Source organism: Phoenix dactylifera, chromosome 3 (genome assembly GCF_051530095.1).
Source record: "Phoenix dactylifera cultivar Ajwa chromosome 3, Ajwa_hap1_PhDact_Kaust_v1.1, whole genome shotgun sequence".
NCBI classification, from domain to species: domain Eukaryota; kingdom Viridiplantae; phylum Streptophyta; class Magnoliopsida; order Arecales; family Arecaceae; genus Phoenix; species Phoenix dactylifera.
This window is the reverse complement of record NC_143192.1, coordinates 466,337-527,083: the sequence shown is the minus strand read 5'-3', so window position 1 is coordinate 527,083 and position 60,747 is coordinate 466,337. Positions and strand designations below refer to the sequence as shown.

The following is a 60,747-nucleotide window of genomic DNA, read 5'->3' as shown; positions in this document are numbered from 1 at the left end:
TTCCTAGGAAAGTTAAGTATAATTCCTATTATGCCCTTAATAAAAATTAGGTCTTTAATGCCTCTTTAATGCTTCTTTAATGCTGAAGGGTCTTTTTGGGAAAAAATAAAAAAGGAGTGATTCCTACCTCATGGGAAAGTAACTTTCCCATGTTTCTCATGGGAAAGACTTTCCCATGAAATGTGGGAATCATATTCCCATGGGAATACAACTTTTCCATCTCTCTTCTTTGAAAACTCCAACCAAACAAGAGGCATTTCATTACTTTCCCGTTGACCACACTTTCCCCCCTCCTTTTCCTGCGAACCATACGAGCCCTAATGTTTTTATTTGAAAGGATTAACTTACCACAAAATTGTGAAAACCCAAAAATGCTGCATTAAGAAAAGACCATATAAAGCTGCAGAACCTCATTTGGGAGATTGTTCTATAGAAAATCCATATAAGGTGATCACCCGTATGAGAATGATTATTAATCTGAAGATTGATGATTTCATCAACTACTGATGTTTTACTTTGCCACAAAATGATCATGACCATCCTTCAATATAGAAGCTACAAAACTTTTTGACAAATTGCAACCCAATCATAAATTGGTAACATGCCCATCCAGCCATAAGTTGGATCAATCAAATATAACTTGCTCCATTGGTTCTGACACTTAATGTGTTCAATTTGATGACAACCTTTTTCCCTTACATCATGGACATCAATTTTGTTCTAAAATTTAAAAAAAAATGATTAAGAAGGGATGAGAATTACCTGTGGAGAGCAATGCATCAAATGGGATGAGCTCACAAGTCTGATAATAAAGATGCCAATGCCATTTAGTATACAAATTCTCTCGTACCCTGCTTCAAGAATAATAATGCAACAAGCTGCAAGGGTTCAGATCAAGATATCCACTAAAGCAACGTGGCCGTTGAAGCGAATTTCATTATTATTTTGGATATAGCACCACAACAATTCTAAAGAACCAACCGCATTCTGGTTCCATTGTCGCCCGATCTTCGTGAGTATAATGAACAAAATGCCGGCAGAATTTCCAGCATAAAAAAAATATTTTCCAGATTACCCTCCACATTATCCTTTGTACTAAAGAAAGACTGTCATACAAACTAGAAAAAAAGTTAAATTCTACATGGAGCTCCAAATCTAACTACTCAAGCATTTTGAACAATTATCTAGCCAAAGAGAATTACATTTTTTTTTCCAATTTTCATTTTGGCAGGAACTAGATGTTCATAAGGACGAGTATGAAAAAGTTATAAACGATCAAAATATACACTGTGGTCGGAAGGAATGCCAATTCCAACTGTTTAGAGTAGGCACACAAAGAACAAGTGAGCAGACTTGTTGCATTGTAGGTAACAAAGAATCTAGTAAGATGGTCTGTAATACCGACAACATTGGTAACCATGGAAATAGGCACATGAGGTAACAGGCAAATAGGTGAAAATTTGGAATATGGAACAAATACATTCACTTATATGGAAGATAAGTGTCCACACACAGTTTTGCTAGCTTAACCGAAAAAGAGTCATACACACCAAGAAAACTTTCAAAGCAGCCAGTAAACCTCGGATGTTCAAATTATCCAGTTCTAATAAAATGGAATATGCACTCATTTGTTTCCTCAAATGCCCCTGACAGATCATCAAGACCATGATTGTGGCCAAACAAGGGAAAGGGGACCATCAGATATCATAGCTGCAAAAGTAAGCCCTGTCACAGTCTGAAAATGTCATCGGAATTCCTATGTCTATAACATTTTTGAAACTGTTGAGTGAAGCTTAAAAATCATTCAGAACCGCATGGTTGCTAAATCCATCCAAGTTTTCTTTAATCATCTGTCAGTATGCTATAAGAATAAAAGGGTGGTCATTACCTTTTAAATAATTCCAGCAGATTGTGGTCGATGCCAAAACCACCTTTCCCTACTTTTCTTTTCCAGCTGCGGGTAGATCTCAGAAAGAATGTTAGAAACATCCATAGAAATATCTAGCTATATATTTGCTATCCGTATTGTCAAAAACGAGAGAGAAAAGCCCATATGGGGCTTGGGAGTTGGAAGATCAAAGATCACATGGAACAAAGAATGCGAAATTGCCATAGCTATAGCATTATATCTTTGGAGCACAATGTTTTATCAAGACCCAAATGAGGACTGTCAGAAACAGCACAAGGCAACTGAATTTTCAAGCACAAATTTCAGTGCCTGCAATAAATATGACATCCCTATCGGTCAGCCTTTCCAGATCATGAGATCCTTCCATAGTCCTTTCTTGCATGGGACGATGGTACAGTCGTTCCAATGTAATGCCCAGCCCTTCGTCCTACAACAAAATTCAGCCTGTCACAATGCTGAGGAGATAATATCTTGCGACCATAGAGACAAAATAATTTCTACAACCTAGTGTGACATTTAAATGAAGACACCAGACTGTGAATTGACCATAAGAGCAATACATGAAATGCAAGGCAAGGAGATTAGCTGTGATAATGCAAGTAATCTAGGAAACAGGAAGACTTGCAAAACACAAGGGATGTACTTGACCATAGGGATACTTATGTTTCTTCCAGATAACCCCATTTCGCACGTGTTTTTCCTAACATTTCCCATGTCTAGTGAAACAGGATCAAAAGGATCAAATTCATCCCATCAACAGATGTCCAAGGGGATGCTCAGCAACATGGCGGTATGTTCTCTGGTAATCTAGCATCTAGTCATCAAGCAGTTGCCACTTGCCATGTCATATGGGCATGGTGAAATACCCTTGGCAAATAAGGATACTACGCCACTTGTAATCACACACACAAAAAAAAAAAAGCAAAACTTGCATTATTTGAAACAGGAAAAAAAAGCACCTTCAAGGAGATACATCATATAATTGCATCAGGAAATAAAAAATTGCCTAGATCCAAAAAGTGAAATCCCATGCATGACTACTTTCTTGACAAATTCAACCAAGATACAACATCATTTAGCATACTTATGTATCTTAGCAAAATTTGCTACTTGAGATGCTAAACAATGAAGCATGCTCAATACACATACGTAGATTATGCATGCAGTTCAACTAGGCCTTAGACAATTTGGCTTCAAAATATTCCTTAATTTTAACAGTAACACACATGTATTGTTGCGATTTAAATTTACATGCTGAAGAATTCTGTTGAGCATTGGAAGTGTTGCAGCTGCAAAACTTTGCTGTCCCACTTTCTGGCCTAATCCACTATCTTAGAAAAATAAATAGGCAGTTGTCCTCATGGAACATAATTGTATAAAAATTAATCAAAATATACAAGAATTCAGTTCATTTTCTTATTAATCCTGGAAAGGAGGCGCATCTCCATATTGTCCAAGGAACCAAAATTGAAACTGTATAAGAAGCCAAATCCGTCAAGATTTGTACATACCAAAACAATAGATTACATACTGCATCTCGATAAAATATTGGCATATTTGACCATGATAGTTTATGTATATAAATATATAGCCAGACTGGCTACATTCAAGCGGATCTCCACTTAGATTTGGTTAGGTCCAAAATGGATGATGGGGGTCTCATATCGATGATCCGAGCCATTAGATGAAATCTACCACCTCTAAATTGCTTACATACCAAAAACAATGTAATTTGGAGGCTCCAAGCCTATACATCAAGTAGTTAAAAAATAAGGCAATCTAAATAACATTAAGTTATATATGATTTTTTTGATCACTTAATACATAGGCTAGGAGTCTCTAAATCACATGACTTTTGGTATGTAAGGAGATTAGAGATGGTAAATCACATCCAACGGTTCAGATCATCGATGAGGGACCCTAATTATCCAACGTAGACCTAACCAGATCTGAGTGAAGATCTACTCAAGAGTAGCAAAGCCCATATATATATATATACAGAGAGAGAGAGAGAGAGAGCATATATTAATGCATATGCATAATATATGTGCTCATATTTAGGCAATATCCATGAACGGTGAGTTGATAAGAGGTCAATCCATTTTATATCTCTGCTTCATGATAAGTACATATTAGTATTATGTGTTGTCACATGCTTCCCAACTCGTGGAGGAAAAAAAATGAAGTCTAAACACAACACTTACATTTATTTACCTCAATTTTCATTTGCTTTTACCTTATTTCATAGAACATTTGATTACACAATCAAAGTCAATGAGTTTGCACCTACACCTTGCCTAAGAGTCTGATTGCCTTACCTTATATCTCGGCTATTCTAGAACATGAATCAATATTTCGAAGGAGTACTTGAGCAAGACTTCTAGATAATGTGACATAGTAGTCATGTGGCTTTACTCTAGAAACTTGGTCTATCCCGGCTCCATCATTCCCAAATGATAAAGTATGGCAGAATTCTTTTGCCTAATTGAGTAACAAATATCACAATGCAAGCTAGGTTTGGAATAAGCAAAGGTTTAATAAAGTCGATTCTTACCTAAACTTTACATGGATCAGGCTTGGATAAAAGCTTTGACTTACTATGGGTCTCAAATTTGGGTTTATTTAAATGCACTAACATTTTTTGCCATATGAGAGGTGCCCTGTGGTGTAAAGATAAGATGGAGGAAATCGATGCTATGATTACAAGCACTAGGCACAGTTCAGCTCCAATTATGCAATTTATGGGAGAATTTCCAAATAAGATGGATAGAAGCCAGTATGCCCTTTGCCTCTTACAGTCACAAAAGAAATGGTCAAAAAAAATGGATTAAATTGGCCTCCCTTTCTCCACCTCAAAGTTGTATGGAGATGGTTGGAAGCCAGGTCTTATCTATATATTTTACATCTAGAATTTTTTTTGGTTTATAATTGTCAAAGGGCTAAATTAGAAGGAATCAAGGTCATATAACTCTGACTTCAGTCAAGTTGAATCAGATCACAAGGGCTGACCAATTGGCAGCTGCATGTTTAGCAAATCTTTCCTATCACCTATGGTACCCACACTTAGACATGTGTATGACTCCATAAAACGATATTCTTAAAGACTAAAAGGCTTTGACACTTGGGCACATAGATCAGACACTACCCAAGTCCATATGGGATAGCTCTGCACAAAGTCTGGGTCTGGTTCAGGTCTAGTATATGTTCATATGCAAGGTATGCTAACCTCATCTACATACACTTATGACCAGGTCAAACACAACAGTACTTCTAAATCAAAAACACTAAATTTCAAGTCATTGCACCAGAATAAAAACTAAAAACAATATTGCATAAAAGAACTAATACAATAATAAGTAATTTCATTTAAAAGTGTGTGTCAAGAATTAAACAAAATGACTTGGCTATGTAAATTACCCCAGGGCATGCCATTGCTGAGCATAGCATTGGTAGAAGAATGAGAATCTGCCATACTGTAGTTTGAATGAGTTGGCTGACTATTTTGATGATTTCTTTCACCATGCATAAAAGTTGAGTTCATATGACTGTACCGATGAACTGATTGCTGTCCAAAGCGGCTAGGAAAGTTTTGTGAAAAATGGGGCAAATGGCCATAGCCAGCATGCATATCATGCATAGAAGTGTGGCTACTCTCACCAAGTGAATATGCCTGAAACACTCCATCTGTTCTGTAATCAAACAAGCGAAATGGGAAAAAGAAAAAGAATTAGATTTTCTTGAGAGACAAAAGATAATAGAATGGAGCACACAGCATCAAAGCTAGGAAACCCAGTTTAACTTTACAAGAATTCAAAAACGACAATTCAATTACCATAACTTCAGCACAGATAGTGAATTATTCGTGACCTCAACCATGAGTATAAGCAATTAGTGTAGACTTTGATCACATCGTCGTGGATTAATGATGCATATATATATAACAAATTATACAGGTATATGCTAGTGTGAAAAGATGAACATTTCACAGTCCTCCATATGTCAGCACAGTAAATAACAAGGTTTTTGTGGTCAAATATATTAAGGTCATCTTGGTCTGAGGGTGACGTCCAGAAAGAGACATTCTTGCATCAGATGAAGATCAAGTCCATATCATTGAATTTCACTATTTAGGTCAAACATTTATTCTCTACTATGGTTGTCAGCAGATTCTGTAGCAAGGATTCATCATCAAATGCATAAAGGTCGTCCTGGTGTGTGTGTGCACGCGCGTGAGAGAGAGAGAGAGAGATCTAAAGATATAAGGTCCATATAGCATCTCTGAAAAACGTTTTAAGCACATCCTCTTGAATTTCACTCTTCCTGGCTTCGACAATATTAGTTCATCTATCTGACCCACCCGTCTACTGACATATGAGGACTCTTGTTCGCCATACAAGTGTCTCTCCCTTTCTCTTTATCATAAGAACATTCTCTCTATATACCACCCCCAATATCTCTTTTACCTCTACAATCCATCCATTTCCTCGTGCATGAATGAAGACTCTTAACTTGACGCCACACGTGCGTCCTCTTACTCTCTAATTGTGTCTAGGTTCTCTCCATTTCCTTGCAGCCATCCAACCCCCATTATAAATGACCATTTCACTGCGTATGAGGAAATAGGATTGATAACTGCAAAAGGGCCACTTGATGCTCTCTCAATCCTATGCAGTATCTCTCTCTGGCCTTGTAGCCATCTGATCCCTGACAGAAAAGATCATTTTTCAATGGATGAGGAGCTAGAACACTTCTTATCCAACACCAAAAATGGTTCATTCTCTAGAACCCATCCCTTACGAATGACACGAGCTCAGCCCAAGCAACACTTTCCCTCTCTTAAAAACTCTATTTTCACTCTTGTGAGCAAAAAACAGCATTCCAACATCTCAACCCTTCTCTTCATCCCCTCTCTCCACATTGAGGGCATTAAAACTCATTGCATGTCAAGCCTTTCTCCTCCTTCAGTAACTTTCTTACACATCGCCACCAAGAAACACAACACCTATCTTCATTCTTCACTGTCCACAAGCCTAATATAGTTCTTTTATCCTCTAGTAAGGTTTCTTTCTTTCTTTATCATTTTGTCTTTTTTATCCATCTACTTGAGGTCATTTCGATTATAGTCTCACTCTTATTTATCTCAATGTAAAAGTAGTTGTCACAAGTTTCTCTTCTCTTCTGTGGTAAGTTGGCATCTTTCTTTTTCCCCTTAAACATTTCTTTATGATTTCCCACAATCTCTTTCCAGGGCAATACCTTCCCAAACCTTTCATCTCTTATATCCACCCACTTGAAACTGATTGGAATTCACACTAGGAATTAGGAAACACAATATAAGCATTTAACAAGAACCAAACTATAATGTCTTTGAGATCATTAATGAAAGGAAGAGAAGCTCAAGGCACAAAGAAAGTAGAGTACTAAATCAAGGTATGTACATTATATTTATGCATATTCTATTCCACTTTATACTTCAGAATACTTTGAATTTGCAAGGGGAATTATTTTCTTTCTCTAAGAATAATGAAAGAGGAAATGGAATTCAATCTTACACTTGATTTTTCCAAAATAATTTATGTTAACTATTGCATTATGGTAGTGGGAGTAGGAAACTATGGAAAGATGGATGATGCTAATTTGAGGACAAGGTAGCCTTTGATGTCATAAGCTTTTGGAAGTGGGTCTAAGGTAGTTCATATCTTGGATTGCTTCAGATGGGGGAACTCATGATTGAGATGTTGCATCTGAGAGGTCAGGCACTTGTTATCTTGCCATATATCTGTAGCTTTAGGCTCAGCAGGTTGGCATGCCCTCCAGATGGGACTGATCTTAGCTTTGGGGACATGTGGTGGCATTCCCACCGAGTTTCTCAAAAATTATGTGTAACTTTTAAGTGATGTCCTTATCTTTCTTGTGCCTTCAATCAGCATACAATAATATTTATTTACAGAAAATGAATTGGCTTGAGTTGATAAGCATTTATTCTTTACTTCTTGCTTAAATCACTACATCAGATGCAAACAACTATTTTCTAAAAATCTAATACAAAAGAACCACATAATGGGCCGAACTAGTGAACCACTAAACATCCTCTTTGTAACTATTATTTTCTCATGTCTTTTGTTGACAATACAAAAGCCTTTTCATTTCGACTTACCATAGATTTGGTATTATTCTAACTTCTAAGTGGAAGTTGTGTTTTGGTTTTAATATGTCAAGTTCTAAATTTATATGAGATTTTGAATTGTTATTTTCGAATGTCACATGAGTTATAGAGCGAAACTTTAGCCTGTTTTTGAACCCCAACATTGATTTGTAACCATAAGAACATCTAAGTGTTATGAAATGCATTTATAATGATAAATTAGAAATATAACAAAAGTGAAAGACTTAGTCAGCCCCTAGCCAGGTGGTATATCGGGCTCATTCAAATAACTAATCAGGATTTTTTTCGGACCTTTAGCTAGGTGGCATATGTGGCCTTATTCAAAATATCTATGCAGATTTATATGGACCCTTGGCCAAGTAGTCCATGCAGACCTTGAGGATTTTATTTGGCTTCATCTGCAATAACATGGAGGATTTATGGGGCCTCATCTGGTTTGCTGATTCACTTTTTGGTCAGGATTTATAAAGCCTCACCAGTTAATGATGAGTATTTTATGCGGCCTCGAGGAATAAGTGGAACTTTGTAAGAAATATGAAACTATATGACTTATGAAATATAAGAGCCTTCGAAATATAAATTGTGTTTTGGCCATTTGAGTTTTGAACAAGTATTTGACTTGTGATTTCATATAAATTATTTGGGCTCTTTTCTAAACTTGAGATTGAACCTTTAGTGACATCATATTTTGCATTAACCTTTGGTTTTGGAATTTCATAGCAAAATGATTTCAGTGAATTTCCAGTCAAGCTTTATATTGATAATATGATCATGTGTTCATTTTGAAGTCATGTGCTTTCCCTTGGACCCTAAATTTCTTTGATCATGGTAGAAGTTTACTTTTCATTTATTACACAATTTTCCAAAGTGATTGGTGAGAGATCTGGTTGACTTATTAAAAAATTGCCTTTTTGGAATTAGTGATTATGAATGTGGCATCGACAATGTCTGGGTTTGTGTTTAATTGCTTGTATTTTTGGAGGTATATTATTGGGCATGATACCCTATGTTTATGTTTGTAACTGGATTTTTATTTTAAAAAATTGGATAATAATACAGTTACAGAATTGCTATATTTAATCTTATGGTTTCTTTCAAGGATGTTAGATATTGGTGATATTTTGATTGGCTATGATGATTACATCTTGAGATTCAAAAACTTCAGATATTGGGGTATGACAAAACAACACATTTTTCAGAGGATTTGATATCATGTACTAGATTAGCATTGAATAATATAAAGATAGATTTATGAATACAAGTTCATGGTCAAATTAATCGAACATGTGATTAGAGTTAAAATTTCAGCTATTGATTTCATTTAGTTCCCATTTATTCTTTCGATATCATTAAACTTTTGTTATTGCATACCTCTTGCATCAAACTGGTTATTAGATAGTTGTCTTTTTTATTTTCTGCATGTGGTCAAGCCCTAGAACAACATCTTCTAACTCATGTCCTCTACACCTACCCACATCCACATGCACAGAGAAAATAGGTTCACAATGTCAACGATTATCTAAAACAACATATAAACTAGTTCATTCTAATAGATTCTTAAGTGATATACCAGCAAGAATTGGTCTTATGACAAATAAAAAAAATGGGCCAAAAAAATAGTTTGCACTACTTTATTAGGATGTATTGCTGGTTGATATCAAATGATCTGATGCAGAATATATCCATCCAGTTCCAGCATTAAGTAAATCTAACTTTCAGCATGCTGTGGCAGAAAATATGTACAGAAAAGATGCACAAAAGCATTTGAATCTTCCAATGTGAATTGGAAAAAAATGATGGACAAGCATCAGCCAACCAGGAATTTTCTTTACCAGCTACAGAGATGTTAGCAATTAAGGTATCCTATAAATTGAAAACCAAGTCTTACTCAATGCTGGTCCTTTTGAAAATGATGCTGCATACCTATGATTTGTTGATATAAAATTCTTTTGAGCCTGATTATGGCCGTGACTAAATCTGCTCATGGCATCCATTGTATTACCAACGCGGATACCATTAAATTCAAAGGCTAGGGTGTCTGCATTATCCTCTTGCAAAAGAGATTCATCACTGAAAAAAAATTGATCAATGATAAAAACATCAAAATTAATATATTACTCCCAACTGAATTGTAAAAAAGCAGGTAAAATATAGATGGGCATCTCAACAAGAAAACAATCTGTTAATCAGCATCATATTTTAGAAAGATACAATATTTTAAAAAAAAGCTTCCAATTTTTCTAGAGTACTATCAGGAATGCCCCATTTGAAGGGAATTAGAAATGATTAGGCAAGAAGATATCTACATTTATCAAAATTGCTACTAAAATTGTAACACCTTAAGGCATATGATAACTGGCAAGTTCATTCAAAACTTTGAAGAACTCTGCTATTTACAGTTTTGGTCATAAGAATTCAGCATGTCAATAAAACTACCTTCATAAGTAATTTCTCGGAAAAAATAATTGACAAAATTCGTAGACATTTAACCTTATCGAGACACAGTGACCAGTATTCTAGAACCACAAATGTGATTGTTCTGTAATGATAAAGACAATGAAATTTCCATGCAAGATGAGCAACAATGAACTATTCACCATGCAAGACACAGATGCATCAACATTTCAAGGTCAAATGAAAAAAAAATAAATGATGGGCACTGCACAATAATATTTTCTAAATGATAGAATACAATCTGAAATTTCTCTAAATGATAAAAGAGCAGAAATTTTTGGTTTCTGATTCATGAGGTTTAGCGCAAAAAACCAGAATATGGTAGAGTTGCAAGCTGCAGTATAAGTTGCCAGAATCAGAGAGATTAAGGGGCTTCCATTTCACCTATAATTTGGGTCCCAATCTGCGGGATCTGGTACTGATGAACTGGATTCAGGCTTATCAAGCGAAACCTCCAAGGAATGTAAGGAGACTGTGTTGGAATTATGTGCATGGGATGCCGCACAAGACTGGTGATTGGTTGAAGAGGGGCTTGAAGACAAGCCAGTCCCAACACCCGTCTGTTGCTTCCAACTAGAATGATTGGAAGTTGAAAGTGTACTGCAAGGAGAACCACCATGTCCTCGCGAGTAGGCATCAGGGTGACTACAACTGATGCCATCACCATGGTGTCCTAGTCCATGCTGAGATGCACATTCATATGGTTGCATACACATAGTTGGATATCCCCAATTTCTTCTTCTGTTGTAATGGCCAACAGCAGCTGCTTTGCCCAAAGAGGGAACATGTACTCCACTTCTCACAGGAGAAGTAGGACCATACTTTCCAGAAGAAGCAGTTGAAATCTGCATTTGGGAGCTTGGAGGAGTATATTGTGACGGACTGGCTCCCAAAGACATTGGTCCCAAACTTCCAGGACTTATACTGAATCCATTTCCATAAGACAGTTGATGCCTACGCCTAACATCTGGACTAGCTCCAAGAAATGATCCCCCAACTTGTGCATGTACGTTGACACTGCATGGACCGATTTGTGAATAATATGTGTGCACATTATTCACATCACCGTAGCTTCCATAGCTGCTTCCAAGACCAACATTATCATTATAGCTACCATGGCTTCCCAAGCTACCATAACTACTGCTGTAAGAGAAAGGCACCTTCTGAAAATGAGCACCATGCTGCGGAAGACATCTGCTTGAATTCGAAACCTATAAAGGCCAGATAATTTTAAATCTCATAAAAAAATATTCAGCTAAAGAAAGATTTTTTTTTCAAAAAAAAAAAACAGATAGATTAAAAAGACATGCCTGTATTACGATCATGAACTCTAGAAGAAAGATATTTTAAAGGATATTGTGCTCCATAAAACCTGACAAATCATAGAGAGATTGCAGACCAACCTGAGGAGAGAGACCAGCAGCTAGCCAATGACCCCCTCCTGGATTGTGATCCACTGTAACAGTATGAATAACAGGCTGAAATACAATAAAGTTAGTCATGATATCCAATTTGTCTAATGCAGTATTCAAGAGATAAATACAAGCCAGCAGATGCTCGTCTTTTAATTGTAAAGCATCCCTTTACAGAATCAAGTGGGCTAAATATAGCCTTTTTCAGCAATCAGGATAGTAGATCATAATTAGAACAATCTCAAGTAAATATTTTGAATTTACAAATTGCTGATCTGTCTAATATGGATAAAAGGGAAGACAATGAAACCAACAATATTGTTATGGTGCACTTACAATTCGTGGGGTCTCCAGCAGAGGCTTATATGGGCATGTAAAGGGCTCACCAGTGACAAATGGATGGTGTGAAGCCTGAGAAACAGTGTTTCAAACTAACATAATGCTCGATAAATTAGAGTAGACAAGTATATCTATCTCTTTACACTACTGAAAATAATAAATAGTTATTTGTTGCAACCTGTAATGGTGACCACCGTTTCCCTGGATCAAACTCAACGAGGCCTCTCAAGAAATCAACCAATGCTAAGCGGGTCAAATTTTCTGCAACAAGATCACGATGTTGAGTAAGCATAGCAAATACCGATCAACATTTAGAAAATATCTTATGTCGTGATATGCTTATTTTTAGAATCAACCAAAAGTACCAGACTAACCTTTACTGATTTCTTCTTCAGGTAAGTTCTTTCTGTAAGGATAATTTGCAATAATGTCTTCAAGCTTCACAAAATTAAAATAGCGTTTCCCCATTTTTGGTCTTTTTGATTCCCTCTGAATAAAATTCAGCAACTGAAATGTTAACTTAGACAAACAAAAAGGATGCAGTGAAAAACATACTAATCAGAACAATCCCAAAACTCACTGCTTCATATTCCTCTTCAGTTAAGACACGGTAAGCACTAGTAACTCCATTGTGGGCCTCATCATCTTCCAACCTATAAATACTTCCAATATGCTTAAAGAACTTGCTTGTGTTTTTTGCATCCCTAAGCAGATCATCAGGGGGTTGTCCACTGTAGAGTTTTGATGGTATGAGAAACACTATCAACAAGCATCATAAGCATGACTGGAACAAAACTCAAGAAGATAATAAAGTAGTTTTGCATACAAGGATTACAACAAAAATTTGTGTGCGAGGGAGAGGGGGGGAAACAGGTGATGTGGGGGAAGACGGAGAGGGAGGGAGGATTCACAGGCTGCATGGTGAGCCTACCTATCAGCTGAATTTCATTGCTTAGGGATAGGCCCTAAATCATAAATGTGCCTTGCCTTCAGCCCATATCATAAAATGTCTTTTCAAATGATTGATGTCAATAGCATGCCAATAAGATAGTGATATGCATATATGTACGGTATATATGTGTGCCGGTTAGACTCCAGACTAAGGGCCTGTTTGGGAACATCTTGCTGGATCTGGTGGGATCCGGCAAGTCAGGCCAGACACAGGGAGGGAAGGAAGAGAGTGTGAGATGGGGAGGAAGAGCACGGGGGCGCAGGTCCCGATCCCAGTGGGAAGGGGGAAAAAAGACCTTGAGAACTCACAAAGTCTTTTTTTTCTTCCCACAGGGATTGGAGCCTGCAAACTCCCAGCATGCTCCATCTCCCTTCTTCTCGGCCGCTTCTCACCTTCCCCACCCACACTTTTCTCCCTGCATCTTGGCGGAACCACAGGATATTGCCAAACAGGCCTAAATGTGAAATCTTGATAAAAGATTTGATAGATATTCAAAATCAATTATGGACAGTCCAAAATGAAGATCTCCACGCCATTGTTTTTCATTTATACCTTGAAAAATGCATAAAACACAAAAATCATATGTTTCAAAGATCTCTAACCTAGAATCAAGTGGATATTTAAATGAACAATATCAATTGCAATAGGATGCTAAAATGTGATAGGGAGCATAAACTGAAAAACTACTTCATTGAACATGATCTACAAATCTTAAAACATGGTTAGAGTAAGTTCTGATAATTAGTTCATAGCAAAACATAGTATCATGTTTTTAAAACTGTTCATTTTTACAGCTAGTTGAAACCTAGGTTCAGCACCACCAAATACATGATTTTTGGTTTCCAAACATTTATTTGTTGAGTTTGAAACCAACAGTGTGAATCTTCAATTTGGGTGGTCCAACATTGGTTTTGAATTATTACATCATTCATACAAGATTTAATATTTCCAAAATCAATGATGAGCCATTTAATTTAAAACTGTAAGGGCTAAATGCCGTTGGGGTTGCTTGATTAGGCAAGAAAACCAAGATGGAGTTCGAGGCAGTTTGGAGTGGTTCAGGGCGATTCGGGGGGATTTCGAAATTTAGGGCTGAATCTACCCGGTTCCCCACTGGTTCAGTTCGGGACAGGGTGAGCCAGGCGGTTCGGCTCGGTTCGGCATACCTTGGTAGAAATTGACCATTAGAGATTTATATGAAGCTGCAAAATTGATATCTTGTTTTTTAATATAAATTTAGCAAGTAAAAGGAATTGAATATTATTGATGACCTGAGAAGCTTGATGACCACTAAGAAACTTGTCAAATTATAACTAATATGTCGTATAGTATGGGTTCAATATGATATGCCTTGGCTTTATCGAAATAACCATGCATGATGAAACTAGGAAGGTTTTGTTTCGAACAAGCAAATATGAGGTTGAAAGAAGTATTTAACCATGTTTAAGCTTGCTTTTGGAAAATAAATTCTCAAAATGTTTGACTTGAAATGTTTAGTTGGATCATATGAAGAATCATGTAGATAGATTTAAGATTAAAACGAAAAACAAGAAAGCCTTGCATATAAGGTTTATTCACATTCACTGCTGACAGAAACACTAGAAAAATGTTGCACATCTTATCCACCAAACCAAAGAAAGGAGATTGAGAATGGAATAAACTAACTGTGTGCGTATGTGGAGATTCCTACATGTTGAATGAACCACAGTATTCCCCCCTTAAATAATGGCCCTTACATGAATCAAATGTTTGCCCAACATTAAGAGGGGTTTGTTCATGAACTGCAGTACATGTAGGTGGGCTACATTTGTCTTGATAATATGGGGTATTATGCGATCAACCTACAAATTGATGTTCAGGTGTTATCTAAATCCTAGTTTTCTTATTTCCAATGAAATTTCCAAAACAGGGGTAAGAAGCAGAAGAAAAGGAAATATATAGAAAAAGAAACAAATTAGGAGGTTTTCAAAATCTCATATAATAAGCTTTCCACCAAAAAGAAGGGGAAAAAACATATACACTATACTTTAGAAATGCCTGAGGGAGAGAACAGTTGGAAATCCAGTTGGTTGAAAATTGGTGGAGAAAGAGAAGAATGAGAGCAACAATGGAAAAGTTGATTTTGCATAATCAAGCACATTCAGTTTTTTAGCCACCCTGAAATCAATTAAAAACAAGACTCCCAATCAAAATCAATATTTATCTTTCCTACTAAAACTATTTCTCAACCAAGAGTTAAATTTTTAATATTAAAGACATTTAAACCAAGATGTAGGCCCCAATAATAAAAAAAAAGGAAATGAAAAAAACCTAAAATGCCCCCATCTAACATTTAACTATATTGATTCATATTTTACCCACACATACACGAATATAGAAGAAAAAAAAACGAACAAGGCATCCTAAAATGTCCCCCTATGCCCTAACCGATCAAATATGATGGCGTGCATTCAACCTGTTGAACTCACATGCCAAATAACTGACTCTCTTAGCCTCTAGCTGGCCCACATAACCCACATGACTAAAATATCACTATTAGAGTCACAAATACGATTGTCGTTCTGACCAATTTTACTTAGGATTAAAGATGATGCAGAACTCCTAGAGTCCAATTCTTGAACTAACCAGAATATTTAGAAAAAAATAGCAGAATTTGGCGATAATGCAAATTTGTCCTCATGGCACAAATATTGTTTAGTTACAATCTTGGCAGAAATCCTTACAATGATCCATTAAGTTGTGCAGGTGTAACTGGTAGCCAGCCTGTTTAAGTCATGGGGATCATTAATGTTTTGTCCAAAACAAAATGCATTTTGAAGTACATGAGGTTCCCGCTACTACAGAGTCTGGGGAGGTTATATATGCACACAGCCTTACCCCCACGTGTACCCCCACATATAAAGAGATTATTTTTGTGTTTTGAACCCATGACATCCAAGTCACAATAGAGCAATCCTACCATTACGCCAAGGCTTGCCTTCAAGGTTTCGTCCAAACACAAGCCACAAACAAAACAACAACAACAAAAAAAATATGCCCATTTTAGTGAGTTGGCTCAAGAGTCCTTCATCATCACAATTCTATTCTTACTCTGTATGATAAAAAAAACAACACTTCTCAATACTATGTTCAACTTCATCACTGCTTTGTAATGAACTATGCATTTAACACTAGAAAAATGATACTGCTTTGCAGACATGGAAAATCAGGTTCGAGTGCAGAGAACAATACATACCCAAGTATCTCAATCATTCGTTTAAGAAGATCATATTCTGAGGCTCCAGGAAATAAAGGCAACCCCAAGAACAACTCAGCAACAATACACCCAAAAGACCACATATCAATAGCAGTGGTATATCTGATGGAAGGGTTAAGCATCAAAACAAAGATAATCATATGACTGTGAAAATTCCATGAATTATATAATATTCAATAATGAACAGAAGTTAAAACTGAAGAGATGTTTCTGAAATCAGCATAGGATTAGCCAGTGCATACTGCTCAAGCAAAAAACTAGGACCAAAAATTAATGTGGCAGGCAAGGTCAAGCCCCTGATCTGAGACAGCATGTAAACAAGCAAATGAAGTTAACATATTGCCATGAAGAATAAACACATAATGGAAGAAGTATGCCAGTTTTCTTCTCTACAAAATTTTGATTTGTGAGAAAAAATTCCTATGATGTCAAAAAGGATACGGATAGCCAAGAAGAACTTCTGGAGACCTGTAGTAACGGCTCTGCAATAGAAAGGGACCAGAATTTCATGATAAGAACCAAGTAATGTGAACTTACTGCATGCTTGAATAATTTGTATATAGTCATTAATCAAATGCAAGTCAAACATGGAGCTGAGAAAGGATATGAAGACCTGAATGTATGAGTAAATTGTCCGACCCTCCATACATGCTGATCCAAAATCAATAATTTTTATTTCTGGTGGTTTCACTCTGTGAAATTCAAAATGCCACAGTAAAGTTTAGTGAACAGGGAAACAAGAAAAGAATTCCAGATGAACAGTCAAGGTGCTAATAATGAGCATCTCACCTTGTAGATATCAGTATATTTTCTGGTTTCAAATCACAATGTATAATTCCAGCATCTTTCATGACAATCAATGCATGCAGGATCTCGGAACATGACAAAATATGTATTATCAGGTAAAAACAAGACAAATGGGCATACAGTAGAAAAGATCAGTGCACTATCCAGATATCTCACCTGTTTTGAGAACATTTGGACAATATTCAATGACAACCCTTTATAGTTGTTCATTTTAATTAGCTCATATCTACAAAGCAAGAGTTTTTAGACCAGCATAAAAATCAGATTTTATTTAATAAACTGAGTTCATTATTGAACGAAAAAGATTATTTAATACAAGCAAAACATTTGACAACTAGCTTACAGATTTGATCCAAGCATTTCAAATGCGATGCATAAATGGCGCTGATAGACAAAATAATCAAGGATGCGGACAATGTGATGTTTATCATCCGGGTCGAACTTCTGATTCAGCTGCAAAGTAATCAAAGCATAATCAGCACCATAAAACTAAATTTGCAGGCATATTTAGCCTGAGCATATCTGAGCACCAAACATCAATTACCATGTGCAACATAGAGACCTCAACCAATGCTTGCTGATAATAAGCAGGCTCGTTTTTGATAATTTTGACAGCAACATAACTATTGGTTTCAGAAACCCAGCACTTCGCCACTTGTCCAAAAGTCCCATGGCCAAGGATATCTTTGACAATATACCTAGAAATTAAAAAAATAATGATAAACAGATTCAATCATTGCTAAATCCTTAATCCTTTACAGTGAAATTGGTTACAAATGTACTAAAATTCTACTAAATGTACACTATAGAAACTATTATGGAAGCTTTAACATGCTTTACTGAGGCATGACCAGCCATTGGCATGGCAGTAATTTTTTACTAGGCTGCTCTTATTTTATAATTTTCAAAATCCACACTACTGAGAATTTAGCCAACAGAGTACAGGAGGTAAAATCAGCCCTCAGTTCTTAAACCTGATTTCTATAACAAAGAACCAAAGCACCTCTTACAACTGCATTGCAATCTGAAAGTGTAATAAGACATGCATGAATAAAACAATCAGATGCAATCAGATGCTTTCGAAATCAAGATCTCTCTTACCAGCATTGTGAAAAGCAGCAACCTAGGTGTCTGGGCAGTCGCTAGGTGCCTAATTTGGCCAGGCAGCCTAGGCCAAGCCAGCTTAAACCCTAGTGCTAAGGTTTTCGTTTTCCGTTTCCTTTCCCTATTTGAGTCCCATACGGGAAATGAAAGAGGGCAGTGAAGGCTCGCACCAGTCTTGTATCGACTAGTGGGCTGATCAATGACTTCCAATAGAACTGTTGGCATGATGACAATGGCCAGCACAAGTACGTAGTATATTTTTCCTTTCTTCTAACTTAGATCGATCTTCATTTTCTCCTCCTCGCTCTAATTTTTCTCTCTCTTTTTCTTCTACTACTACCCCTTCATCTGACCATTCTTTTCCTTTTCCCCCTAATTTCTCTTTTTTGTTCTACCTTTGCTCTACTTGCCTCCTCTTTAATGGTTGTTGGTTGTGGCCCCAGCAAGCTGCTGGCTACTGCTTCCTACGCTCCTCCGCTTGCTTCTTGTTGGCTGTTGGCGATATTCTACAGCATGTTGGCTGCCGTAATGGCAGCAATGTTGCTGCAACTCTCTTCTTGCAGACTTTGGCCTTTAAACTTTTATGTTGAAAAATATGTTTGATGATGCCAATATTGGTGAAGAAAGAGCATATATATGATATATGCACATGATTATTTATACATGAGCGACTAAGGTGGTTATGATAAAAGCTGGAAGGCTTTCATCACCAAGCGGTCGCCTAAGGGCCTAGGCATGCCCGCCTAGACCATAGAGGTTCCACCACTTAGCCTCGTCTAGACACTTTGACAACCTTTTACTCAACTTGATAGATTTCAATCTATCAATAATCTAAAAGATTGATATCTATTAAGTGGATTAGAGGAGGAATATATTAAAAAGTTATGTTTTATGCACCACAAAAAAATGGAGGAAAAAATAGATAACACCCAATAATAGGGCGTCCCATGTGTCGGTATGGTAATGAACCGGTATGGGTCCTGATACCGGTTCAGCCTACCTTGCTTTTATCTATTGCCTTTGACTTTGTTCTTGGTTTCCAAGAAATACAAGTAGAAGTAAAGTTGATACTTATTAAAACTAGGAGCAAAGTTGAAATTTCATCCAGATTACTAGAACATATATCAACAAATCCATGGCAATATGACAGATCCAAAATACTGAATTTGTAAGGAACATGTTAGCTATTTTGACAAAATAAGCATTTACACAGCTATCAAAGGACAGTACTAGCTGCAGTTTACCATGTTGGGTGCTTCATCTTGCTACCTCTAGCTGTTTTCCTCAGAAAACATGCATAATAATGTGATACCCTACATAAGCCTTAGACCATTCGGACAACGCAGTTCAAGCCAAACAACATTATAAGCAACTTCTGAAACTTATCATCAAGGCTTTAATTTGTCCATTACTTGGGTGATATGCAATAAAAAATCTTTTGCATTCGAATCTAACATCTTTTTTGTCGCTAGACAACCCCCAAATCCACATGAAACACAGTTCCCCAGGAATCAGGACAGACTTTCCTAAATAAGGCAAAGTCATGCTTCAACACAATTCTGACAGTATTCTCTTGGTTTCAATGACGGCATCTTTCCCAAAGATCCTCCAATCTCATCTTTAATACAAGTAACAGTACCCTTCATCATTCTCCCTAACTCTTAACATGTCTCCTAATCCCTCTTCCAAAGTCATTATGTATGGTACCTCAATGTTTGATTTTAACAGCTCGTTGCCTCCCTTTTTGTTGTTTTCAATTATTCAAATACTGGATTATTTTTCTTAGACCATTTAAAACACTAGACCTTTCTGTATCCACCTCAAAACTTGCACCCTACCATAATCTTGCCTATGGACATCATAAATGCATCCTCTAGTACATGTCTGGAAACAAATTTTGCAATTGAAAAAGAAAATGAAGAGAAGATGTAAGCACAAGCAGCAAGCACTCTACATGCGAACTTTGTTGTTAAGGAGGTTAATTCGGTTTTGGAACCAAACCTTTGTTTTGACTCCATATTGACCAACACAAAATTAACATGTAAGATAAGGTCTGAATTTGCATTATCATGGCCATCATTCAGCACACCAACCGATGGATTAGTAAGGAATCGCTTCGGGTTCAGTGCCTCTGAATACTTAAAATTTGGGTTACATATTTGGAAAGTTTCAAGTATGTCTTTGGTTACCCTTGCCACCAACTGCACAAGTAAAATTGTCAGTCAGTTCATAAAACCCATATACTAAAAATTTCATTCCAACAGAGTATGCTGTAGAAATGTAGAAAGGAAATAGCAATCAAAATGTTCTATGCCAATATGAAAAGCTAGATTATTTGAAACAAAATAACCTTGTTGAGCTCCATCAAATAACTGACGGCTATATTTCCAGTTTTACTTTATAAAATATGGATCTAACAACAAGAATTTATAAATTTAGGCAAAGCTACTTAGTGCACCATCACGAAAAAACCATATACTCAGATAAACAGCTTTTCTGAAACTTGACCTCACATGAGCATGCATTTATCACAGCTTACAATTTCAAGAACGTGAGGTCACTAAACACAACTTCTACAGGGCATGCCACATGTATCCTTAATTGAATTTAGAAAACAGATATCCACAATCTAAAATAAGTTGGTTGAGTAAATAAACTTTTCATATTCTGTAGAATATGATTCGGCAGCAGTTCCTGTCTTATGCTTAGTTTAATTATTTAATGTTTGTTAACTTCTGCTTTATTAATTTATACATCACCTCGAAGAACAATAAAAGGAGATGCAGATATCAACGGGATTCCAAAGCTATTTAGTGATTTTCCTAGATTATGAAAAAAGCAATAACCAAACAGAACAAGAAAGTGAAATGTTATGCCAACAGAAAGTAATGCTGAATCCCTACGGACAAGGGTAAAAATTCTATTAAGTAATAGAGATTTTCAACAAATTTTGTTGGCACAGGATGGAATGATCGTTAGGGTCACCTAAGAATACCTCTGAACAGCCTTAATAGCTGCTAAGGACAGAACATCTGGATGATGAATTCAAATATGACCATTCTTTAAGTATTTATTTTCAGAGGTACATGGACAACCAATTGTTATCAGATATTAACAGATGCAGGTACTTGCGGAAAAGCATTTAATCTTCTAAGATTGAAGAGAGATAACTTACTCACATATGCAGGGCTAATAATTATATAAATGGTCTACAGAATTATCTTGATCTCAAACAAAGAAAAGGGGTCTTACTGACTGGTCAATTGTTACAGCATTATATAATTAGATATCATTAAAAACTCCCTTTTGTATGTTTTCGCATCTTGATGACACAATTCGTTCCAATTATTGACACAATCTTCTAATAAAAGCTCGGTAGCCTTTTAGAACAATTCTACTTTGCTTAAATCAATTTAATTACCCTCTGGCACTACTTTAATAATAAAGCAACAGTTAGGTGACTGTCCATATTCTTTCATGCAAGTAAAGCAACCTGTTACATACAAATCATAAAATCCATATAATTGTTCCGGAGAAGTAATAAAACATGTTAATTACTGTAGCTATAATGAAATGGACTTAATCAAATTGTTTGATATTGAACCTTCCACAGATTTCTAGTTAAGTTATAGCATTAAGTGTTCTCTTTCTGTAACAATGACTTATGAATCACATATACAGGACTTTGTAGCAACAAGACCTAGAAATGGCTTGGATTCAGATCAAACAGAACTGATCCAAATCTGGACCATTAATTAAAAAATATGACCTGATCTAATCCCATAACACAAAGAATTGTTTAATAACAACACAATCCGAGTCTGTTAAAAATGTCTGGCGTGACAGATTGATCTGATATGATATGATCAAATGAGGAAGAAAAAGAAGAGGAAAAGGAGGTGGGAAAGGAAGCAAGAGGGAGAGGGGGTCTTGTCAATGGTGGGCCTGGATGCAGTGGCATTACTGGACAGGTGGGGGAGTGGAAGAGAGCAAAAGGAAGAGAGGAGGGAGGGTAGTTTTCTTACTGGGCAGTGGCCTGGGTGCAGGCTAGAAGAATAGAAAAGGGAGAGAATAGGAGTCTCCTCATCGGTGGGCAGCAGCCGGATAGCAACAGCAAGCTAATGGATGACAAACAATGAAATAGATGAATAGAAGGGGAAATGGCCTCAACACCATTAGGTGGCAGCACATTGGTGATGTCATAAGAACTAGATCTGTATTATGAATTATACAGTTCCTCGGATCATGGGATTCGAAACTTGATTCATGTTATTTACATCTTAAACCATCAAGAAGTTCATTTCCTATAATTTATTTGATCCTACGGCTTTTAAAATTGCCGATCACTAAAACGTCTCAAGCAGTAAAACTAACTAGCACTCCATTTGGAGCTCATGGAGATAAAATTTAAGAGGCAAATTGTCGCATTTTTACAGCCATATGTTAAAACTACATCCTTTTTTTTTTATTTTAAAACAATCTAGCAAAGAGATTAATTGAGTTAATAGGTACTGTATAAAAAATTCGAATAACTGGCTGTGGTGAACATGTTGTGTATGCGAGGGCGGAAACAAGTAAAGGCTTGGGGAGGCCATGACATCCCCCAAAGTTCAAATCTCCCTCTTAACCCTGATTCACTTAACCATCTTGGCACCACTATAATTCTTTTTCCTTTGGTACAGCTTCCCCACCCCCGTCACCTGCAGCCACCCCCCCACCCCCCAAAAAGTCCAAAATGCACAGTTCCACATCCAACTGTTCGCATCTGGGTCTCACCATGTAACCATCAAGAATAAGTGAGAGATTCCGCCTAGTATTGCTGTTCATGTATCAAAGATTTCAATGATTCAATTAGCGGTAGAAGAATGGGCTCCTAGCATTCTTCCTCTTTAACTCATCAAAATCAGTGCACATTCATCCTTTTTTCTCTTGACCTTATATGGTTAATTAATGTTTCTCCCTAACCCGTGGATGAACTAGTCTAGATGTGCCACAGCCATTCTCTATCATCAACCAGCCTTGTAACTTTCATAACTTTGTTTTCTTGTAATCTCTCTCCATTTTTGCTTTCACAATTCAAATGAGCTTTTCCCCTCTCTCTCAATAGATGTGTAGATCAATCCTCTCATGATTGACAACAAAAAATTCACTTTTGTATTCATATTAATGTCAATAAAGCTGAGACCTTGCTGCGGCCACGCCTTCTTAGTTGTATTGATGTCGAAGTCTCGCACTTGATGCATGTTCCCACTCATTTAAGCATGTCTTATTGCAACACTGCTCTTCTGTTTTGGTCTTTGAACCACTTCACAATTTACAACTCAACCCCTATCTCCACAGCAGCAGTGCCATCAGCTACAGGTCTCCTCACCCACATCATTTCCAATGGCTAATAGGGAAAGTATGCCCTTACCCCTCCCCATCTGCACCTCCCTTGTATTCAAAAGAGAGAGCATCCATCACTGGGTTAAACATAGTGATCTGTGCATACAATAATATATCATACATAATATTATAATGAATAATGTAAAAGTTCAAGACACTCAAACCAGCTTCTTGTTAACCATATTAAGATTCTTGCTTGTGCTCAACACCATAGTCGATATTGTCTACCAGCATTTGAAGAATATGCATGAGATGAAGGTGAGTTTCTGGGAGGAGAGTGCAGGGATTCATATTGTTCATAGAGAATAGTTTTGCTTCAATTTCCTTAATATAAGTTTTTTTTTTCAGATTTAAGGCACTTTAAGGTTAAAAATATAATCAAATTAGGCTCCCCTGATTGTGCAGGTTTCAGTCCTAATTCAATTTGCGTATATGGAGGATAATTACTAGGAATAAGGGTAGAAGATTCTATATATTTTGTTAGCTTATTCATTGATTTATTTTCTCCCTTTCTTTAGAACTTTACAAGCAGAAAAGGAAACTTTTAAACTATTCTAGAATATGCATTGGTTCACTTAGCAACATAAAAATGAGTGTAATGCGTATAAATATGTATGCATGTATGTACCATATGTACGTATGCATGTATTTATATATATATATATGTGCATTTAAGTATGTACTATCAAGTTCAACCCTCATATGAGTATATCAAGTAAGTTGCCTCGATGCTTCCCCAAAGTAATGAGGGAAATCACTATAGAGCAATGAAGAGCAATAAACACAATAGGTTGCTTAACATGCCTTAGGAGTGTTCTCTGAGCAAGAGGTTGATCAAGGAGACTTTAAACCAGATGACCACTCACTATATCAAGAGTACCCTCATCCAGTTAATGGATGTTTTTGTGCCTGTGGGTGATAAATATGATAAATGTATCGTGACAATTAGTTTTTGATATTTGCAAGTGTAACGGAAGGCCAAAAACCAAAATAGAGTATAATGTATGGATCGCTGATGGAAAATTGACTGGAACAGGGCACTAACCATAGTTGCTGGGCAACAAAATCTCGACATGCCGACTTTTAAGGCCTTCATATGAGTTAGTTCTATCAGGCAGAAGAATAAGGAAAAGATGAAGATTTCTCCAGGAGACGTTAGATGTAGTGGAAAGGTCCTGACAGGTTGTAGTGAAAAAAAGATATACGATAGTGACAGCCTAGTAATATAAGACAACAATCAAACTATCTGTATTAAACATTTTATATTGTTATGAAACAATTAAAATTCATATATAAAGGGGGAATGTGGTACTGATGTGATCATAGAGGCAGATTTGTGGTTGAAATAGGAAAAGTTAATAAAAAGGAATCAAGGGAACTTTTCAGAAGTTCCATTCTGTGCGGATTGCACTCGATTCAAAAAAGTTTGATAAAGGCCAACATAGATACAATAAAAGGTACAAATTGTTGCTTAACATCACTTAATTAGAGATGATAGAAAGAATATATAGAATTCTAGTTTTAATAGTAGACCTGCAGTTCCACAAAAATGAATGGAGAAGAATAATCCTACAGCCGACCAATTTATTGTGGCTTCTGAGTAACATGCTTACGGTGCATATTAGCAATCTACCATATGGAGAGGATTATATCTGAAGAAGTTCATCGGAAGGGGGGTTTTTGTGTGTGGGTGTGTGTGCGGGTGTGATTTATTGGCTTTCTTTAATATTCTAGAAGTAAAGATATCAGTCCCACAGCCTGAAGAACTTGTGATGTAATCAGAGCCGACATTTACACTAAACTAAGCTTTAAGCCTCGAGTATGTTGAATCCTCGAGACATACGAAACTTTATCATTGGAGTCTATTAGACCTTCAGGCCATCAAACAGAGCTTGACAAAATTCCAATGTTAACACCCAACTCCTTCACTTGATCCCACTCAACTGTTCATTCCAACACCTAACCACAGATAAAAAGACTTTCTTGCAGTCAATGCATGCATTAGCCTTTCCTTAGCTTCTCTTTTTACGCAATTCAAGACAATGAAAAACCTTTCACAGCCAACAATTCAATTTTCGATGCAAAATTCCTTCTGTAGTTGTCAGCACGAGAAGCACAACACCGAAAATCTAACACAAATGCATTACGAAATCACGAAGCAGGACACTGAAAAGATTCCTTCTTTTTTTTTCCATAAATTTCAAAGCTGGGAAAGCAAAAGCTATCGGAGCGGAAAACGTACAGGTTTCCCCACGATGACTCGTAGCGTGCCGGGTTTTACCAACGTTGCCCAGGTAGACGACTGCGGTGGCGGCACATACGGACGGAAAGCCTTTGCACTCGGCTTCCACGATGACGAGCTGCCGGAATCAGCCGACGTGGCCCCATCCGACTCCCCGGCACGAGATCCATCCACCCTGCTACTCTCACCCTCCTCCATCGCCCTGCCGGCGCCCGATCAGCCACTCGCCACCATCCGATCGCCCCGCCACGAGTCCTATCAAACCAACCGGCCGCCGATCGCCGCCGCACCGACGCCCCCGGTCCGATCCAGGTGCCGAATCCCGCCGGTAGACTCGGGTCCCATGCCCGTTCTTCTCCTATCCGGCCATCGGATCAATCGGTGCTACCAATCTTGCGAACGCGAGTCCGGCGGCGATGAAGGAGATCCCGAGCTCGAAAGAGGGAGGATAAAGGTCCCCGAGGGTGACTAGGGCTAGGGTTTAAGGGCAAGGAGGGGAAGAAGACGGAGATGGGGAATCACCCTCTTTGCTCTTCTTGGCTGAGGGGATGAACGGGGACGGGAACCCGGCGTCGGGGAAGAGAATTGGGCTTCGTTTCCTTTCCTTCTCCAACTCCGCTTGCCCTCGTTTCTTTCTCGGCGTATTATTATATATTTCTTGGCTATTAATTATGGTTAAGCAGTGGGCTTTTGCTCCGTCCACCGCGAAAGAGACCCGGATTTGAGACCCGCATCGCCGGCTTTTTTTTTTTTTTATTTTATATATATTTACTAAAGCGAAAGTATCAAACATACACACACATCCGATCACATAAAAAATAATAAATTTTGCAGTATATCCTGGATGTTTCTAAGCAAGGGGTGGTACACGTTCATATTACATACTTTGCTGAATTCAATCAATATTTGCAGGACTGTAGCTGAATCACTCGTTCACCAATGATGATTATAGAACGTATGGTACTTTTATTTGTTTTTAAAAGAATAGTAATTTTTTTATAATAATTTTGTACAAATAAATTTTAGTTTATATTTTATTTAATCTATGCATGCTTATTCCAAAATACATATAAATATAAACCAATTTAGTTCACTTATTCCAATAAAAAAAGAGCATGCAATCAAAATTGATGAACATACAAAGATAAGAAATTGGCGCACGGAGGCACACACATAATTTTCCAATAAAATTTTAAAAAATATATACTTTTTGGAGTCAGAAAAATTAATTTTTTAGTGAAAAAAGTAAAATAGAATATGTTTTATACATAGTTTATTTTCATTATAACGATAAATAGGTTGTTTTGGTATGACCTCCGCGTGGACGTAGAGTCAGCCGAGTGGGTGCAGGTCCAGGTGGAGTTGGAGGGTTAACTTGACCGTACCATGGAGCCATTCCACCACTCGTCCACCGGGAGATTTCTTCCGGATTACTCGCCGTCGAAAAGAACAAAAAATCTTATTAAAAATCCCAACATCATTATCTTACATCTCGAAACCAATGAAACGTACTGAGTAACCTGGGCCGTTGGATGGAGATCAGATCTATTTCATAAAAGTACTGTCAATCCCACCAAACACACGAGCGGACCAGCGAGTCGCCGTGTACTCGCATCCCGTCTGACTAAGATCAGGAGCTCCACGAGGGCGGCAGCGGGAGGGGGCGGGCAACGAGCTGGCACCACGTAGGCCCCCTTGGGTGTGGAGCCCACGGGGCTATGGATTTGGCTGTCGCCGCACGTGTAAACGTATTGAACACGTGAAGCCTTTCAGTGGATGGGGACAGCGTGGGCTCCTCAAGCAACCTGATATCACAACCAGGGACAGGGAGGGATGCGGCTGTTTTGGATATCTCAAGCCAATTAATGAAACTGGATACGCCAGTTGACGGTTGCTGAACGTTTGAACTCTTCTCCTAATTAGATGTCCGGCTTGAGATACGCGATTGAAGACAAATTGCACCCAGTTGGCACAATTGATCGCAATAAAGAGCCGTTCGGATGCTAGGCTCCCTTGTGGATGCAGAGATATTTTTGCATTGGATGAAAAATCGAGCAGTATGTCTTGCTTAAAAATCATACAACAAATTCCAATAGCTTCATTGTATGCAGCACAATACTATCTGTCATACAGATGTATTTGCTGAGGGAGGTGGTAGATATTACCTGTGATTTGGAAAATGGCATAAATCTACACATTCCAATGGGATTGTGATGTGCAGGCCAGGCCAACTGCCTTAGAGACGCTATCAAATAACTGAAACTATTTGCATGCAGCTGCCCCCAAGTTCACTCTTTTATCGGTTGGAAGCAAGGAGCAGAGAATGATCCTCTTGGAACTACTCTAATTCGGTAACTTCTGAGAATTTTTTTCCTCGTTTTGTTCTAACCATGGAGACGCTATTTTTTCTTAGCACAGAAAATTCTAATTTCTTCAGCTGCCTCGCCTCACAAGCTCTGGACTCCCAACTAATTTAGACATTAGGATCTTATCATATAGAATGTACAGATGAGAATTTTCAACCACACAGCATTGACTGAAATTGACTGCAGTACATATCTTTCTAAAAGTGGGTCATTCTACAGAGACTGCAATACCTCAAACTCTCTTCCTCTATATAGTGATCACCTTATAAATTCCGTCGGCTGTGAGGCCGTCTCCCTGCTGAAGGAGAGCTTGAAAGCGGGGTGCTTACACAAACTTCCCTTCCATAGCACCAAGCTGTACTTCTAAATGGGCTAGCCTCGACCACCATTACTGCTTTTTCCCTTGTCATCTAAGAAAGGTTCCTCCTCCATGATCTTACTTTCATTGTCTTTGCTATAGCGCCCGTCTACCATGTTCATTTGCTCAATGAGAGAGCGCTTAATATGACCAGGTGGAGTTTCAGTGATCCCAGCAAGATATACATCAGAGGTGAAATCGAACTTGAGAGTGGCAATGGGAGTAGTGGGCTTCTTCAAGTCATCCTCCTGCAAGATATCTCCTATTCTTGACAGCATACTGAATGCCAGGCCTACAAGAACCCTGGAATAAGCTTCAACAATGGAATGCCCAACATCCTACACAACAGAATGGAGCAGAGCAAGTGATTTTATGGATCCTGGTATAAAACTAATCACTGCAAAAGAATCCAAATGCAGGCTGACAAGCCTTACATACAAAATTAGATTTCTTTAAGCAGCAAAAAACAGAGCAGGGACATAGATGAAACAAACTGTATAGAGTACTCTTGGCTAAACACATCCACTTAACATCATATTCATAGCCTTTTATGATTGTAACAGAAAATCGTATAGGAAAGGTCCTCCTGAGAGAACCAAAATGCAAAAATGATGATCTCACCTTGTTGTATTTCACCTTGGTGACATCAATAAAGGATTGTGGAAGGTTTGGAAATCTGATCTTCAGAATTTGCAGTAGTGCTTCAGCTCTTTCTAAATATACTGCCGTCTTTTCAAGTTCCGACCCATAATCTCTCCCAAAGTACCATGGGTACCGCATTGGCGATCTCTTGCTTGTTTCTTCAGACATTTTCTGCTTCCATGCAACCACTGCACCCTCTAATCGGTTCACAGTCTCAAGGACTTTGTGTTCACTTTTCAAACTGAGAGAAAGCAGGACTTCCTCAACTGAAATGGATTCCACAGCTACAACTTGGTAGATACCTTCACCCAAGCTAGCCTTCCCTGACTGCAAAAGTACAATTTTACAGGCTTGTACAAGGCTGAAAATGAATTCAAATTAAATCATATTCTCATGCAGATTAAGGTTTGTCATGCCAGAAAGTATTGATTAGAATCAGGTATGAATAATTTGGAAGGAACAGATGGTTGTAGGTGGCTGCTTGCCTTTGTAAGGGCATCTTGGATAGCATCTGGAATGGGCATTTGGTGCAGGACCTGTTCATTGATTGATTTGGCAGCCTTGAGGACTTGGTGAACAATCTTCCCCAGGAAACCAAGCCTTCTTCTTTGAGAAGGGGATAGTCCGCTATCAGGGACCCAAGGAGATGGGAGCCACCATTTCTTGCTCAGCCTAACACCACCACATCCGCTCCGCCCTTCAGTTCTGCTACCATCTTCCACATACCAAAACTCCGTTTCCACCATCGAATCTAATACTTCCTGCAGGAATTCATTTTTCATCGGCCAGCATATGAACTAGTGAAAGTAGAATTAAAAGAAAATTATGTTTAAGAATAACAAAGACATCAGTTACAATGCAAACCATCCAATTATTTCTTATCATTGCTTGATTAATTTGTACTTCAAACAGTAAAATTGTTAACATACAATTAGCATTGAATCTAGCTTTTGAAGAGCAGGAAGGATCATATGAACATCCGAACGAGCTTTGGGGGTCATTATCTGCAATGCAATAGAAAAATAGGATGACAGACCCTTGATCTTGAATGGAAAAAATCCTGTAGCGATACTTCATTTACCAAACCCATACCTCTAACATCTGGCCATTAGTGCCATATTGCTTTGCAGGAACTAGCTCAACCATGTAGTTGGTAGGGGAGAGCAACCAGTCCATTTCCCTACGCCACCTGTTTTTTCTTTCTTCAGATAAAGGTTCCAATTTCCACAACTCCCCAAAAACTGATGCTGAAAATGAGATGGATGTTAAGCAAAACCAGAACTACATTAAATCATTAGCAAGCAAAGTAGCTGGCACATCATAAACAAATAAGACAAAGTTGAAGACTACACTATCAAGCTAACTTTATTAGCCAATAAGATAGGTTTTTAATATATGGAAAATTGTAGCTTTTACTTTACTGTATTATTTAAAATATATGACTTGGACCAAATTTTCTTAGCATACTGCCAGTTGACATGTTCTATGCAGATATATAAAATTAAAAAAAAAGCATTTCTTGTTTTTCATGAACAAGCTTTTATGCAAAATGAGTGAACTGCACAAAAGAATGGTTATTGAATTCTGAAGTTGTATCGACTTGATCTTGTAACTATAAACAAATTGGACAGGCACTGATATCATGGAGAAAATGTCATTAGATTTCTTACACAGTGACCATTATTAAAATATAGCAGTCCACAGATTGTGTGCTAATCTGCAGAATGTCCAAAGCCCCTAACTTTTCATACTGTTCATACTTAAAATGGCTGATTTAATAACAATGGTATCAATCAACACAAGTCTTATTATGGTTTCCAAACAGAATGCTAGCACTACTGCTAATCTTAATTTTCATGCTTGGAATCATTCTTAATGCTCGCCTTTAAATCATCCAGATGTACGATGAATCTTTCTAGAAAGAAAGCTATATTTTAAGAGGAAAATTAAAACATGTGAAAGTAGTAATATGAAGGATCTATCAATAATACCTGAGAGATTTGTTATGGCATTAGACAATGCAAGAGCAGTGCTGATCCCTTTGGTCCCACCTGACACATCTTCTCCAAGCAATAGCTTTGCAAACCTCTCCTTCATAGCCTCGACGTCCGAGACATCCATATTGTAAGTAACTGAAGCCTTTCCTTTGACACCGAGATGATGGAGGCTGTGGAAGGCATCCCATTCCCCAAGAGCTTGCTCCTCCTCCTGCTTGCTTGACATCAGGCATTGAGAGGAGAAGGAGGAGCCCATGGCATCTTTGCTAGAAGAGCAGCTTGAGGCATCCTCATCGAGGGAGTCAACGGTAGCACAGCCATCAGCTCCACTCATGCCGCTGCTGCCAGTCTCATTATCGTAGGAGCAACTGTTGATGATGCAACTCTCAAGGCCGCTATATGTCATCACCCCTGCATGAACGGAATTTTCTTCTTAATGCATTGTTCCTAGTAAAATTGTTTGGTATCAGCTCTCAAGACAAGTTTAAAGCAACTAAGGACACCAATGTTGGGCCTCACCTGCTGCCGATTCACCAAGAATCCCAGCCCTTGATTTTTCAAGGCCGCTGCAAGAATTGGCCCACCGAGCCCAGGCCATGGAATCACAAGATTTATGCTCTTTTGGAAAGTCTGGGCATAATCTAATCATTGCTAAAAGCTAACTATTCCCAATTTGACAAGTTCTAGAAACCCTGTTACATTCTATTTTTTCAAGAATAAATATGGAGGCACGAATGTTCCCAGTTGAGCTTGGGACCTCTCCCCAGTTGAAGTGCTGAGCAGAGAGGCGCCGACAAACAGACTGAAGCCCCGTTATCCAGTTACTAGTTATCAAAGAGCCAACATCTTTTACCAAATTAAGCAAAGGTAATTATTGTCTAAGAGAATTGCCACTTTATTTTATAGAGTTGGAACAATTGAATAGATCTCTAACATGACAAGGTCGGTGACCTCTTCCATACATTCTTCTGCAAGAATTAGTTCTACTGCTTCTTGTTGATTCCGAAACGGTTCGAGTGCTGCAAGTTTGCAGCAGCACAACCATCTATCATTGATTTTGGTCATGGTTAAGAATAGTAATCGACGGGTCAGGTCAGGTCAGATTCAGATGAGTTAGGTATATTTATGTGTATGTCCTCTATGGCTTGGCTGTACCCAGTTCCCAGACTGAAACCGGCAGAATAGCATGACCTGTAACCGACAGCATGTTAGAGCTATTGACATTCAGTTGCTTGACCACACTCACCATCAAAATTGATACCACTCCAAGCTCTACTGATTGCATTTGATTCATATCATTTTGCGTAGATCTTCGACCGCTGTTTAGCATAAAATATATAGAGCATTTAAAAAGTCCAAGAAAGGATGCAATCCCAAGAAACTTATGACAATCAGATATGGGACCAGCAGCAAAAAACGTAGTTAGGAAGAAAAGGAACAATATCATCATCCATCTGAAGGTGACAAGACTAATAATGACCCAGCCAACAGGTTGATGCATAAGCAAGATGGGATAAAAATTGCAGACGACCATGCATAAATGAAGTGTCTTCATTCATATGTGGGCCATTATGAAGCACAGAAATGTTTGTGCTCTAAAGCCTGGATTGAAGAGGACTTGCGTGGTCTGACATGACCGATCACATGATCTGCTGGCCACCGCGCACTAGTTGCTAACAAGTGGAACTGCGGGCCACCCAGGAGCAACTCATGATCACGTACCATTCGACCACAGCACCAGATCTAAAGATTTTATAGGCCATCAGGCCACCTACTCTAATCCACATCATTTAAACAAACCACAACGGATAAATTCCACCGCGTCCCCAGTCTTTCCGTTTCAGCTGCAGTGCGCACCGCATCAGCCACGTGAAACCCCGCAGGGGGGACGATAAGAACCTCGAGCTCGTTCACATTTGAAATGACTCTTGTATTAAATGGGAACGCTACCACCTAGAAGTATCACGATATTCTGATAAGAACCTAGTAGTAGACTTTACAAACATGAATTTGGATTCCATGACTTCAGCTAGTAACTGAACTCATTTAATTGACGGCTAGCCAAACTTTACAGAAGTCTAACTGCTAGTCAGAAAAATATACATATACGTATACGAATATCTTAGCTTATAGTAATGGACCTGAACCAATGCATGGACCGGACCAGACTCAGGTGTCAGCCTTGCGTGCCAGCATTTGGTGCTATTAAATAGTCGCGGTTTAAATGGTGGGCGTGAGTCCGCACCATATCGTGCCGTGTCGCACGGCCGCCATTTATTGAGATCTCTCAAATCTCCTCCGATCCCTTCGCTCCCACCAGCCAGAGCAGGTGGGCAGCTCAGAACAGCAGACAGGCGATGCTCAACATCCGAAACGCGGCAGGTACCCATTGGAGAAATCCTCCTTTATTTTGGTTTTTTTTTCCTTTTCTCCAAATGGAAATTGCTTTTGGTAATTCAAATCCATGGATGCATCATAACCATCCTCTGCTTTCCGTTAAATAAATAATACTGGACTGAAAATAAAGCTCGAGAAGGAGGTAACGACGCGGTGTAAACAAAATTTAAAGGCATATCTATTCTTCTTTTTCTGAAGAAAGAAATAAATGGACGGTAGATCAAGGGTGAAGATGACATACTCTCTTGCTCCTCGAAATCCAGGCTGAAGTCTTTGGTTCGACGGCGACAGCAGACTAATCTCCTCATGTTTGAATAATTAAAAATTAAGACCGCTGCGGGAAAAAGCGATGCGATCTCGGGTCACACATCAGTCAGGAAAACAAAACAAAAAAAGCAACAGAAAGAAATTCTGAATTTAAAAACGATGGATGGAAGCTTTTTTGACAAAAAAAAAAAGGAAATCCGGAGAAAAGGCCACTATATTAAAAAGTTGAAAAGCCTTTTTGCTCAGGAAAAAAAAAAAAGGAAAAAAGGAGAAAGAGGATCCGTAAAATAGATCCGTCTTTTCTCTTTAGATTAATTCGGAGCAACCCAGAGAAAGAGGCAGAAATACTACTACGGCGAAATGTTGGGATTTTCTTTTTCCAAACAGTTCGGAATTTCACAAAGAAGTAATTTCTTCGTGAAGATTCTAAAAATGGAGTCCGGATTGGTGAGACAGAGAGAGACCTTATTTTGGGGGCAGAAGAACTTGCGCGGTTCCGCTTGCAAGATCTCAAATGGCTACCGGATCTGCCAAAAAAGAAATCCAGGAAATGAGGGTGAGAGACGAAGTTGGTTGGAGAGAAAAGATTCAGGAATGCAGAGGAAGTTACCTGATAGTTTCCAGGAGTCAGCATTTCCATCGAAAAGAGAGGAATGATGAGAGAGAGAGAGAGAGAGAGAGAGAGAAGAGAAGAAGAAGAAGAGTAGAGGGAAGTGGAGAAAGAGGACCCGATTTGGGGTTGGAGAAATAGAGCCCCACCACCAACGCCGGTTACTGTTATGCAACCGTCCCAGAAACGGAGGCTCCTCCCTCCTCGCAACCTAGCGCAAGCTTATAAATGCACCCATTATTTTCTATTCTTTTCTTCCTTTTGGAAAGACTTGTGCTAGATCCGAGGCCGTTGGATTTAAAATGGATTCAGATCCCAAAGCATGGCCCTCTGTGCATTACAGCAAAAAAGGATAAAGAAAACTCCGTCAACCCTCCGATCACCGCTCCACGCGCTCGGGTTGTATCTTTTATGCGAAAGAAGGATTTCCCTTCCTTCCCGCGAATTCACCGTTGGATCATCCATCGGTCCCCTCTCCGGATGGCGTTGAGATCTGTGCAACGGATGATCCAGCGGTGGCTTCGCTCGAAGGACGGGGAATCCTTCTTTCGCCCAAAATTTACAACCGTGCCCCCAGCGCGACGGCTGACCGAATTACGAAATGCATGCCGTGCTTTGTCCGGAAGCGAATGTTTTCACCGTCTACCCCGACTCCCGAGCCCCAAAATAACGGCTCCGTTATATTTAAACGGGCTCCGTTAAATTTGAGTCACAAAAAGAAACCGCCGTGCTATTATATTTATATTAAATGGTAGCTAATGCCCCTTATATATCACTTTGGCTATTTATCCATATGAATTAATATTTTATACTTAAATATCTTTGTTCGCTAAACAATTAAGTTCAATTAAAATAATGAATTACAGATTATTTATCATGCCGTTGCACTGTTAACATGAATATAATAGTTAATTTGTAATTTATTCTTCTGAAAATATACAAATTCATCTACGAGAATATTACAGTGTTCGTTGTAATGATCAATGACAGTGGTTGTAAACGTAGCATACTACCATCTATTCTCAAATAGACTTAGCCCCAAAATGGAAGAATCCAGGCTGTTACCACCGCAAATAACACATTTGAAAAGATTCACTGTATCAAAATTTTAGGAATCTTAAACTCTCGTGAGCATGAATCGGTACCAATTTTATTTTAGAACTCCTTTGTTTTGCGAGGAGGGAGAGAAAAAAAAAAAGGCAAAGTAAAAAAATAAAAATATACTTTATATTTGATTAGAATTTTTAAAAAAATAAAAAAAACTTTTCTATTGCTTAATATATTTTTTTTTAAAATTACAGTTAAATTTTTAGATAAAATAGAATTAAATTTTTTATTAAAAATATAATATTATATATGTTGACATATAAATTATTTTGGAATATATTATTTTTTATGATTAAATAAATATAAAAAATTAAAAAAATTATACATTTAGGTATCAACTTTTGGGTGAGCAAAAAAATTAAAAACAAAGATATTAAGGAGAGGGGGAGGAGCGGCGGGTGGCCGTGCCTCGAGACCCGAGAGCAATGCGTGTGAAACTGCGACACGATACGCCAACTCCGACGTCGACGAGTTATAATAATACTGTTTGGTGGTGATTTTAAAAGGCTTCTTCCTCGGTAAAAAATTTTGAAATTTTTTTGAAACCCAACAACGAGGCTACTGCCGGTCCGTTCCGCTGCATGAACACCAACCGCACTTCCTTATTTATTATTATTCCCAGTAAGTAAAACGGCATTAATGACAACATAATCAGAGCATTAATAGATCGTCACCATTTCAAACAGGGCTCTGTTGGAATGAGAGACAAGGAGAGAGAGAGAGAGTGAGAGAGGGGTGCCTCTAATTTAACTTGGGACAACATGAGAAAAAAATGGTCTTTAGAGGCAAAACATGTATATCGTAATGCAGCGGAACAGTAGGTTAGATAGTCTCGTTATATGGTTAATTATTTTGGAGAGATTTTGTGGCAAGGAAAGAGAGAGTGAGAGAGGGGTGCCTCTAATTTAACTTGGGACAACATGAGAAAAAAATGGTCTTTGGAGGCAAAACATGTATATCGTAATGCAGCGGAACAGTAGGTTAGATAGTTTCGTTATATGGTTAATTATTTTGGAGAGATTTTGTGGCTATGAGAGAGGATTGCTTGGTGCATTACAGAACTCGTCATTTTTTAATTTTTTGAAATATATTCATACTTCATATATATATATATATATATATATATATATATATATATATATATATATATATATATATATATATATATGTCATGAGAAAGGATGGGTGACAGGATCCCTAGATATCCCACTAGACTTTTGGGTGACCGGCCTGGGATTGAGATATCACACTAGGGTGGGAATAATCAGGCGGAGCCCCACCATTAGCCGGACCCAGCTGCATGTGATTTATCTTAGTGGAGACTTCCATTTGCCTCCCTCTTTTCTTGGTACAAAGCAGAGCAAGTGCCAAAGGAAAAAGATAACAGTTACAGAGCTATTACAATACAGCCACACCTTTTACATGAACCTTTTTGAGCTACATCCCGATCAAATCTAAGGTTTAAAATAACAGTATTTACAACTGGTTTTCGGGTTCCCTCTTCCTAGGATGGAGCTTGGATATACCTTTATTCCTCTTAGTAGGCACCGAAAGAGAGAAGTACGTGTGATATATATCTTACTTCTTAATAGTATTTTGACAGATAATCGTGGAGAGGGAAATTAAAGTATCATGGTCATAGAATTTGATAGACAAAATCTAACATAACATATTCTTACCTCATTTAATAATACCATATATAAATAATTATCAATAGTAGGTAATATAAATTTATAATTATATTATATTATGCTCTTTAAATATATCTAGTCCGAGGCTCCCAAGTTTGTTGGCGGACAACCTAGGGTTTGGGTTGTCCTCTACCATGCACAAGAATGATTATTCTTTCATGACATCATCTGTTGGATCGTACTTCATACAGATCTCAAAGCACTTCAAGCATTTTCATTCATTCATCTACACGGATCTCGAAGCTACTATTGTGCGATGTGTGTGACAAACTACATCTACTAAAGAAGTGAGATGTGACAGGATGATTGTGAGGCCCAGCCTCATTGGGCCGGCCTGTTGATTCGGCCCGACGCCAACTAAGGGCCCAAAGACCCTCTTTCCATTCAGAATCGGGCAGAACCCTCGTGAACCATGGCGGCGGCGGAGGAGGAGTCCTCCTCCACCATAGATTCTATCGGAGGATAGGATAAGCGTAGTCTAGACTTCCATTTAAGCCATCGACCCTCCCTAGTTCATCCTCACCAAAAGATCCTCGCATATGCCGCCGTCTTTTTCTCTTTTTCTTCCTTGAATGCCCACAGCCTAAGCTCTTTGTGCTCGTCGGAAATCACAACCAAGCCTTGTAGAAATTAGAGGTACCATGCTCTTTAATTACTTATTTATTTAGCATGCCTCCATTTTTTGGTGTTATGTTGCTTACTAGGCTAGCTAGTGTAGCTCATTATTTTTTCTTTTTTTTTCTATTTTTTAGATCCCGAATCTTGCTTGAGACTTGGAGGAGTGTGCTAGATCTTCTGAAGATATTGAAGTTCTAATTTAGCTTAGATTAGTTAGAACAATTTATTTGATTTGAATTAGTTAGCATATTTTAACTTATGCCACTTTACAACAATTGATATGAAAATAATTTTATTTAGATTTTGACTAAATCAAATATCGAGAATCAAAAAATTATTATTATTATTATTATTACTATTTTATAATTATTATGACTTAATTTGTAGCCTTGCATGCTCGGATTTAGGCGTGACAAGGACGGTATCGTTTAAAAGTTGGTCGCCCTTCAGGAGCAGCGTTGGTGGTGGCTGCCTTGCAAATGTCGTATTCTAGGAAGCACAGTCACTCCCTGCGGAGGCTGGCGCTGCGGCTGTAAACCGCATCGTTTGATCTTTGCCCCTTCTTCCTTCTATATTTGTGGTACCACCTCCCAAGTGTCCTCTTAGACCACCATTTTCTGTACATCCTTGCTGTTTTCCTTGTTCTATCTTACAGTTTGGCCTGTGACACCCGGAAGAGGATGGATCTTTGTTGGCTGAAAGGAATCTCTAGGCACCAAGGGGCTGTAACAAAAGGTAATTTTTTTTAAAAAACAGCACCAGGTGTCATTCTCACTACAACAGAGAGGAGATAAGGGCATGTCCTTCTTGCACTAGAAAAGGATTCCATAGCCCAAGGATCTTGGCATATATTACTCCATAGCCCCTACGCAGAGAGATGGATATGGTTTAAAGATCAAAAAAGGTGGCATGAATGATTCAATTTGCAGGGAGTAGTTAGCATGAATGATTCAGTTTGCAGGTGGAGTATTCTCTTTCAAGATATTTTACATTGTGAACTGATGGAATTCAGTTCGCTTACCAAGGAAAAGAGCTGCATCCGGGATGCAACAGAGCATTATTTGTCTGTAGGCAGATGAATCAGATGGCAGGATACCTTTTTTTTCTTTTCAAGGAAAGAGATCGGATAGCAGGATTTGAAATTGACGATTACATAGAACCTCATCAGAGTCGACAACAACCAGAAGGATTGCAGAGATGACTGCAAAAGGTTGAACCAGGCCTGCAAAAGGTTTGGAGTTGAACCAGTGGATGTTAATGGTTTCATGATCTCATGCTTGCTCAATTTCAATATTTCTGAAAAAATTATATCGATTATCAAATATTTAAATTTTTTATCTTTCAGATTAACTTATTTTCCTGAAAGTAATCTATATTTTTAATATTATTTCTAAATATCTATTATGTAAATCTTGGTTTATATTTTTGTATTCGATTATTTTATTCTATATTTTCTTTCTAAATTTATACTTCGAGTTTTTTTGAAACCATAATTTTCGCATTTCTAATGAACGTTTCGTTATTAATTATTTTTATTTTATGTTCTCATTGCATTCTATACTTTGTTTTGTTTAATTTGTTTTCATTTTTGCTCCGCATTCTCAATTTATCCATTTTACCATCTATATATATTTTTTAATCTAAAAATAAAATAAAAAATAATTTATTATCTTATTTCAATTATTATTATTTTTTTATCAAGCATGCATTATATGTGTTTATTTGCTAGTCTCGTATAAAGCATAACAATTTATGAAGAGAAGATATCATCTAGGTTTCTACGACTTGATTAACCAGAGCATAGGTCCTTTGATGGTTGGAAGCTACCAAACAACCAAAGGTTGCTCAGCAACCACACCAACCCTAAGAAAAATATACAAGTATTTTGTCACAATTCGGGACCTCATCCAAAAAGGCCGGCCGGTAGTTATTTTTTCGATTCCTTAGTTCCATATAAGCACCTAAGATCTTTCTAGCAAATAACCGATGTGGAACTAAATATAAGTCCGCATAGGTTAAATTGAGAAAGGCAGCAGAGGAATAAAACATCTTGCGCGAAAAAACAAACAGATAAGACGTGGGGAGCCAACAAGAAACAAATCAATTCAATTGGTAGGTCCAAAACACTCACAGGCATGAATGGTTTGCCTGTCTGTCCCACAAAGAAGTCAGAGCAATCAGTGTGTGGGGTGCCCACAATGATCAGATACTTGCCGGATAGATATTGGATGGTAAAAAGTCTATCTATTGCAGTATTAGTTGCAATCACATAGTGCCAGAACCTAGCTATGGCCCATGTACAGGGAAAATCTTTCTCCTCCTGCTCATCTGCCTCCAACTGATAAAAGAAGCAAATGCATGTTCTACCATAGTTAACAGCAATACGTCTCCTATTTATTGCATCTGTTCCATTCGGAGGCTGTTGACCACTCGCTCTCTGTGGCACTGCAAGCAGCATCATAATAGCCTGCCTGCATCAGGAATTCAATCCGACGTGGCATCCTTATAGGATGGTTGGTCAGATTTGTACCTTTACCTAATGCTAATAAAGTATAGGGTAGGTCCCCTTCCCTATTCACCAAAAAAAAAGACAAAAAAAAAAAAATTTTAATGCATGAGACATGCAATCTTAACTAACGTAATCATACGGATAATATATTAGATTTGTAAAACATTTCGTAGGGGATGCAATGAAAGCTGTCAAGGGAAAAAAAATCCATTCATCTATGAGAGTTGGACTCTTAGATTCAGTGAGAATCGCAAAAAATACATCCACATCCACATTTTGGCTGAGCGATCTTCAGTCTCGTGACGCCGATAGCAATTATTTTTCTTCCCTTATTTTCATCATCATCGACCTCGTATGAGATGATTTGGGATGGTCCGTTCTTTTAATTGTTATCTAGGAGCTCATCATTTCCTCAGAGAATGACTGGAGACGAGTTCAAGATTTCATCAAAGCCTTTCTGCAATGTTTCTAGTTCGCCAATATTGTGGCTCCTAATGGTAATTGCATCTTGGGCCTGCTCTACTGCCTTGGATTATATCTCTGATCTTTCTAATTAGTGAGATTCTTTTTGCTTATTCTGGTGATCAATGGTTCTACTTGCGTAAAGATTGATGCCGAGTTATTTTTTGGGTACATCGGCAGCTTACACTAGTCTCGCGTGAGTATTGCCATCTGAGTCAAGGGACAAAATACTCCACAGAGATAGAGGAATAGATACAAAACGGGTCTAGAGAATTTCTCTATAATGGTGAGCAGCAAAGGAGGCGACCTAATCAGAATTGTTTTTTTGGGATTATAGCGGTCTGCCATAGATGGGCCTCAGGGCTTGTTCCTAATTTGCTACCGCAAGATGGCCCGGCCTTCAATGAGGAACAAAACATTTTCCATTAATGAACAAAACGCCCAGAAACCAACGAACCGGACCTGCACCCGGTCTAGTTTCTACGTAGGCCCAAAAATGTGGTCCGGCCACGAAAATTTTTCTAATAATTGTGTTTTGACGGCAGGGATTTGTTCAGCAACCTCTTAACCACCAAGACAAAGGTTAACTCTTAACACCTCATCAAGCAGCAGAATATGTGTTAGTTCACAGATGCTATCCACTCAATATTTTGACCATCACTTATTTTTGATAAAAATTAAAATAATCAATTCCTTTTACCTCCATGTAAAATTAATTAAACATATGTGTTTGGATACTTTCAAATCCTTACTGTTTAAGAAATAAAAATACTGACAAATTTTATATGGTACATGTAGACTTATTCTTCTAATGATCTACAATTTCTTGATCCTTTTAACCCAAAATGTTGGAGCAACCGAGTCATACAAATCGGTTTAAACATGATATTAATTGAATCACAAACTATGCATATTTTTATATCGTCATCATCATGCCGAATTTCTATCAATCCATTCTGTAAAGGCAGCAGATTCTCTAAATCCGTGGATCATAATAAATTCAACATAATCATCTTGATCTCGAGGAGTTTCTCCTATTACGCTTATTATAGTGGACTTCTCACTTTTATCTTCAACCTATTTTATATGTAGCAAAATCTATAAAAACAAAAAAAACAAAAAAAAAAAAACAAAATCTATAGCAATAAAAGACGTCGAACCCGATTGGCGTTCCTTCCTGGCTGCCATTTAACCCGGTTTGGAAGAAGGAAAAAGCGGGGAGGAGATAGAGATAACGAGAGGGAGTGGAAGGAAGGATGGGCGGAGCATCTCTTCTCTCTGCGCTCGCTTGTGGAGTGAGCTCTTCCTCCATTGGAGCTCCCCCGCACTCATTCCTATGCCCCACTCCCAACCGGGTCTCTCGCTTCTTTCCACCCTTCTCTCCCTCTCAAATCCCTCTGTTTTCTCCTTTAAACCCTAAACCCATATCCTTTTGGTTCTTCCAGAACTACCATCTAATCTTTTCTGCTCTTCTTCGCAAACAGAGGAGGAAATCGCGCAGGAAAGTTCGGTGTGCGCCCATTTCTGCCCAGTTTGAGCTCAAGCCTCCTCCATACCCATTGGTATGGCTTCTGCTCCCAACTCCATCGTCTTCTCCGACATGATATCGCTCCCTCCCTTTCTCCCTCGCTTTGCTGCCTGTAGGACTCGTTGGAGCCGCACATGAGCCGGGAGACGGTGGAGCATCACTGGGGGAGGCATCACCGGGGCCATGTGGACAGCCTCAACGCCCGAATTGCCGGGACCCAACTGGAAGAAATGGAGCTGGAGGACGTCGTCGTCGCCTCCTACAACAAGGGAAGCCCTCTACCTCCGTTCGTCCATGCAGCCCAGGCGAGCCCCCGCTGCCATTGCTAGAATTTTTATCCCTTATGATGCTTGATACGTGCTTGCCCTTTTGCCTCCCCCCATCTATGCTCGAATTTTTTGAGGCAAATCGCTAATAGGGATGGCTTGCTTGCTTCGATATTAGTTTCGAGTTTTATACATGAAAGCTCTTGATGGAATCTCATTTTCTTCATTTAGATCGCCGTGAGCTCTGTTTGTCTTGATTCAATTGCAGGTCTGGAATCATGACTTCTTCTGGCGATCCATGGAACCAGGTGGCGGAGGGAAGCCATCCGGAGAGCTCATGGGATTGATCGAGAGGGACTTTGGTTCGTTCGAGCGAATGCTGAAGGAGTTCAAAGAAGCTGCATCGACCCAGTTCGGTTCTGGTTGGGCTTGGCTTGCATGTGAGTGCAACTTTTTCTCGGTTACTTAATCTTGTCCAACTAAAGCGCGCTTCTTGATTGGTTTCTTCTTAATTTCCTTTTTGTTCCCTTCAGACAAGGCGAATAGGTTAGATGTGGGGAATGCTGTAAATCCTTGTCCCTCCGAAAAGGACAACAAGCTTGTGATAGCAAAGACTCCAAATGCTGTGAATCCTTTGGTTTGGGATTACTCGGTGAGCACATCGCTGCAGACGCTTTCTAATTTCCGCTTAGCTTCTGATCTGCTGTCTGTCCATTTCGTTGCACATTCCAATAGTGCTTGTCTAACAAGTTCTTCATTACCTTAGCTGATTGCTTGAAAATTGGAAAAACCTACAATATCAACTAGGCTTCTGCTAGTGCACCTTAGCAAGGCGTATCACTTAATCATGCTCTAGTTTAATTGAGAGGATTCATTCTGTAAACCATATGAGGTCATGTGATGCATTTTAATGCTATATTTGGATGTTACGCTGGTAAATGATTTATAACACGCATTATTTCCACTATCCCTTGTTCGAATTGTTCGTAGCTAACTAAGTTACTTCAGCACCTTTGCCATGTTTATGCCTAATATTTCTTCTACAACCAGCTCCGGATAGTCGAAAAAGAATTCTGAGCAGCTTCTTGATGTAAGGTGTTCTAGTATGGAATGTAACTATTAATGAGATTCATTCACTTGAATACATGGAAAAATCATCTCGGCCTAAATGAAGGGCAAATACTAAAGCCCTTCTCTCCCTACACTAGTCAAATATAAACTTGTCCTGTGTGGAGATCGCTCATGGATACTTCATTGTCTCCATAATTTTTTTTAATGGTTACTAAGTAGGTAAATGACATTTATTATTCTTCAAAATAAACTCACATCGGTTCTTTAAGGTTTTTGACATTTTTGTTTTAAAAAAATCTTTCTTCCAGCACTTTGTCCGACAAAAATATTATGGTTTATTAATTAAATTGTATGACATTCAAATGCTTTTCATTTCCTTTTACTTTTAAGAATGAATACCAAATATTTCTACAACCATATGACATCATCTTTATGTTTACCATTTGAGCTTTACCCCTAATGATGGCCGGCCCATCAACTTGGTATCAAACCTCCACTGTTTCCCCCAAGGATTGGCCTCAATAGTGCGATTTTTTGGTTGGAAATAATATGTTTGGATTCCGAACGAAACATTCTTTGAGAACGAATACCAATTCTGTAGGATCAATCTAGGCGTGAAATTAGACCGAAATTTACCCCGTTTCAAGCTCTCTTTCTTGAAGTCTGTTGCAGCTGAAAGCCTGAAACTGATAGGGCACTGAGTCAAAATTATTCTTGGTCTGTTTCAGCAACACTTTTGGAGCCTATGCCAGGAGAAACAAGCTTTGTTTTAATGATATTCAACTTTATTTGACAGCTTACCCTAGTTAATCTCTCCATGTGATGTGGCAAACAAACTGATGAATCATGAAGAAGCTCTGCAGGTGGTTTACATACCGTGTGTAAGACAAAGATCCATCAAGTCATAATAAACTATGTCCTGAGATAGTGATGGAATCGCATCATAACAACTTTGTTTCTTGTGATGGGCAGCTAAAAGGGATCAATGGCCAATAGATCTTGTTTTATTGAAGCTGTAGTGTTGCATGCCATTAGTCTTTACATGTTCAAAGCTTGAAATGCCAAGAAGGTTTTGCATTACTGTTCTTAAATGTCAACAATTTGTGTACTTCTATATCTGGGCGAGTAGATGTGTAGACAATATGCAAATAGAGATTTTCCTTGTCTGACCGATACTTCAGATGTGCTCCTCTTGGATTTACCTTGAGTAGGGCCAGTAATGTTATATAGTGTGAGTCCAATAGGACAAGCTTGTAGATTTGTTCATCCCAATACTGTAACATAACGAATGTTGACCGGATAAGTAAACGAGCGAATAATATGCGAATAGAGTTTTTCCATTCCTTATTGAGCTCCTGGATATTCATCTTGGATCTACCTGGAGTAGGCTCAAAATGCAATATAGCAATAGGCTGGTAGCACAAGCTTGCACATTTCCGAGAGACGTCTCGATCAGCACAAGTTTTGGTTGTATATAATGAATCCTTGGACTGCAGAGGAATTTTGTTGGTGAAAGCGATAATTTAGTTTTTTTTTTTCCCCCCGAATTGTCCTTTTAAATGTTGATTTTGTTTAGTCAGTTTTGCTTGGTGCACTCTTAAGATGTTGGCCAGGGGATAACCCATTAGTTAACTACCTAAAACTTTTTGAAGACTCGGATGTGCCTATCTAGGTGGAACATTAGCTGAACTTTAAGGTTAACCTTCGTTCCATATTCTTGTGATAATTCATTTTATCCATTGATGAATTTTAGTGTTGCAAATACTGTATATTGCTTTATCCATAGAGGATCTCATTAGAGTTTGTTGCCCTGTTACAGCCCCTCCTTGCCGTTGATGTTTGGGAGGTATGTGATTTTTCTTTTCTTTTCTTTCTTTCTTTCTTTGTCTTCTTTTTCTTGAAGTTGTACTCTGGCTGGCAAAGAGCATGTACTGATCTACCGTTAATGTTTCGGTGCAAATTTGTTCTGTTTGTGCAGCATGCTTACTACCTTGACTATGAGGTGAGCTTCCATAAGTAGCATACATTCATTTTGACTGTCAAAGTGATGCAATATATATTGCACCATGTTCCCTGACCTGTCTGGGATATTATGCAGAATCGGAGAGCTGATTATGTGTCCATTTTTATGGAAAAGCTTGTTTCATGGGACATTGTTAGCTCGAGGCTTCACATAGCAACGGCTCGAGCAGCAGAGAGAGCAAGAGAAGATGAGAGGAGAAGACGAGAAGATGATGTAGAAATCACTAACAGAGAGGCTGTGGAGATGTATGTAGACAGCGACAATGATTCAGAGCCTGAATGAAACAAACCATGTTGTTTACTTTTACCATATGCCAAGATAGTTATGCGCAACTAATGGTGAGCAGCTGGTATTATTTGGTTAATATAGGAGCACCTCTCTTCCAGTAGAAGCACTTTCTTTCCTAGTTATGGTGTGCTTTGTGATTTTTCAAGTAAAGCAGGTGGACTCCTCCAAAATTGAGTGGATGAGGGGTGGCTTTTTCTGATAATTCAACTAATGAGTGCACAAGATTGGTCGAACCCAATCATTATGTTGGGGTATGTGGAGACCATTGGTGATGAAGAGAATTGAAGGAGAATTAATTCTGCATAGTTCTGTCTGGCGGACTGTCGGAGTCGACTCGAGCTACAGTCGAGTCGACTCGGGAACAGTCGAGTCGACTCGAGGCTCGTCGAGTCGACCCGAGAGGAGAAAAGCCGCAAAAACCATGTTTCTGTCTGAACTGTCAGAGTCGACTCGAGCTACAGTCGAGTCGACTCGAAGCATCGTCGAGTCGACTCGAGCCACAGTCGAGTCGACCCGAGATCGTGCCAGTCATACTGAAAGTTGTCCAGACGTGCCCGAGTCGACTCGAACTAAAGTCGAGTCGACTCGAGCTCGCGGGAAATCATACGGATGAGTTTTCTTTTGGTGTTTTGTTGGCGTTTCGACGGCTATGATCATCTGAAGGTCTTGAGACTATATATAGGACTCATGAGAGCCCTAGGGTATAGAGATTGTCGTATATTTGAGAGAGACTCTTGTTTTGTGAGGCTAGGGTTCTAGAGAAGAAGAGGATTGGGATCCTACTTCTTGTGCAAAGGGAATTCTGTGTGAATCTCTTGTAGAGCGATCGCTTGTGATCGTTCGGGTGTGTGCTATCTCTGTAATCAGATCATCCTAATTGAGATTTGGAGCGGTGGAGGACGTAGGCTACTTGTAGCCGAACCTCGTTACATCTTTGTGTTTGCTTTGCTATTTTCTTCTTTCTTCTTCCTTTGGTCTGATAATCCGTTGCGGTGCTCAAGTGTTTTACCCTATTGATACCAGGGGTAATCTTTTGCCCTTCGCAGCGAAAGCGAAGTGGTGATCCTTGAGTCCGGTGTCGAGGGAGCGAGAGAGTGCTTATCCGTTTGTTTCTCTCTTTGCTTGTCCGACGTCGGTGGCGGCGCTGGTGTGAGTGGGTTCCGGCGTGGGCGCTGACAACAAGTGGTATCAGAGCTATTGGTTTTCTGCGATGGCGGATGAAGGAAAGGTGCGAATTGAGAAGTTCAATGGCACGAACTTCGGGTTTTGGAAGATGCAAATAGAGGATTACCTTTACCAGAAGGATCTTTATTTACCTCTTGGAGGTAGAGCAAAGAAACCAGAGAAGATGCCCGATGAAGACTGGGAGGTCCTCGATCGGAAGACGCTCGGCACCATTAGATTGTCACTTGCATCCCAAGTGGCATTCAACATCAAAAACGAGAAGACGACGATGGAGTTGATGGCAACATTGTCGCGGATGTACGAGAAACCCTCAGCATCAAACAAGGTATTTCTCATGAAGAGGTTGTTTAATCTTCGTATGAAAAATGGCGGCAGCATAGCAGAATACCTCAACGAATTCAATGGACTCACGGCCCAGTTGGAGTCAGTGGAGATTAGTTTTGACGATGAGATTCGGGCATTGCTAATCCTCTCCGGATTGCCTGATAGCTGGGAGGGCCTGGTGATGGCGGTGAGCAACTCTTCGGCGACGGGGAAGTTGATCTTTGATGACGTTGTGGGAGTGCTTCTAAGTGAAGAAGCAAGAAGGAAATCTTCTGGAGCTACGGAGTCGTCTGGAAGTGTACTAAACACCTCTGACCGGGGAAGACAAAAGAAGGACGGTCGATTTCGAAGCGACTCGAAGTCGAGATCCAGCAGGTCTCGAGCACCTCAGAACAAGGGAGTGAAGTGCTGGAACTGCGGAAAGACGGGGCACTTTAAGAGGGACTGCAAATCTCCTAAAGGGAAGCAAGGCGACCACACCGAAGGAGTCAGCAAGGATCTGGCAAATCTTGCTGAAGACGGTGATATGGATGCCCTCGTTCTATCTTTATCTACCTGTGACGAGTCTTGGGTGATAGACTCGGGCGCGTCTTTCCATGCTACATCCCAACGGAAGCTTCTTGGAGGATATGAGAAGGGAGACTTCGGCAAAGTCTACCTAGGGGATGGAGAGCCTTGCACCATACAAGGAAGGGGAAGCGCGGAAGTGAAGTTGATTTTTGGATCTTCACTTGAGCTTGAGGACGTACGGCACGTGCCTCAACTGCAGAGGAATCTGATTTCTGTTGGACAGTTGGCGAGCCAGGGGTACAAGACTATTTTCACAGCTGATCAGTGGAAGATATCCAGGGGTTCGTTGACGGTGGCTAGTGGCAAGAAGGTTGGGACACTTTATGTCGCCAACGGCACGGAGAACTCTATTGGAGTTGCTGCAGCAGATGTGGACGCCAAGTTATGGCATTGCAGACTTGGGCACATGAGTTATCAGGGACTGGAGGTGATGCACCAGTTGGAAAAGCTGCAGGGTCTCAGGAGTGTTGAGATGGACTTCTGTGAGGATTGTGTTCTCGGAAAGCAGAAGCGTGTTTCATTCAACAAAGAAGGTAAACCTCGGAAGCAAGAAAAGCTAGATCTCGTGCACACGGACGTGTGGGGGCCTGCACCAGTTTCTTCCATTGGTGGATCTCAGTACTATGTTACTTTTATTGATGATGCTACCAGGAAGCTTTGGGTGTTCTTCTTAAAGCACAAGTCAGAGGTATTTGGGGTCTTCAGGAGATGGCAGGCGATGGTAGAACTCGAGACAGGAAGGATGTTGAAATGCCTGAGATTGGACAACGGTGGTGAGTATTGTAGCAGGGAGTTTGAGGACTACTGTGCAGATGCTGGGATCGTCAGGCAGAGGACAGTTCCAGGGACACCACAACAAAATGGAGTTGCTGAAAGGATGAACAGAACAATTAATGATCGTGCCAGGAGCATGAGGATACATGCTGGATTGCCACAGCAGTTTTGGGCGGAAGCAGTTAACACTGCTGCCTACTTGATCAACAGAGGGCCATCAAAGAAACTTGAATTTAGGATTCCTGAGGAAGCATGGACAGCGAAGAAGATTGATTTGGCGCACTTACGAGTATTCGGTTGTACCAGTTATGTCCATGTTGATTCCAGTCAAAGAAGCAAACTAGACGCCAAATCAAAGAAGTGCATTTTCGTTGGATACGGAGGTCAACTGTTTGGGTACCGGCTGTGGGATCCCGAACACAGGAAGATCATTCGTAGTAATGATGTGGTATTCAATGAGAAAATGCAGCAGAGCTATGAATCAGAAACAAAACCTGTTGAGCCGTGTTTTGTGGATCCTGAAGAGGAGTCTACAAATTCTGGTCAGAAGACTCAGTCAGAGCAAGAACCTGAAGCATTGGCACCCCCTCCACAACTAAGAAGGTCCACTCGTAGTACTCATGGGAAGCCTCCTCAAAGGTATGATGGGACTCTTAGTTATTTGCTGCTCACAGATAATGGCGAACCTGAATGCTTCACGGAGGCATTGGAGGTTGATACCAGGAAGGAGTGGGAGTTGGCCATGGATGATGAGATGAAGTCATTGGAGCAGAATCAAACGTGGGATTTGGTGGATCTGCCTAAGGGGAAGAAAGCACTGTCAAACAAATGGGTTTACAGGCTGAAGGAAGAGTAGGGTGGGAAGAAGCGGTACAAGGCCAAGCTGGTTGTAAAAGGATTTCAGCAGAGAGCAGGTATCGACTTCACAGAGATTTTTTCTCCTGTAGTCAAGATGAGTTCTATTCGAGCGGTGCTGAGCATGGTGGCAGTAGAGGATCTTCACTTAGAGCAACTTGATGTGAAGACGGCCTTTCTCCACGGAGATCTCGATGAGGAGATATATATGCAGCAGCCGGAGGGATACATTGCAGCTGGCACGGGTGACTTAGTCTGCAAATTAAAGAAAAGCCTCTATGGTTTGAAACAGGCACCCAGACAATGGTATCTCAAGTTCGATAGTTACATGCTTGAGATAGGATACAGGAGATGTCAGGAGGATCACTGTTGCTACTTCCGGGACTTCGGTACATCTTACATTATCTTGCTATTGTATGTTGATGACATGTTAGTTGCAGGAGCTAGCATGCATGAGATTGCAAAATTGAAGCTGAAGCTGTCAAGAAAATTTGCAATGAAGGATCTAGGAGCAGTGAAACAGATCCTTGGGATGCGGATCAGCAGAGATAGGTCTAAACATATCCTCAGACTATCTCAGGCGGAGTACATCAGCCGAGTACTCAGGAGATTCTGCATGGAGAGTGCCAAACCTGTTGGCACACCGCTGGGTGCCCACTTTAAGCTTTCAAAAGGGCAAAGTCCGAAGACACGGGTGGAGGAGCTCAATATATCAAAAATTCCATATGCATCGGCAGTGGGGAGCTTGATGTACGCTATGGTGTGTACGAGACCAGACATTGCTCAAGCAGTGGGAGTTGTGAGTCGCTTTATGAGCTGCCCAGGCTTGGAGCATTGGCGTGCGGTCAAATGGATACTGAGGTATCTGAGAGGCACTGAGCACATGTCATTGTGCTATGGAGGTTCTGAGATCCAGTTACAGGGCTCTGTGGACTCAGACATGGCAGGGGACTTGGACGGAAGAAGGAGCACGACAGGGTACTTGTTCACCTTGGGCAGTGGAGCCGTCAGTTGGATTTCCAGGTTGCAACCAGTTGTTGCATTGTCGACTACGGAGGCGGAGTATGTGGCAGCCACAGAGGCGTGCAAGGAACTAATATGGCTTCAAGGCTTGATGAAGGAGCTTGGGAAGGAGCAGAAGGATTGCATGTTATATTCAGATAGTCAAAGTGCAATTCATCTGGCGAAGAATTCAGCTTTCCATTCAAGGACGAAGCATATTGACATACGGTACCACTTCGTGAGGTCATTGCTCGAGCAGGGACTCGTCAAGTTGGAGAAAATTCATACAAGTCAGAATCCTGCAGATATGTTGACGAAGGTCGTCACGGTGGAGAAGCTGAGGAGTTGTTCAGCTTCTGCTGGTCTTCATGCTTGAAGACGTTGAGGAGGCATCGTACCGATTTCACTAGGATGATCCAGTTTCAGTGGGAGCACAGAGGAGAGCCAAGTAACAAGAGGATATACCCAAGGTCTCCAAGTGGAAGATTGTTGGGATATGTGGAGACCTTTGGTGATGAAGAGATTGGGATCCTACTTCTTGTGCAAAGGGAATTCTGTGTGAATCTCTTGTAGAGCGATCGCTTGTGATCGTTCGGGTGTATGCTATCTCTGTAATCAGATCATCCTAATTGAGATTTGGAGCGGTGGAGGACGTAGGCTACTTGTAGCCGAACCTCGTTACATCTTTGTGTTTGCTTTGCTATTTTCTTCTTTCTTCTTCCTTTGGTCTGATAATCCGTTGCGGTGCTCAAGTGTTTTACCCTATTGATACCAGGGGTAATCTTTTGCCCTTCGCAGCGAAAGCGAAGTGGTGATCCTTGAGTCCGGTGTCGAGGGAGCGAGAGAGTGCTTATCCGTTTGTTTCTCTCTTTGCTTGTCCGACGTCGGTGGCGGCGCCGGTGTGAGTGGGTTCCGGCGTGGGCGCTGACAACACATTAATATGTTCAAACTTTGGACATCACCTTGACGCTTTCGACGTTGGCATGCGGTTCCTCTTCCCATGAGAGAGAGGTTCGAAAATCCTGTTACTAAAGCCAAATGGCAAATGAATTGTTCGCCCGAGTTCTTTAGTATTTGGGTAAAGGAGCTTGTTACTCTTGGTGTAGGCCTGAAGCCACTACCAAGTCGTGAGGAGCTGCAATTTAGCTTAACCTGCCCTTAGCTGCAGGAAATCCGCCAAACCTTATCCATCGTTGTTCTCAGATAATGCCCACAGAGGGATGCGTGTCGACAGCCGACCATGCTTTTCCTTAGTTTGGAGCAAACCCCAAGAATTGCAACTTCAGTTTTAACAAACGCACGCGCCGAAAGAATCCATCAAAACACGGCAAGCATGCTGGAGGCTTTAGTTGCCAGCTGAGAGCAATTTTTTAGTGTTTTCTCTCTGAAATTTGTAAGTATATATTCTGGATCCTGTTTACATTAGGTCTCTTAACTCTCCGTGGGCTTGCAGTCGTTCAAAATTCATCATATATATATACCCACGCACGCACGCGCACACACACATACATACGGCCTCGCAATTTAACAAAACTTATGCAAAGGATAGGGTTCCACGGGATCTAGATACGGAGGATCCTGGGCTATGTGCAGAGCCCATCCTTCTCCATCCTCATCAATAGTATGCCCATCCCTTTCTTTCGTTTTACATTTGGTCTTCGTTCAGATTGTCCTCTGTCACTATATCTCTTTGTCATTTGTGCTGACGCAATGTCTGCGTGCATGCACCGAGATTTGGAGGCCTATATGCCTGCTCTTGGTGCTCACCCGGTCTCTCACTTGTTCTTTTGCTCATGATCATTTGTTGTTGGCCCATGGCATCCTAAAGAACACGGTGGTACTCAAATGTATCCTTGAGAACTACTGTTTGGCTTCAGATCAGAGAGTAAACTTGCACAAGTCTATGATGTGCTTTTGTCCAATAATCAAGCCGAGGGTGAGGCATGCGATCAGGGAGTGTCGTGGCATCCATGAGCAGGAGGGACTCGGGACCTACCTCTGCATTCCTATTACCAGTCGGAGGCTGCGGAGGGTTGAGTACATCCGCTTAGAGCAGAGCATCCAGGAGCAGCTAGAGGGTCGGCAGTCCCTTTTTTTTTTTATCTATGATGGTTAGACTCATCCTGATGAGATCGATTCTTAGCTCCATGTCAGTCTATCTCATGTTCAATACTATCATGCCGAAGACCATTCTTAGGAGGATTGAGTAGCTAATGAGGAGTCTTCTATGGAGCTCCTATGGAGGTGGGCACGGTGTGTATCTCATGGCGTGGGGTGTGATATGCCAGGCTGTTCAGGAGGGTGGTCTTGGTCTTCAGTCTTTGGTGGTGAGAAGTGAAATGGTGATTGCTAGACATGCAACCAAATTCATGCCTGAGCTGGACAATCTATGGAGTGTCATAATGCATGCCAAGTACGGTAGCAGGACCCTTGGGAGGGATATTCGTTGGGGTCAGAGGTACTCCTTCATATGGAGGAGATATGTGGTTACACAGCACTGGTGATGGCCAACACGAGGTGGTTGATTGGGGATAGGCGGAGTGTCACAATTCTGAGTGATGCGTGGTTGGACGATCTTCCTCTAAGTCTTTGGCCGACTATTATTAGCACCGAGATGGGGGATAGCTTGCAGGTCTGCGATCTCCTCAGTCTTGAGGGGAGTGGTTGGAACACCGGTCAGATCAGTTGCCTTTTTGGGGAGCAGCTTGTAGAGAGAGCCCTTTCTATTGCAGTCTTGGTGTCTAAGACCCCAGATGTGCGGGTGTGGAGATCCTCTTATAGCCCAAGAGTTTGGGTAAGGAATCTTTATGGCATGTTTGGGGAAGAACATGCTCAAAGCCGTGACTGTGCTTGGATATGGAGATTAGGAGTTCATCCAAGAGTCGCCTTGTTTCTTTGGAAGGTCTCTTGGGAATGTCTGCCAACCGGATATGCTCTCAGAGGATGGGGGGGGGGGGGGGGGGGGTGAGTATCCCGTCAACCTACTTTTGCTGTGAGATGGAGAAAATGGTGGATCATGTCCTCTTCTAGTGCATGAGAGTTGTGTGTGTCTAGAGACTGATTGACATACCTCAAAAGGTGCTCTCTTCATTGACCCTGGGGGCCACTTTCCTTCTGCATCTGAGGAGCCAATAGAGTAGACCCCAATATAGATTAGGTGCTACTTTAGCCGCTTATGTTGTGTTTAGGATCCAGAGGAGGGCCAGAGCTATTGGGTCGAATCTCCTGATTCAAGATATCTGGTGTTAGGTGGGTGGTTGTTCTGCATTTATGGTAAAGCACGTTTACAGAAAGGTTAATAGTGTGCGGACTGGATGGCTACTTTTATGGCGGATCATCCGAGAGGGTCTTCAGAGGCTCATGAGCATTTAGAGACATTTTAATTTCTGCTTTTTGAGGTTATATTCATACCCGATCTGTATAATAGGTCGCCTAAGCGGAAAAAAAAGAAGAAGAAGGGTTCATGGCCCATGTCTCCCAAGTCTTGAAATACAGAATCATCACTAACAAGCAGCATAAATCATGACATGGTGGTACCCCTTGAACTCTCGTAGGGTGTTTGCATTTGGAAACGAGTAACTATGTTTTAAAAAGAAAGAAAGAAAGAAAAAAAAACAAGAAAGAAGCTGGAAACAGCTACCATTTAAAATTTCCTTGTAATACCGCTGAAACATGGAGCATTCAAAATCTGAACATCACTTACCACCATCTATCTCTTTCCTCGTTTAAATGCTCCATGTTTCTTGGACGGACTTCTCTATCTCTTTCCTTTTTTTTTTTAATTTAATCCTGTGTGTGTGTGACGACATGGAGGCCCCAAAGTCTGACAGGCGTGCTGGAACAGAGTTATGATGCTCCAGCCAGCATGAAACAACTCTTAGAAGTTGTAGCGTATAAAATTGGACAAGAAGCAAACGCATTGAAATTCTGGCATCCACCATTTTCATACGTCAATATCCATTTATTTTAATAACTAAAAATTGATAATTCGTATCATGGATATATCATAGACACTGGTATTATGATATCATTTCATCATGCCATTTGCAACTTGAAGTCGAGGAATAATTAAAGAAATGCTGTAATCCTCCATGCAAATTGAAAGTGCGTCAAGCAACAGCAGCTTAAAAAGCAGAGATTAAGAGGATTGGTGGAGGCACTAATATTTCGATTAATATCATTTACTACCTAAGCATCCAGGAGAAAAGATTGTTAAGTTCGACACTCTTTATTTCGAGAAAAGGTCTCAACTTACACCAATTTAATATATTTCATCCTCATCAAGAAAGCTGATAAGAGTGGAGGACAGGAACAAGCAGATTATATGATGCACCAAGCCCATATGCATCCAAATTTGTTTAGACATCACAACAAGAGAAGACAGCAGAGAAAGCTGCCTTACCTTGTGCTGTAGTAGTTCCGCCCTCCACTCTACTAATCCTTTCTCTCCAACTATCCAAGGCATTTAGCATAATCTTTTCATTACTTCTGCAATCATTGCCAGAGCTCTCAATGGATGAGGTATTTTCAAGGTCTATTTTCTTCGGTCAGAGCGCCGGGCGTAAAGTTGCTTCCATTGTCGCCTCTCCGCATGCCAAGATAAAGCTGCATACATCTGATCCTCCCTAAACTCCATAATTGTGGAAGCTTCGTACACAAGGACAATTTTTGTTTTTTTTTTTTAAATATCCAGTTACACATTTGTCATACAATGCAAATAAGATCAAACATGTGTTGAGAATTAGCAGGCCAACTATTGACTCCTTGCCATCTAGATGCTAAGCAACGTTAGTAAGACCCATCTCTTCCCTATTAGACTTCTTGCACCACAAATTTTTACTCTGATAGATCTTGACAATAAATGATCATAAAAAGATGTTTTTAGTATTTCAAACTAATTAAACATAGAAGGACATTTAAAAGAATTAACAGAAGGCAGATATTATTTGAGCTGAGTAGATTAACATAGATAGCTAGAGCAGCCACCTGTGGTACTTGAGACCATCCCAATTAGCAGAAAATATTAAAAAAGATGGAAAGGAGATGGAATAAGTAGATCAACGATACCTGCTGAAGAAGTTACCTAAATAGCAGTAATCCATGTCCTGCAAAAAGAATCTCACAATGAACCATCAAAAAATCTCTGCTATTTACTTCTCCCACCAAAAAATTCCACATGCTAAATCCATCCGGCAGCAGATACGATAAAAGAAAGAATGGAGAAGCAATCTGCCGTCAATGCTCCAAGAAGATGATAGTCTAATGCCTTTTTTGATTTGTCAGTGTAAAGCCAGCTGCTGGCTATGAATAACATAGTCAGCTGCTCAAATCGCTTCTGCCATTCTTCAGTAAAAAGGCGAAAAGGCTAGTTGGACGTTTGCTATTCGAGTATTGCAGAGGCCAACAATTTTGCAAGGAAGGAACCAAAACCAGCAGCAACAAAGAAAGCCAAACTAGTTCAATCAATCCATCAAATCAATAAAAACCACATTCAAAGCAATAAAGGTCCCATAAGTCACAGATCAACAAGATAAAACTGGCATAACAAACCAAGAACTTGGAGGATCCAAGTCATTCGATCGATCTGAATGCGGAAACACAGCGAAACAAAGGAATTCCATCCCATAACATGAGAAAGCAAAGATCAGAACTTTAAGCTGAGGATTCAAGCATACAAGCTAGCGTTCAACAGTCCATGAAGTGATCACGATACAAGCTAGTTTAATCAATTAGTTTAAAACGACGGAATCCATATCCACTTATTCGACGAAGTTTTAATGCAACTAAAGAACACAGTTCATCGAATCCACTGATTCAACAAGAGTCACAGATCACGCGATAAAGACACCATCTATGGAAAAATTCTGAATCAGAAACCAAGAAATGAGGGAACCAATCCGATAAGCCCGAAGCAGAGAAATCCCGTGAGGAGAGAAAACAAAGATCCGACCTTTACGGCAGGAAATCCAGCACACAAGGAGGCATTTGTAATCCATCGTCCGGCAAGCTATTTCGAGCAAATTTAGCCGAACAGGTTTAAGCCCAAACCCAGTCCCCAAAGTGTAAGCGTTTGCAATAAAATAATCGAAATCTTCGCATCCATCAATTCCATAAAAATCACAACATATCTAGGCATAAAGTTGCCATCTTGAACAGATGGTTCGGAGGGAGACAGCCCACCAGTCCACTGGGGAAATCGGATCGAAACAAAGGCAAAGATCTAACCTTTCAGCAGAGAAATCTCGGGATGCGGTGCGGCGGGAGCACCCGGAGCATCGATCTTCGCATTCCGGCTCCGATTCAGTTGATGCAAGGCGGGATCCAGCTCGCCGGCAGGCAAAACATGGAGCCGTTCCCGACCTGCACCAAGCGAATCAGAGGCGGCGGCGACCACAATAAAACAACAAAACCCTAGAAATCTTCCAATCAATCCAAAAGATAACAGCAAGAAGAGAGAGAGAGAGAGAGAGAGAGAGAGAGAGAGAGAGAGCGGCGAGCGGACGAGACGAGACGAGACGAGAGCTAAACCCCATCCATCCATCCATCCATCCATCCATTCTCGCCTGCCCCTCTCTCTCCTTCCTCCTCCCCGTCATCTCCGCAGGGGATTGGGCGGCCACGGGAAGGGGGTATATATCGAGGGATTGGACGCGCAAGATTCAGACACGTGGCTGCCGACTTCGAGAAGTCCGACGGTGGGTTAAAACTTAAAACGTAACATAGAAGAGTTAAATTCAGAGCTGGTAACGGTTAAAAACAAGAGGAAGAAGGAGACAAGGGCAAAGGAGCGGGGTGAAATATTGGCATCGGCGTCTACAGACTACAGGGCGGTGAAGACACGGAAGTAAATGAAATAAATGTGGTGACGTGGCTGACCGCGCTCTACGAGCAGCAGGAAAAGAGGTGACGTCATATATCTTTGTTTCCTTCAGGGAACATAATGTACTTGTCAGATCTTGGTCCATTGCTGCCTTCACTACAAGTTAGAAAGCATAGAGGATTTGATGACCAAAAAAAAAAAAAGAAAAAGCATAGAGGATTTGATCAAATCTTCTGCAAACCCAATCCGACAGCATTCTTGAATGCTGCCTCTTTAATCTCACCTACCTCAGCACCACGCACCACCCTAGTCATGAAAATTCATCAAATGATTTGTCCTTTTGTTTTTTTAACATGCATTTCAAAATTCATTAGATCTTAAACTCGGATCCTTTGTGTCACCTCAAATTATCGTATTTATTATGCATGCCCAAATAATAATAAAAATAATAATAATAATGATGATGATGGGCGTTTAGGTGAGCAACCGCTCATCTCAAATAAGATCCTGCACTTGATGAAACATCTACGAGCTTTGAATTTGGATCCTCCTCAAAATATAGAGTGCAGCTATAATTAAACTGTTGCTCCAAGTGACATGTCGGCAGTATAATATGCTGCCTAAGTACCTGGTCAGGCCACGCTAGCTGTATTTTGGTGCTGTCTACAAAGTTGATCAGAATAAATTGAAAGCAAGCATGTTCTATCATGCCTTTGTAAAAAAAAACAAAAAAAGTTTCTCTACGCAACTGTATGAAAGCAATAGATGCTGCTATTGTCTGCACTTCACCTACAATATTTTAAAGCTTTCAAACCATCTCAAAGACGTGATAGATGAATTTTTGAAGAGCTCTCTAAGTTTCCCATTTGGTGATTCAGAAGTTAGACTGGTCCCTTTTGGGCTGCTCCGACGAATTAGATGATGTATGGGTGTAAGTTTCTCCATCGGCAGGACCCCATTCCCGCAATTCATGTTTCTGGTAGTCACTTTTTGTTGCAAAAGCTTCACTATAAGAAAAAAAAATACCACAAACTTTAGCTCTCAATACATCCAATTTCTAGAACACTCAAATTATTCTCTTCCTTTAGGGTTCCAAGAAATATATATATATATATATATATAATAGAGCAAATTGATTTAGACTCGAACTAGCTAGTATTCCTATAATAACCAAGCTAGGCCAGTATATGTAACTACTGGTGTTCTTAAGTAGATTGGGATCTGAATTTGTATCCTAAGTGGACCTTCTAGAATTGATTGGATTCGATCTTCTAGAACTTGTAAATGTAAAACTTTTCTTCTCCATTCGTTCTCAACAATCAAAGAGAGCTGGCTGTTCTGGTTGGAAAGCATCATTGTGTTATAATAACCATTATTCGGCCATGATTTATTCCTGCAGTCCAGATTGGCTGCTGCTACCGAGCTTACATCCAATATGTGGAACATAGGGCGCAAAGCATTCATAGGGATGTGGTGAGCCTTTTTGACCCAAGGTTGGCAAGCAATATATATATATATATATATATATAAAGGATCGTGTGCAATGCTTTTTCTTTTTTAATTGGAAGAAGGCCCGAGACAATAGACCACACAATGCATGAGACACCTCCCCCAATGCTGCTAGAACCATCTCCAGTCGTGAATGTGGGATTTGAACCCAGATTTTTAGTACAGCTGCTGCAAAGGGACTTTTCTAAAAGCTAAGACGGCATCTTCCTGAGATCAATTGATCAAACTCATTGGTGCTAGTAATCAGAAGGCTACCGTGCATGACAGGGTATTTTGTTATGGTGTGTGTCAAATTAAAAAGGCCATATGATGGATAAACATTGCATCTAGGCATCGATTGCATGAGGATAATATATTGTATCCTCTGTTGCTGAATCGATGGGCATCGTGTATCTTTTGTATCTTTTCCCTTTAAAATTGCTTCCTCATATGCTGATAAAGTTCTAATGTTATGACTTGTTGCAATCACTTTATCGCGGTTTGCAAAGAAGGCATGGTGGATGTCCTTTTCTTCTCTTTTCTTTTTTTAATCCTTTGTTTGGAGAAAAAGGAGAAGCAAACCCGAACCAAACTTCATTAAGCACTAAAGAAGGGACCTTTCCAAGCTTGTTTTGTTAGGCCCAGGGCCCCAGAGAGTGGGTCCAAGAAAGACTACCAGAGCCTCAGCACAAGCTGGTAACTCCCTGGCTTTTGAATTTGCTGCATAATGAATTCCCCACATAATGAATTTGCTGCCCTCCTCGTCCCCCTTGTAAATCCTCATTCTCTAAACCTTTTTCTGATCACTCTTGTTGAGTGCTCTATTTTAAATGACAGAAAGAGCGAAATTGCAGACAAGTCTCAAAACTGATAGGAAATCTCATCTATTAGGTCTTGTGTTTTCTTGTGCCCTCCAATGCCATGCTTGGAGAAGAGCGAGAGGGCGGAGATTTACGTCTCACAGGCTATGCTCGACGCCAAAAAAGTAGACATGGACAGCTGTTGACAGTTCGATATAAAAAGGGCCTGGTCCTTGAGAGCCATTCGAGTCAAATGGAATCTCGTTCCATTCATTCCAGTCCAAACAAGAAAGGAGGTTGTTTCCTTCCAGAGATGCCCAGGACAATTCTCTCTTTTAACAGGAAAGGAGCTTGTCAAGTTGTTAGAGTTCTAGCTAGCTGTGTAAAGTTCTTTTCTTATTACGATCCCGGCAGACATCTCAAAGCCATGCACATGAGTTGCTCTGGCCTCCATTGTTGGCAGATTGGTGGAAGTCCATTATGGGATGACAGCTATGATCCTACGGACTTGGGTCCCATGCATAAATTAAGTTTCGTAAGTTGACCATGTCGTCCATCAGGAAGGGAAGACGTCGATGATGGCTGGAGCGTGGAAAGGTCCCGGGAATGTCCGGAAGCCTCCTTTTTCCATGCAAGGGGTAGGCTTCCAAAGAATATATCGAATGGAACAATGGCAAAACTTCCAATAGGAAGGATGCTCTCA

The 60,747-nt window shown here is 39.8% G+C and overlaps 3 protein-coding genes across 7 annotated transcripts; 1 reads left to right on the top strand and 2 right to left on the bottom strand.

The window, feature by feature from the left end:
• Nucleotides 1–2,089: 2,089 nt before the first annotated feature.
• Nucleotides 2,090–26,690, bottom strand: LOC120103869 (dual specificity protein kinase YAK1 homolog). Of its 3 annotated transcripts, XR_015975980.2 has the most exons (19): nt 26,027–26,690; nt 20,401–20,600; nt 17,840–17,993; nt 17,639–17,748; nt 17,452–17,521; nt 17,278–17,360; nt 17,102–17,180; nt 16,930–16,970; nt 16,468–16,590; nt 12,861–13,011; nt 12,655–12,769; nt 12,459–12,541; nt 12,278–12,352; nt 11,933–12,007; nt 11,690–11,740; nt 10,914–11,609; nt 9,999–10,145; nt 5,327–5,598; nt 2,090–2,336 (listed from the first exon to the last, which is right to left on the bottom strand). XR_015975980.2 is itself a non-coding variant. In XM_039122179.3 (18 exons), the coding sequence occupies exons 1-18, from the start codon at nt 26,222–26,224 to the stop codon at nt 2,260–2,262; spliced, it is 2,880 nt and encodes a 959-aa protein (XP_038978107.1). In that variant the 5' UTR covers nt 26,225–26,690; the 3' UTR covers nt 2,090–2,259. The 3 variants fall into 3 exon arrangements, 2 of the variants coding, with proteins under 2 accessions (XP_038978107.1, XP_088573445.1); XM_039122179.3 differs by having other exon boundaries at nt 10,914–11,740; XM_088717319.2 differs by lacking the exon at nt 20,401–20,600 and having other exon boundaries at nt 10,914–11,740; nt 26,027–26,675.
• A 1,798-nt stretch (nt 26,691–28,488) lies between these two features.
• Nucleotides 28,489–34,899, bottom strand: LOC103718749 (rop guanine nucleotide exchange factor 14-like). 2 transcript variants are annotated; one of them, XM_089929381.1, is made up of 9 exons: nt 34,664–34,899; nt 34,518–34,580; nt 34,028–34,120; nt 31,384–31,800; nt 30,485–30,639; nt 30,322–30,396; nt 29,878–30,153; nt 29,372–29,719; nt 28,489–29,088 (listed from the first exon to the last, which is right to left on the bottom strand). In XM_089929381.1, the coding sequence occupies exons 3-9, from the start codon at nt 34,092–34,094 to the stop codon at nt 28,765–28,767; spliced, it is 1,662 nt and encodes a 553-aa protein (XP_089785507.1). In that variant the 5' UTR covers nt 34,095–34,120; nt 34,518–34,580; nt 34,664–34,899; the 3' UTR covers nt 28,489–28,764. The 2 variants fall into 2 exon arrangements, with proteins under 2 accessions (XP_089785507.1, XP_089785506.1); XM_089929380.1 differs by lacking the exons at nt 34,028–34,120; nt 34,518–34,580; nt 34,664–34,899 and adding an exon at nt 31,909–32,708.
• A 7,282-nt stretch (nt 34,900–42,181) lies between these two features.
• Nucleotides 42,182–46,329, top strand: FSD2 (Fe superoxide dismutase 2). Of its 2 annotated transcripts, XM_026809145.4 has the most exons (8): nt 42,182–42,405; nt 42,535–42,612; nt 42,695–42,883; nt 43,113–43,284; nt 43,378–43,496; nt 45,735–45,761; nt 45,894–45,917; nt 46,014–46,329. In XM_026809145.4, the coding sequence occupies exons 1-8, from the start codon at nt 42,307–42,309 to the stop codon at nt 46,218–46,220; spliced, it is 915 nt and encodes a 304-aa protein (XP_026664946.2). In that variant the 5' UTR covers nt 42,182–42,306; the 3' UTR covers nt 46,221–46,329. The 2 variants fall into 2 exon arrangements, with proteins under 2 accessions (XP_026664946.2, XP_026664947.2); XM_026809146.4 differs by lacking the exons at nt 45,735–45,761; nt 45,894–45,917.
• Nucleotides 46,330–60,747: the final 14,418 nt, after the last annotated feature.

What these genes read in the sequence shown, in the direction of transcription:
- LOC103718749 (XM_089929380.1), bottom strand. Translation starts at nt 32,038, where the DNA reads ATGATTAGATTATGCCCAGACTTTCCAAAAGAGCATAAATCTTGTGAT. An exon ending in CTAATGGCCAGATGTTAGAG is followed by an intron (nt 30,397 to 30,484) that starts GTATGGGTTTGG and finishes ATTGCATTGCAG; the next exon opens with ATAATGACCCCCAAAGCTCG. An exon ending in AGCTAGATTCAATGCTAATT is followed by an intron (nt 30,154 to 30,321) that starts GTATGTTAACAA and finishes GAATTCCTGCAG; the next exon opens with GAAGTATTAGATTCGATGGT.
- LOC120103869 (XM_039122179.3), bottom strand. Translation starts at nt 26,224, where the DNA reads ATGGAGGAGGGTGAGAGTAGCAGGGTGGATGGATCTCGTGCCGGGGAG. An exon ending in AATATACTGATATCTACAAG is followed by an intron (nt 17,181 to 17,277) that starts GTGAGATGCTCA and finishes TGAATTTCACAG; the next exon opens with AGTGAAACCACCAGAAATAA. An exon ending in CAATTTACTCATACATTCAG is followed by an intron (nt 16,971 to 17,101) that starts GTCTTCATATCC and finishes TTTCTATTGCAG; the next exon opens with AGCCGTTACTACAGGTCTCC.
- FSD2 (XM_026809145.4), top strand. Translation starts at nt 42,307, where the DNA reads ATGGGCGGAGCATCTCTTCTCTCTGCGCTCGCTTGTGGAGTGAGCTCT. An exon ending in CTTTGGTTTGGGATTACTCG is followed by an intron (nt 43,497 to 45,734) that starts GTGAGCACATCG and finishes GCCCTGTTACAG; the next exon opens with CCCCTCCTTGCCGTTGATGT. An exon ending in CTTACTACCTTGACTATGAG is followed by an intron (nt 45,918 to 46,013) that starts GTGAGCTTCCAT and finishes GATATTATGCAG; the next exon opens with AATCGGAGAGCTGATTATGT.